Genomic DNA, 68,771 nt, shown 5'->3' on the forward strand with positions numbered 1-68,771 from the left:
AGCTCCCAATTGTCATCTCAATTTTTCCGGCTGAACTCCCTTCGTTGCATGTCAATTGTCGCTTTGGCTTTCCTTTCCGCTTTTCCAGCGGGAGGCGGCTCATTAAAAACGGCAAAAGTTTAAGGCCTACTAAACACTTTTCCGCCCACTCCACTCCCCCCCCCCCCCCCCCCCCCCCCTCACATAAGAAGCACACACGCACATGGGGAATTTTCTTTGGCTTTTCCCGCGTGCAAGGGAGTGTTGGTTGTTATGAGTTCGCCGACGCAGTTAACATATTCATTTTGTCACACCTCGAAATATGAGCAAAGACAAAAAGGCCACCTTAAGGCGGGGAAAAGTCGGCGGCTAAGCAAGGGGAGGAAAAGCCGGAAATGCTGGAAATGCTGGAAAAGCTGGAAAAGCAGCTGCCTGGCCAAAGGTGCGTGTCAATAGGTTGATGTGTTTATTTGCCAGGCCAAGCAGCGATAATCGATGCGTGTGACAATTAGGGCATGGCACAACAAAAAATTGCATTTCCCACAAGGAGTCAAGGAAAATGCGAAGCCAGGAAAAACGAGAGGATATGAGTTTTTCACAGAGATCTTTTCCCTGAAGGAGCCTAGGGGCGAAAATCGAAGTTTGTGCTGGAAGTGAAATTTAATTTTATGACTCATTATTTTACACACGCACACCTCGCTACACAAAGGTGTTTTTTTTTTCTTTTTTTTTTGAGCTTTGGGGCAGAGAGGCAGCCACTCACACGCGTAGCAAGGACATAAATATCGTTTGCTTGGATGGGAGGCCGTTAAATGAGCTCCGTGAGACATTTTCCGTTCCGCCTCGATTGTCAACAACCGAGGCAAAAAAAAAAAAAAAAAAAAACAGCCCCCTCTAACCCCCTGTTGGCCCCATTGAACTCACGTATTTTCTCCTTGTTTATTTGGCTTATTTATTTCGCCTTAGCTGCCGTCGTTTTATGCACACTTTCACTTTTACTTGCCCTAACAATTGCCTTTGTGTCTCCACGTGCATGAGTGTGTGTGTGTGTGAGTGCTGGGTACACTTGTGTGCGTCATGCAGGACCTCCTTACCATGTGTGTGTGTGTGTGAATTCGGAATCAGCGGGGAGCCGTGTCTATTTAAATCGAAGCGAAATCAATTTCGGGACTCGCGTTTTATGCACAAGGCAAACATAAAAAGCGCGCATGAAGACAGCTTAACCTTTCGTTCCCGCTGGAAAAAAAAACCCCCTTTCAACCATTGAAACCCCCGCCCCCGCATAACCCACTTAAATGGCAAGTGGTGCAGGAGGGGGGTGGGGGAGGAGCGGACTGAAGTGGTTTCAGTAGCTGATGCATTCACATTTGAGCACATTGTTGACAATTGAAATGTTCTGTGTGTGCGCTCGTGTTTGAACTGCTTAACGGCGGCCAGAGGCGTCGTTTCCATGGGGGATTCGCTTAAGCGGCGTTAACTCGCTCCTTCATGCTAAATATTAAATTATGATAATAACCATTGAGTGGCTTAATGTATTGTGTGTAGCGGACTTTCGGGTAGTTGTATCTCTAGGCTTAGCAGCCACCAAGAATATAAGTTTATTGATTAACATAAAAGCAGCAAGTTGTCCCCCTTTTTGGTTTGCACTCCAAAGTCAGCTGATTCACCCGTGGAAATGTGTGACCTTCTGCCTGGCGCCACCACCCCCCCTAACAACACTCGTCCTTTTCAAAAAAAACCCCACCCCTCCCTTGAGTTGCTTGTGCAAAAATAATCGCATTTCCGATTCGCGATTTGTGATTAGCGTGCGATAAACATTCGCTCGCTGCCTTTGTGCGTTTTCTTTATGTTGCCACCGATTTTGCCATAAACGGGTATATCCCAGACGTACCCCCCAAGTAGCCCCCAAGTAACCCCCTGTTTACTGGGGCATAAATATTACACGTTGACTTCAAGTGAATTGGAAACTTTTATTTATTTACCTGGCGCATTCTTACTTGATTCTATTTATGCTGTCGCTTTTGGAGCGTTTTGTTCGATTTTTGTTTATGCGGTGATAAAAGTGTTTTCGCCCCTTCTCTCGACCCATTTTGCACATTCCCAGCAACACGATGACGACTTGAATTTTCAATTAAAAAAACAGAAAAACTTTGTATGCGGTGTTTTTGGGTCGGAGGGGTGCAGGGTGGACATTCCTGAATGGTTATTCATAAGCACGCTGCCGGGCCATGAATCAATGCTGAAAGTCCAAAAGTCCAATGCAGGGGTTTTGCAAACGGAGGGTGTCGTCTGGCCAAGTGACAGTCATTGTAGCAGAAATTATTCCACTAAAATGTTATCAGTATTCTCTTGAACTTTGGCCCAGCAAGGGTTAGGCTTCCAGAAGCGAGGAGTTGTGGTCGCTGTCGTGCGTGATTCTTCCACAACTTCCTGCTAGCTAATAAAAAGGTCTACCAAATAATATTTCATCAGTTTTGAATATACTTCGAACATTCAGAAGTATTAAATTAAATTCACTATAGAGAAATATGTATTTATTATGTCTACATAGTTTGCAAAAGTATTTCACTTGGTGACTAAAAGTAACTAGAATCTACCTAACTTTTATGCACTCTTTGCGCAACTCACGATTTCATCTCTTGGCGCCTCGAACACTTCCATGTTGCTGACAGAGGCGGCAACATTATCGCCAGCAACATTATTCATTATCGTTTACCAGCTGCCCCGCCCCGCCCCCTTCCCTCCTCTCCTCTCCCCTCCCCTACCATCCAGCCCACGCTGCTTTTGGCCATTTCAAGTCGGTGACATTGCAACAGATACTTCTGCGCTGCCTCAAGTTTGGCTTCCTGCCACCCAGGCGCTCCCTGCCACAACACCCTGCCACGCCCACCCGCATCGCACGCTGTGCCCAATGAAGCCAGGGCCGCCCAGTTTTAAGTCAGAGCTCTGGACAAAGTTTTGCGTGCTGTGAAAAAATAATAATAATAAAGGACGAGCAGGACTACAAAACAGTTCGCAGGCAAGTAAAGTAAAGTAAAGTAAAGCCCAAGCACAGACGCATCTCGGTTGGGCAGGAAAACTTCCGTTTCGAGTTGTGGCCTGGAAATTGGCAACTGCAATCAAGTGGAAGGATCCAATGGAATACGGTCGTGGGTTCCGAAAGCCGGCCAATAAATATGAAATTAATCTGGCTGTGTATTACCAGGAAATAGACCCCCAAAAATGTGCAAAGAAACGGGATGAAAAATGAGTGCTCACTTTGAGGGCAAATTTGTCAATTTTTGGCGATCATTAGAAAGTATATAATTACATATATATTTTGTATTAGCGATGTTATATATTTTTTATGTCATATAAATTTACATAAATTCTAAGCTGACTTTTAAAGAGGTAGCACAAGTGGCGTATTCCTGAGGAGTTTTTAAATTATTGTTGCTGTTGACCAGGCAGCTGCAACATTTCAAATTTCGTATCCTGCGTGCGGACATATCGCCCCGGTTTTCTCCCGTTTTTCCCCTGCTTTTCACCCGCTTTTCCCCCATTTTCCCAGACAGATTTTCATAGCTGGCACAGTTTGAGCCTTGAATATTTTGCATTTATGCAAAAGGCAGCAGACAAAAAGAAGATTCTAATAGAGCACAGCTTGCTGTGGACCAAGAAGAAGCAGAATGGCCGAAGGAGAAGGCGCCATCTGCCACGCCCACTGGGCAAAAAGTTGCAACTTTTGTGTTGCGTGCGGTTTTTGCAGTGACATTTTCGTAGATTTCGCTGTGAGTCTTTGGGGGAAAATGGCAAGGGTGTTGGGAAATGGGAAATGGGTCCAGAGTTCTACTTAAAATACATTTTAGCGAATTTATGTTGACTGGACGCAGTAATTTTCGTTCTTCGCTAAAAGCGAAAGTCGAAATAGTAATATAGCTGCCTCTTTGACCTAAAAACCGCAGCAATATATCAATAAATGGTCACGGTATTGATTCATCTGGGTATTGCATTCGATCCGGGTTTTCTCCAGAAGTCTCTTGGGTTGAGGTGTCGACTTGGTGGGGAAAACCAGAATAAGAGTTTCCCGGGCAGCTATCACTAATTCACGATTAGCTGGCCACCAACAGTTATCAAACCTGATCTTACAGCCAATAGATTTAGTCAGGGAAATAATAAATCAATGTGTATTTAAATATGGCTTTTCTTTGTTTACTTTGAATATGCACTTAAAGTCTTATGTTTAAACAGCAAGAGGGTAAGAATAAATCTACACAGAGTATGCAAAAATATGTATTTGCAATGCATTTACTTACAATTAAATAATAATAAGAAAGAAACATATGAACAGCTTAATAACACCAGTTCAAAGAAATTCTTCTTTTCATCTCGCTATTAAAATATTTGTATTAAGGTTTTTTCTGTTTTTTTTTTTGGTTTAATCCTCTTATCAAGCGATTGTGCTGCATATATTTGCAAAATAAACACAAAGAGAATCGGTCATTCTTCAAATGCGAATACGAATGCTCACACTTTTCCCGCCTTTACGACCTGATAACTGAAAAAAAAAAAGAAATACGAGTATGCAATGCAATCTAGTGGATTTTTGCGGTGCACGTTAAATGGCACTCGTTGGCGAATATAATTACGAGTATTTTATTGAATTTATTGAGCGACTGGAAGAGCGACTGGAAGGCGGCAACGGGTTTTCCCGCCCAGCCGCAATCAATGAGAATCGATCTCAGCTAATCAACGCAGTCGCGCTGATGGAAAAGCCAACGCCAAAACCAAAGCCAAAGCCATAGTCAATCTCCCAGATTCAAAAGCTTCCGAGGGTCGCGGCTTGAGGTTGCCGATCGCCAGAGATCAGTAGTTGATTGCCAGCGCCCGGGGACGCAGCTTTGCCAGCGACTCGATAATCAAATCGGAGCGGAAAATTGGAAAATCGAACACTGATAGGAAAGGAAGCAAGCAGATAGGAAAACCTCGCACAATGCTCCTGCTTATACCGCTTTTCCTGGCCCTCTTGGGAGCTGAGGCCCAGAAATTTGGCAGTGAGTTCTCCCCCTGAAAAGCCATCTAAGTGACCCATTTCTAACCCATTTTCCCAACCCCATTTTAGAAGCCATCATGCATTTTGGCAACTGCAACTCGGTGGAATTCGGTAGTGGCACCTGCATCGAGAAGAAGGACTGCGATTTCTATGCCGTCGATAAGCTTATGGAGTTGGCTAGCAAACAGCAGTGTTTCTCCCGCCAGCGACCCGATTTGGTAAGTAGTATTTTATACTATATAGTATGTATATTCGCCCGATGTTCAGCAAACACGTTTCGCACCATTAACCAGTTTTCCACGCTACGTGGAGATCTTCTTCATCTGAAAAATTGCTTTTTATTAGCATTTACAGCTAACTGATAATTTATTAGCCGTCCGTTTATTTACGTCTTACGGAAAAGACAAAAGAAAATCGTGTGCAGCGTAACTCAATTAATACAATTTATTTTGCGACTGTGTACAAAAATGTTTTTAGTACAATTCTTTGATTAAACTGCAATTTGAGGCTGTAGAGAAAATCATACTTTTAGAAAAAAATAAATAGAAAATGCTTAAATACGACTAGGAATTACAAACGATGTTTGATTTATAGTTTGTAAATTTAACCCAAAATATTTAAACAGTTTAGTTTATAGTCTTAATATGCAATTTGAGGTTGTTGAGGAAATCATACTTTTAGAAAAAAATAAATAGAAAATGCTTAAATACGACTAAGAATTCCAAACGATGTTTGATTTATAGTTTGTAAATTTGACCCAAAATAATTAAACAGTTTAGTTTATAGTCTTTATTTGCAAATCATACTTTAAGAAAAAGAAAATGCTTAAATACGACTAGGAATTACAAACAATGATTGATTTATAGCTTGTAATTTTGACACAAAATAATTAAACAGTTTAGACAAAATCATACTTTTAGAAAAAAAAACAGAAAATGCTTACGACTCGGAATTACAAACGATGTTTGATTTATAGTTTGTAAATTTAACCCAAAAATTTTAACAGTTTAGTTTACAGTCTTAATTTGCCAAAAATGTGAATATTTATATGCATATTAATTCTAAATTCTAAAAACTTCCAATTGATTTCCCATCAGGTGTGTTGCCCCCGAGAGACGAATATTATACCGCCACTGGCGCCCAGGATCAGCAATGAGACCACCAACATCACAACCGCGGCGGGGAGCAACAACACCACTGCGCTGAAGCTGCTGGCCCGGACCACGCCACGCCCACCGAGCGGCATTGACCAGTTGCCCCAGCATCCGTACTGCGGCTCCGCCTTCTCGTTCCGCCTGGTGGGTGGTCATAATACCGGACTGTTCGAGTTCCCGTGGACCACGCTGCTGGAGTACGACACCGTGGGCGGTGGCAAGGACTACGCCTGTGGCGCATCCTTTATCGCCCAGCGATGGCTTGTAACGGCTGCCCATTGCATCCACACGTTTGGCCGGAACCTCACGGCCGCCATTTTGGGTGAATGGAATCGGGACACCGATCCGGATTGCGAGAACGATCTGAATGGCGTGCGGGAATGTGCGCCGCCGCACATCCGGGTGACCATCGATCGGATACTGCCGCATGCGCAGTACTCGACTGTGAACTATCGTAACGATATAGCCCTGCTGCGATTGTCACGTCCGGTGAACTGGCTGCAGATGCAGTATCTGGAGCCCGTCTGTTTGCCACCGCAGAGGGGCAGGTATGCCGATCAGTTGGCCGGCTCGGCTGCCGATGTTTCTGGCTGGGGCAAAACGGAGTCCAGTGGCAGCAGCAAGATCAAGCGAAAGGCGATGCTGCACATACAGCCGCAGGATCAGTGCCAGGAGGCCTTCTACAAGGACTCCAAGATTATGCTCTCCGACAGTCAGATGTGTGCCGGCGGCGAGATTGGCGTCGACTCCTGCGGCGGCGACTCCGGCGGTCCACTGACCGTGGAGGCCAACACGCCAAGTGGCAATCGGTATGTGTATCTGGCTGGAGTCGTCTCCATTGGAAGGGAAAAATGTGGCACCGCCTTGTTTTCCGGAGTTTACACCCGGGTCAGCAGCTACATGGACTGGATAGAGAGCACCATTCGGGCCAATCGCGTTTGAGTGAGTTTCGGTTTCCGTTTCCGTTTCCGGTTTGTGTTGGGCTGACATCACTCAAAGTCAAACACATTGTGAGAAAGATTGTTAATGAGAATAAAAGCAATTTTTTAAATACATATAATACGTATAACATTTTTTATGTCATCTAAAAAAAAGCCCCATAGTGTCCAAAGCAGTTCAAATTCCCTTTTTAAGTGTGCAGACAGCGTATTTGACGGTGACTTATGGGCAACGGTGCGTATGAAATGCTAAAGCAGCTACCACATGGGGTTTCCCCCAGGAAGGTTTTCCCTCTCGCTTTATTTGTCTTGTTTGGCGGGTCGTCATATCACTGACGTCACTGATTTCCGGCATGCAATTTACTAAACATGTCGAGCTACTATCGCCTACAATCTCGATTTGGGTCTAGATTAAACTGTTTGCCCATGACACCGAAACGCTTAAAATGATGATGATGTTGGTAACGTCAGATTGCTCCGATTTTCAGCGGAAATATACTGATGACATATGGAGTGTACTTTGAAAGCTGCTGATTTTCTTTTACAACGGTCTATTACTAATTTGAAGTGAATGTGAACTCTGCGCCTCCAAGTGAATCATAGGATCCAAACTAAATTTTACAGCAAATTCAACAGTCAGCTGCGGAATTCTCTTGGCATGGCATTAATTTTAAAAAACCAAATTCTTTCTTTCTTTAGTTCTAATTAAACACATGTGTTATGTGGAAGGGCAGACTGATTTCACTGCAACCTTTTCTTTTTACAAAATTTACTGTGTTCCCCTTACATCGAGCAATTTGTGTAACTTTCTGGTCAATATGAACTTTTTGCAGCTTATTCAGAGGTATCTCTGGGCAACCCATTTGTTGCATAAATATCTTCTCTTATGCCTTGGCAAACATACATAATGTAATACACGGGCGGCGACACCATTCTTTGTTATCTTTATCGACATCGGTTTATTACTTATCATTATTACTAGCTACAAAATAAATATTGTAATAAATACTTCGATCGGTCACATTGTGACGCAACTATGACTAAAATAAGTTAGCTTACGACTAGGTCACAAAAAAAAAAATGTCTACTACTAATATGGGAGATTTTTTTTTTCGGGCTAGTGCTCAGGTGCTGCGTCCAAAGATGACGGCGCGACGACATCGATCCCGGTGATCCCTCATTTTGCCGGCGGGACACGGTTTCGTGAGCCTGCGTGAGACGAGGAGCTGGCTGGTGAGTGGCTTGGTATGCGGATTGTAGAAGATCAGGCGGCGGGCTTCCGTAGTCCGTGGACTCTGGGCCAAGATCATGGCCAGAACGACAAAGGTCAGGATGAGCAGACGTTGGACTTGCATTGCAAATGGATGTTGTAAAATGTATTCCGCTTGTTTTTTTTTTGTACACGTTCTATGAATACTCGTTACAGTTGGTTGGTAAGTTGGTAGTTTTCGTCGCGATTTAATACTTTTCGTGGGTGTTCGATCCGCTTGGGAGTCGCTTTTATGACTGCCGTTGCTCTCGGGGCTTGTGCCTGCCGATATTCAACGGCGATAGCCAAAGACGGCGACCGCCGGCCCGCATATTGATAAGATAAGTCCCGAAAGGTATTCCGCTGGCACGCGATAAGATATTGGCGCTATAGCCGCAACCCTCGCTTGCCCATATGTATTCATATGTATACCTACTTACTTACTTGCCTATTGTCTGCGGTCCGCAATTCGTGTGGGCTGCCCCTGGTACTACGTTACTATGGCACTGGTAATGGTACTCGAACACCATTGGCTGCTATTTTCGATCCTCGCCATGACGAAAGCGCAGGGGAATTTACGATCGATGTAGTAAAATTCCACCGTCATGCGTCGGCGCCCCCAAATGCGACAGCAGTGTGGAGTTAGTGTCCCTGGGCACTTCGTCATCGGGTGGATCACTGACCACCGCTCTTATCGGTGACGCCCCATCCGGTGGGATCTACGTTGGAGATATGTCCCTGGCTCAGCCTGAAACTATGCAGTGCCATCTGCTGTCTGCATTCTAGAACGATGTAGAAATCAGTGTTCCCGCGGCCTTTCGACTTGTCGAGTATTCTTTACAGCCGTTTTATCAGCTCAGCCAGAGGCAAGCGAAAGATAATTAAGAGCTCATTAGAATGGAAGAACTCTAAATGTATAATGTATTGAGTGTGGTTTCTAAGCTTGGCTTAGACAAAGTGTATAAGTTTGGCTTAGCCAAAGAATCTATGTTTGGCGTAGACAAAAAGTCTCAGTTTGGTTTAGCCAAAGACTCTAAGCTTGGCTTAGCCAAAGAGTCTCAGTTTTGTTTAACCAAAAAATCTAACTTTGGCTTAGCCAAAGAGTCTTGGAAATAATCACAGCTTTAAAGAGCTTCACCCATAATTTCCCTGGAAATAGAAAATCGATGGAACATATTTAATGCACTTCGTTTTTCACGATTTCCCCACTGTAAATCAAGTTGAAACGAAAACCTTTCAGTGTTGGTAAGGTGCAAAGTTTGTGTGGTCAGTTGTGAACTTGGTAATTCATTCAGTAATTAACTCGCCACCAGCTGACATGTCGATAAGGCACGTTGATGTATCTGAATCGAAGCCGAATCACCTGCACCATCTGATGCCTGATTACTCGCCGGCCCCTCCCCCAGCTGACGTAGCGGTACAAAGTTTGGCGGACGTCTGACCAGCGGCCCTTGGCCGCCGATCTGCCCAGCGTATGTATGTGAAAACATTTTCCGATCTTGACGAGCCTTTTGGCACTTTCGAGTGATCGATAGACGATCGCCGACTGTGACGCATGAAAAAGTACGTTTATCCGCATTAAATGGACGGCGGTATTAGCAGAATCGATGGGTTTCATTTTTGTTAATGGGGTTGAGTTAGGGAGCAAAAATAGGATACGACTCAGAAATACGGGCATTTAGTTATAAAATCATCAAACCATCGTAAGAAGCATTTACAAGATTATTGCCAATTCTCATTGATTTAATTAGATTGGAAATTTAAATACGACACATGCCACTCCACATTTAAAAAATAGGATACGACTCAGAAATACGGGCATTTAGTTATAAAATCATCAAACCATCGTAAGAAGCATTAACAAGATTATTGCCAATTCTCATTGATTTAATTAGATTGGAAATTTAAATACGACACATGCCACTCCACATTTAAGCAATTACTTTTAAGGTTGTGACCATAAAACGGATTTAGTACGGAAATTCTGGGAACACTGGAGAAGCTAATTATGATCGTCTGTTAACAAAAATAGAATATTTTACTATTAAATTCCAATAAAAACGTACATTTTATAGGCATGAATTGCAGAAATCGACTAACGCGCAGTTTGCTAAAAAAGAGTTTCTACTTTTGAATACAGTTCTTTTGGAAATTTTATTCATATGTTATTTGTTAAGTTTAGAGTATTATGGAGTTTAAGCTTTTGGAGCCATTGAAAAATGCAATTGAATTATATTTTAATAATGAAACTAATTTACGGCACCTATCACTCCTAAACCACGCTACCTGATGGAATTATGGCTGAACAACGATAACGGCGGTATACATTTTGGGGAAAGGAGTCATAGGTAACCACTTGTTGCAGGTGAGAACGATTAATGTCCGATGATTGGCCAGCGAAGGCGTTTGCGTCAAGTCGGCATTATAATGGTAAATCAAATATTTCCGATTCCACTCGAGGAACTGATATCATATATACGCTATTATAGAAATCCGCACTTATCACTTAGATAAGAAACAGAATTCAGGCCTTAAAAGTGTCAAAAACAGCTCGGATATAGGATATAGCATATAGGATATATCTTATCCTTGGAATGCAACCATAATATGCACACACACTCTTGTCGACTGGCAATCGATTGAAAGTGCATTCCGCAAATCACACACTGCAAAACACATGAAAAAAATAAATAAACACTCTAACTAAACGGTGGATTTGGTTTTATTATTAAAATGTGTATTGTGCGAGGCAGATAAATAGGATAAATAAATAGGGTTTTGTTGAGAGAGTGCGAGATTCGTTCGATGATTGGACTTGGTTTCACTTCGGATCACTTCAGCAGCGCACGCCATCTGCAAAATACACACAACACTGATTAGTATTTTTCACACTTAAACGTGTCAAAGGCGATTACGGTGCGTATACGTAATGCGTATGCGCGATATCCGTCAATATGCGACACCCACCTGCATTGTAAGCTATGATGCGCCTGCAATTGCCACGATGATCCAGCATGTGGCACTTGGGGCAGGTCTTCTCCATGCCATGCGTTGCCAGAATCTGGCCGCGATGTATGCCATTCGGCTTCAGGAAGATCACGCGACGGGATTCACTGGGAGTTGGGGCACAAAACACCACCACGGCCCAAAGGCAAAGCGAGTACAGAAGCAGCTGGTGCATCGACATCATCTCTCTCTTGTCAATGGGGTTATATTTATACTGTATATATATATATATATATACTTATAGACGTATAGACGTAACTCCAAAAGGGGCGCGATAAACAAAAAGTTGAGCTAACCAAGTGGCTTGCTCCAGTGCCGGCAGTTAACTGATTTTATACAAGCTTCGGGTAGCACTTCTTAAGTGCTCTGCCCGCTTGTCTTTTCATTGAGTTGATAAACTGGCTACAGGGTGTTCTGGCCCATTCTTCGGTTGAAGCGCCCATAGATTTCCCCGACTGGTAGTGCAGCACCCTGTTTCTCGCATGGACTACCAGGGGAAAATCTTATCTGGGCCTCCATGCCATTTGCAATCTGTGTAATTGAGTGCTTCGCTGGCCCAGCACTGGTTTCGATTCCCGCCCGATGCGAAGTCGAGCAGTTGCCTAGGGATCGGTTTGAGCATGGGTATCTGGAAACATGGGGACACGTTCCCATAACCGTGTGTATTCAGCACGGACCCGATAATATCATCAGGGGTGAGCCTCTTGCATTTGCATACGACGTGGCCATACTCAACGCCCTCTTCGAGTCGAAATCTCGGGAGCTTTCGGGGATTTGTTGGGGTTCTCTGTGGAAGTTAGAATAGGGGATTTTTTGCCACTCTTTTCCGAATTCTATAAGACTTACCAGAACCAGCATATCACCTATAGTAACCTATTTGGAAACTATAGGTGCCAGGTTTTTAAAATTAACGAAGAATAAGGTACAAAACAATCAAAAGTTAACATTCAGAATACTCAAAAAAGAGCTGGAAAAATATTGTGAAGCAAGTATGGATTTCATAAAAATGATTGTTGAACATAAAATGCATTTCAATCGAAGTAAAAGTACTAAGAAAAAATCGTAAAGTAGCAGCTCAAGTATTTTTCGTCATAGCAAATTACAACCAATTATATTTTAATGGGTAACTATTATATTTAAGGCACCAACTGTCTTATCTTAATAAATAAAAGCCCCGTCTTCTGCGAAGATTAGCACGGAGTTAAACCTATCACAAGGAGATTGAGCAGCCAAACTTTCCCAAATGCAAACCCCATTGACATAGATAACCCTTATTTTTAGAGCTGAGTAAGAACATGGGTTAATTGGCTTGGGCTCCCCGTATTTTTGATGAGTTAGCCATAATAACTATCTATCTGATTTGGCCTAGATAGCACACTACTAGCTTCCCACAGCGTTTTGAACTTTGACAAAAAGATCCGTGCTATTCATTTAGCTTCGTAACGATCGCAGCGAAGTGAGCCATACGAAATTCCGTGTAAAATTGTATTTTGGCTAATCATCGGTGCTTTCTGGAAATGCCGAGTGGGTGGTGGTGTTGGTGGTGGTGTTGGTGGTTGTGTTGACCACGCGACAACCCATTGAGCATTGAACGGCAATTACGGAACGAGGGACGTCACAGAACCAACATATTTACCCTCCTTATCGCACCGCACACCCGCTGAAATTTCCCGAAAATGTGACCGAATAATGGTATTGCCAAAGCAACTGACTATTATTATTATAGCGCTGAGTCAGAAGTGCTCCTCGACTCATCGTTATCTCATTGACGCCGGAGTTGTCGGGTCTATTGCTCCGTGTATGGTATCTTGTATCTTGTATCTTGTATCTTGCATCTGCGTTGTATCTGCAGTAGCCCACGAAGCCCAGTATTTCATCATACGTGATGTGACGTAGTTGCAATTTCATGACGGGGCGAAAGGGTTAATGTCCACTACGATCGTAACATCTGGGGTTTTGGAGTATGTACTTATGCAATAGTTTCTTTTTAAAACAGCTACTTTTCTTTAAGAATATATTATATACACATATTTTAAAGGCTTACATATAAACTAAATTAAAGGTTATTTGGTCAATTATTTATACATTTAAGAAAATAACCCTTTTAATAGCAAAGAAATGCTGTTGCCAAGCAGAAACAAATAATATTCGCTTAAATGGCTGTTATCTGTCATATCGTTTTTACAAAATCTGTAGACAGTTTTAATCTCGGCAGGCAAACAGACTTTAAAAATAAACACGCATTTAAATTTAACTTTGCCCAGTGGGGGAGTCCAATATCAGACACGCTAAGTGGGTAAACAAGTTAAAATTAGCAAAATCAACACAATTAAGATTAATAGAGCACTCACCCTTCTGCAACGCCCATGATGATCGCGAACGTACCCACGTTGGCAGCGATTTCCCCGCATATCGAGTAGCATTCCCTTGCCGAGGGCATCGGTGTTATTTTTGGCCTCCTCCTCGGCTTGTGTGGTATTCAATTGATTGAAATATATTACTCTGCCGCATTCAATGCACGGGGAGCCGAGCAGCAGAACCAGGAGCAGCAGCAGGAGGCTGAGAAGTCCCACAGTCGGCAGTACAGATCGCATCTCGTTCCAAGGGTTTCAGTCGCACTGGTTTCACTGATTTCAAACTGGCCCGACACGACCAGCTTATCATCACCTGCTGATTAGCTTGTTTACTGGGAGCCACGAGTGGCCAAGTGTCGCACTGGACACTCTGGAATCTCGCATTCAAATTATCTCAATATGCTTGCGAGCAGAATCGCTGCATACTTTTAGGCTGCTCGTCTATTTGCCTGCACTATACACTTTCTTAAGTTCAAACATAACAGCATACAATAATTTAATGCCCTTCAAATAGTTTTATTTGTAAATATTTAATGACAGACCTTTTTGGCAACCCAATGCTAAGAATGTTCAACAATTCAATGGGACAAATGTCAAAGTATGACAATGTAAGAGCATTGCGTTAATGGGTTTTGATAAAAATATATTTTTTGGCACCAACAAACCCATTTAATAGTGTCCCCATTATGTGTTTACCTTAATTAATGTAGTTAATGTGTAGCTAAAAATTACTGCTGTGGCCGAGTTTTAGGTATTGGTTTTATTTTCATACGTTTAATCGTCTTACATCACATGGAGGAACTCTAGTTTTGTCTGTTCTCGTACCGAATGCATTTCCTGGCATCCTGTGCAGTTTTCCATACACCATATTTTCCATATCTCATCGTCCTGGGTGGCCTTCTCTCTTACTTTCTCTTTTTTTTGGGGGCGGGGGTCTTGTAGCTATTCTTCTATCGTGCGGTGGCGCCCGGCGCTGCTCGATATACGCAATTATCGGGATCCACGGTGATGAGCTCTGCGAGTGAAAGGTGCAAGTAAAATGTAAGTTTTAAGTTGGGAAAAGCATTAATTATTATACTATTATATACTCGTATTAAGTTACAACTAAAGCAATTAGCTTATGCGATTGCAAACTCACCCTGAGCCGCATCCTTGCCGCAGCTGCGTTGGCTTGTGTTCCTGGGCCTGCCCCTGGATCTTCGTGGCTCCTGCGCCGCCTCCCGCATCTCCTCCTCCTCTGAGGTGGAGAGTGTCCTTTCCTGCGCTCTCCTGCGCGTCGTGACCTGCACGACACTGATGGCTGGCTGCTCCTTCTCCTGCTCCTGCAGGATATTCTCGTTGGAGGAGTGCTTCGGCGGACGACGGCGACGCTGTCGCATCTTCTGTGAACTGAAGCTCTCCTCGCGAATCACCAGGGTGCCCGCCTTGCTGGTACGCAGGTAGTAACGCGGCGCCTTGACCACGTCCTCCTCCTGGGCGAACTCTGGCGAGGAGTGGCGGCCCTTCGACAGACTGAATCTCTCCAGAATGGAGCTTTGCGAGCGGCGGTAGCGTCGCTTCTCCCGCGGTCCCGAGCTCGACGAATTCAGGGTGGATGTGGAGGGGGGCGTGGGATAAACGGGCAGGTCCTCCGTCTCCTGGAAGCGAACGCCGCGCAGCGAACTGGAGCGCCGGGAGCTCACCGATGGCTCCCAGTTGGGCAGTTCGTGGGTGCTGAAGTCAATGCAGCTGCCGTGCGTTTTCCGCCGCCCACTTTCCCGACTCGAACTGGGCGTGGCCTCGCTGGGTGTCACGGTGGGCGTGGGCGTTACGGTGGGCGTGGCCTCTGCTATCCGTAGGCCATGGAAATTGCGCTCCAAATTGGCGGTGGCCGAACGCTTGCGACGCCTCTGCGAATCCCTGGATGTGTAGATCTCCTCCTTCTGGCCATCGGCATCCACCAGAAGATTGCCCGTGTGATCGTATAACAAGATCCTGGGCAGAGCAATGTTGCTGCAGCTGCGGGAGGTGCTCAGCTCCCAGTTCCAGTGCGGTGGCTTCTTCAGCTTCAGGCTGAGCAAATTGGCCAGCGGATCATCCGCCTGCTCCTCCTCCTCCTCCTCCTCCTCCTCCTCCTCCTCCTCCTCCTCCTCCTGCAGAGCCCCATCATCTTCTGCAGCTTCGTGGGACATGGCGGCTCATCAGCTGTGGTCCCCCCCTTTTTTTTTTGTAGTGTGGATTTAAAGATCAGGGATTGCTCTATGGGTTTTTAATCTTTTTGGGTCTTCGTTTCCTTCCACCTGTTGGTTGTCCGTTGTCCGTTGTTCTCTTGTTTGATCTGCCTTTATCTGCTGCTGCTGCTTCTTCTTCTTCATTCACGGCTGATCTTCTGCTTCTTCTTGTTTTTTTGGTTGCTGCTTTGGCCTTTGGCCAATTTATTGTTTATCTCAACTATGTCTGTACAGGCGGCACTCGCTAAAAGGGCTTTGTCTTTCACTTTATTATTCTTCCTTTTCTATACGAATGTCATTTTGTTTTGCTATTCTTTGTTTGCTATGGAACTGTTTTTATTTTTATTTTTCTTTGTTTTTATTTTGTATTTACAACTTATTTTGCTGTATTTTGCTGTTCACTGTAGCCCGGCTTGACTGTGCTTTGAATGCTGCCCACGCTTCAATTATTTTTGGCTTCTTCTTGTCAGTATTCTCTCTCTTTTATGTTCTGCTATTAATAGTTGATCCGCTCCCAAAAGGCGTTCCCGAACGCTTTCCCAATTTTCCTTAACTCTCCCCCTCACCGCGCGGCCACTGGCGACACTTGAGTGGGACACACTGTGCCACTTTTTAGGGCCGTCACAGGAAAAACAAATACAATAAAAAAGAAACAAATTCCAAGAACACAGAACACAGAAACTGAGTTTTATGGGCTGGCAAACAAAAACAGAGTGGCGAAAACAGAGCGATATTTTCCACAGTCAATTCTATATGCTTTTGTATATGCCAATGCTGTCTCTCTCTCTCTCTCTCTCTCTCTCGCTCACACCTTGGGGTTCCCCCAAGCTCCCAAGCTCGCCGTCTCGCTCGGACTCGCGTCTGCCGTCCCGCTCTTTTCTATGACCGGCGATCAGCTGCGATCGCGTTGAGTTCCGCCCGCCAACGTGCCTCGTAGCCAACTGTTCGTCTTGGCCGCATCTAGTGGGCCGAAAAAAGCTGCCCCTGCCCCTGCCCCGCCCCCTTGCGCACCCCTCCCCCACCCCCCCTCTCAAACACTGGGGGAAGATCCACTGGCAATTTGCATATTTCACGCTCTCACAACGAAAACATTTTCCGAAAAAGATCAGCATGGGAAATATCAATATGAATACCCTAGCATATCAGTTTCATAATTTTTAATATAATTTATAATTTCATTTATAAACTAGTTAAGCTACATAGCCAATAAAATAAAAATAAAATACAAAATAAAAAGTAAATTATAAGAAACATTTTGTTTTAATAGAGTTACAAAGAAATTACCTATTAATCTTTAGAATAGCAATTTGCATTGTGATTGTTTATTTAAATAAACGTTAATTCCTAATACCTTGAAAAACCTTTGAGCACAACAGCCTTTTGATTCTTATCACAGTTTTAGATCAGAGAATTACTAAGAATTTTAAGAGTAAGGAATGTACATATTTCCCCCTAACACACGTGTTCTACCATTTTGACAACCGCAATCCACGTAATCTTCGCAAACATGTCACGCAATTAATAATTCACAAATATTTTTTAAGCTGTCACCGACCACAGATCAAAGTGATAATGCCCCTTGAAGAATAAGTAGCGTATGAATATTTTCAGTGTGCTTCTACACAACACACTTTTGTTTATCTATCCCGTGCCACGCCCCGCGGCCGCCCACTTTTCGTGGCGAGGGAAACACACACAGTTTGCCGTTATGTTATTGGGAAATGACTGAAACATATGTGGCCGCCGTTGCTCGGCTAATTTGCACCACCCCGTAAAAGCCGCCAAGCTGCCAACATTTTGCCATTGAAAAATGACAAACAAACAGGGGCAAAATGAAAAAGTGGCATAAAGAAACGCTGGGAAAATAAGGCGAATCGGGAAAATATGTATGGGTGGGAAAATGACTTTTCACATATTTCCCATCAGCTCGTCGAGCATATCGATGTGCGAGGTCCTGACACTTGCGGCTGAGTCAGCTGCTCGGAAATGCGGCGACCAAGGAAACAGATCGAGAGCACAGCGCATAGATGCCCAGTTGGTGAAGAGGGAACATTAGATACATTATCAAATGTATTACCCATTTAGTAGGTTAAGAACTGAAAAGCTTCCTGAATGCAAGTGTGCAGCAAGAATCTCTCACAATCGGAAGATAGATTCTATGGCATCAATGATTTCATTGTTTCTATGAGATACTATGTTTCCATTCGATTTTTGATTTTCACAGCATAAGCAAACTGAAGATTTGTTTGGCCTCGCAAAAATAGTTCCACACATTGTACTAGTCGCAATATTTGTGGATTTATTAATTATGTGCCTCGCTGACTTCGATATGCCCAAGAAAACAGGCGGCCCATTTCCGCCATCTGTCGCAGATGCCCCTCCCACTTTCGAAGGCGGGGGCGAAGTGGAGGGGTGGGGGTGGGGCTTTTAGCCAAGCTCGAGGCAATTATGTTTGCGGCTAATTTGTTGCGCGTCCGTGGTGGAAATCTAATTTATGCGGACATTGATGCATCGTCACGAGGCGTGTGCCGCAATTATGCGCAACGGACCGAAAGTATGCAACATCCTGGTGCGTTCTACACCAATTCTTCCCCCACCTCGCCGCCTCAGCCAAGGGTTCAAGGTCAGAAGGTTATCGAATTTGATAAGCTTCCGCACAGTTTTGGTTCCGTGCGCGAAGCTTGCAAGAGAAGCTGCCCCAAAGTAGTTCAGCTGCAGACAACGCGATGAGCAGATCCCTGTTCCTAATTCTACTCCTGGGAATCTCCTGCCTGGAGATTTCTCAGGCTCGCTCTCTTCCGGAGCAGAAACGTCAAAGATACGTGCGCAGACGCATATCGCCCGACAATCCCGATCTGGAGATTATCGAGATCAAGGAGGTGTTCTATGTGCGGCGGCCCAAGAAGGTGGTCGTCCCACTCGATTCTGCCGAATTAGACTGGAGAATTCGCTGCGATTTCGATCCAAGTCTACCGGAGTGTAAGAAACAACTTGAAAATCATTGAAGAAAGCATCATTCGAACACTGATTCCCTTATTGTAGGTGGGGATTATTTAAAGAAGCCCGTCGCTGCCACCAGGCCACCCACAACCACAACTACAACCACTGCGGCGCCCACAACCACAACCACCAGCACCACCACCACAACCACTCGTAGAACGACCACCACTACAGAGCCTGCGGATGAGTCTATGGAGCGTAGGATTCGCTGTGAGTTCGATCCCACAGCAGAGGAATGTGAGCATAGTCGCCGAATACCTTTGATTCAAGGTCTACATATGTGTTGCTCAACTTTCAGGTGCACCATCAACCACTTCTACAACAACCAGCACCACAACAACCACTACGGAAACACCTGTTCTTTCCGAATCAGAAGAGCATATACCCATCTATGAAACTACAGAACACACTAGAGCTTCTGATTACGTAATCTTCGAACCGGATGATAAAGAGGAGGTCCCAGAAGAAACAAGTTCAGATGAAGAAATCCCACTGGTTGGTCCCTTTAGCGACGAGGATCAAGTAGATCAAGAAGATCAAGAAGATCTAGAAGATCAGGAAGATCAGGAGGATGACGCTGATATGGATACGGCTTACGGCCTCAACGATAGCGAAATCCACTCCATTGGGGCTCATGATGACGGCACCTGGAATTAGACTTAGAGCCAAATGAAAAGCAGCAAATGATCGGGGCAATTGCAGTTCGATTTGATCTGTTACCTTAATTGAACGCCAATAAAATGGCAATTGCGGAACTACGAGACGTTTTTCCCCAAACATAAAAAATGATGTAGACGTGCTTTAAGAACTCTTAGTGCCTTTATCAGTATTAAGGTCTCTCCCTCAAATATTCGCAGTTTTTCGAGAATGTTTTGGCCTCGCCAGTTGTGCCAGTTGTTATATAATCACTAGTAGCTCGTGCCATTGTGGGTCAATTCCAGATAAGTGCGTCCGAGTCGAGTGTGAATACCAATTGAACGCATCTCATCTAGTACGTATATACATATACTATGTGGTCTATTTATATGCCATATTTGTCACAGCTTCCGGCTTAACGAGGAAATAATCCTATTTATTTAGGAAATCGCAACGATACGGGGATATATATTTATATATATATATATGTATGCGAAAGGGCAACATTATCGGGATGATCATAGCGGAATCATCGGCCTGCAGCTGTATCTCCATCTATATCATTGTGTATTTTGTATCTTTGTCGAGTTGTGCTTAAATCAGCGCACAATTGCGATGATTGTTGCCGTTTGCCAATTGAATTAAAGAAAATGCGAGGCAAGTGACACACAAAGGCGACGGCGATTCGAATAAAACGGGTGGAAATCGAGGCGCCTCAGGTCAGTCCAGTATCAGTGGAGTCAACGTTCAGTCTGGTTTTTGTGTGGATAAAGCCAAAGGAACCGAATCGAAAATATAACTCGAGACAAGATGAATAGCTTGCAAGGATCGCTGGTGCTCCTGCTGCTCGCCGGAGTTTTTCTTCAGGGTCAGGCGGGACTCTTCGATTGCGAGGACAAGATACCCGGACTTGGAGATGTGACCGATAAGATATCGGAGATAACCGGCAGCAGTACCAGTTCGGAGCATGAGGTGCGCGATTTCTTCAAGAACGTGGGCTGCCACATCAAGGAGGGTGCCAAGAAGCTGGGCGAGAAGGCCAAGGACTTGGGCACGGAGCTCAAAGAGGGTGCCCAGAAGCTGGGCGAGAAGGCCAAGGTCCTGGGTAGCGATCTCAAGGATCGCTTCGACGACTTTCGCGACAAGCTGGCCAAGGATTCCGCCGAGGAGATGAGCAAGGATCGCGGCTTCCTGGCCAACGTGGAGATCATCAATCCGGACATCCTCAAGGGCGAGCAACAATGTGGGCATGGCCACATTCTGGATGCCTTGGGCAACTGCAGCAAGTTGAGGAAATAGTCCTTCAAGAGACGCAACCCGTTCCCCTCCCCTCACCTCCCCTCACCGTTAACGTTTAAGTTTTTTTTATGATTTTTTTTGTGTGTAAATAAAAATGGAAAGTAAAAATACAAATGTGAAAGAGCACTATTTATTGGTATGTGATTTTATTAATTAATTAAATACGCCATCGATGGGCATTCAAATTTAGATACTTTATCTTTTTGTCATTTTCGAGACTATTCATGAGTTTTATGGCCACAACTTTTAAAATAATTGTCTAGATATGGATTTCTATACGTCGTTGTAACTTGTAATTTAATTTCCAATCGAACTGTATTCAAATACCATATATCAGTATTTTGATCAGAACATTCATAATATTGGTCCAAATATGGAATGTCATACCTCATTGAGTTCGTAATTCAATTATAATATTATTACTATATTTTCGCATTTTTCACACAAAAATTATTTTCCACAAATTCGTCAAAAATTGTTAGATATATTTAGCATTAATGATTAGCTGTTTAAAACATTTATTTTTTAATTTTTATGATTTATTATACGAAAGTTGTCTTCATATTGGCAAAAACAGTATTTTCATCAATAAATGATTCGTTTTTGAGCATAAATTTAATGATATTTGTCTGAATATAAATCGCCTTGCCTCGCTGAGCTTGTAATTAAATTCGCAATTAAAAGGTGTTCTAAAATGGGAATTCAATTGTTTTGCAACCTATTATAATATCCTTTATTTATTCTTTATACAAAATTGCGGACATTTTTTGCAATAGTTGTTAAAAAAGAAACGAAAATAATGATTGTATAGTTGAGAGGCCGAATGTAAGTTGAACTTGATGGATTAGTAGTCACCTTTACAATTGCCATAAGTACCCATAAATATTTCTCCTTTTCCATTTTTTCTCTATTACATTCTGGAGAATTCTCTGGCTCTCCGGTCCCGCGCTCGCCTTTCCCATTTCCCCAGTCTCAGTTTCTCTAGGCCTCTCTTTTCGCTCGCCGAAAATGCATTTCTGTTGCCCGACGACTTTCTCGCCGAGTTTCGCCGCTCGCCAACCCAATGGCCCAGCCCAAAAGCCACAAGATACAAAGAACTTGGTCAAGTGGCTACGACTGCGGCTGCAAACGGGTTTCAGTCGATTGCGGGGCCTCAGAGGCGATACACGACGATATTCGATATTCGAGATTCGAAATTTGAGATTTGAGATTTGTTATCCACAATTGCGATGACTAATTCACTGACCATAGCCGTATTTTTGGCCAGCCTGTGCCTCTTCGCCAGCTTTGGCCAACTGCAGGCAGCCTCCATTGTCTGCGGATCGGAAGCGAAGTCTGCAGAGGATGCGGACTCGGTGACCACTCCCAGTCCCAGTGAGGTCAACAAGTTCGTCCACAGCCTGCAGTGCACTCTGGAGAAGGCCAAGCCCTGGATAGCCAACATCGAGAAGGAGGCCAAGATATTGGAGGAGAAGGCCAGGGATGTCACCAGATCGCTCTTCCAGCGCATAAATAAGCTGGTCAATGTGCTCGCCTCGCCGGCCAACTCTGAAAAGGATAAGGAAAAGGACAAGGATGAGCAGAAGGATAAGGAACCGGAGGAGGTCAGCACCACAACCACCACTTCCACTTCCACTTCGGAGGCAACCAGCTCGTCCAAAAATGATCTTAAGGAGGAACTGACCACTTCTGCGCCCCCCGTTCACTTGGACTGGCTGGAGGATCATGCCAATGAGGTGGACTACATACCAGAGAACAACTAATGCAGCACTAAGTTAAGCCCTATGCTAATGAATATGTATACCAACTAATAAATTATTTTGCTCTTTATGGGATGAGCATCTCCTATTTATTAAATTGCAGCGTTTCATTTCGTAGGAGATATACCAAATGGGAAGTTTGTGAATTCGTTTGCTGATTCATCTTTGCAACTGGTATACATATGGGTAAGTTCAGGTATGCAACATATTTTATATATTATCATTTCTAATACATCTTTTTGTTTGCAGAATTTACTTCAATAGCAATGTTGATTAGTTGATATTAAATGTCGAGAGCAAAAGGGTCAATGTGTTTGTAGTTCAAGTCCGTTGTTTACGAATAAAATCTTGAATTTAACATAACTGGAAGCCAAAAACTTGTTGGGAACCCGCTGTAGCCAATTGGGTTTTAAGTTCTTGATGAACCGCTTCCTCCACTTTGGTGACTCACTACACTTGTGATTCTTTTCCGACTTTCTCTTCTCGACTTTTCTTCCCGCTGTGGTGGTTATTGGCCAAAAATAAACAAACAGCCTGCTAACTGAAGCCCTGCAACTCTGGCATAACTTGTGAGCCGGTTTTGGTGTCAACGGATCAGTGAATCAGTAAATCAGTGAATCATCCAAGCGACAGGAGGCTCTTTGGACCGAACTCGCTGGATGGGCTTCAATTGCTAATTGCCAGTCGTCGGGAAAGATGCAGCTTCTGGGCACCTGCGGACTGCTGATCGTCATCATCATCATCGTCATCACCACCCTGTCATTGCCAATTATCCAGGGTATGGTGTGGTCCGGATTCATATGCTCTGCAAGGGATCATCGCGGCTGCTGCTACAATTGGGTTTATCCCACGCGACCAATACCGCCATGTGCTCCCCTAATCCGTCGCAATTCGGTGCGAAAAAATGGGACAACGCAATGAGTTATTCGCCCTCTACAAGAACAAGTAATGCTCATTTTTCTTAATTTTTAAGAAACAAAACAATGCACTTTGAAAGCCCAACATCACAAAGAAAACAACATATCACAGCGCAATACAGACTCACTCAAATAACAACTGCAGTGAGTTATATTATAAGTATATTTTTTTTTGTAGCGTGAATAAAGAATTAAAGAATCTATATCAGAAATGAAATTATTGTCTTTCACAAGTTATCTGTGCTATGGGTAAACAAATTGGGCTGAAAATAATATCAAATTGAGTGTTGGTTGACAACATTTGATAGTTGTTTGAAATATAATAACGCTTCCGTTGGTTTCGTCAATTTTTGTTGATTATCCATCAATTTCGCGTAAAATTTGTGTAAACAATATGTACACAATAAGTTAATGGAGCACACATGTATAACACTTTTTACTTGGAAAAGCGGATGAATTGAATTGAACTTGTAATTTACGTAATTCTTTCATAATTTCCTTTAATAATCTGTACTAAAATTACAACACTTTTTTGCAATTCAATTGAACAAGCTTTATGTTATGAACTATTTAAAAGTAATTACTTGTAAATAGTAAGTTTCTTGATCGACAATTATTTTACAATTATATGTGTAAATATTCTAATGCATTGAAAAAAAACTTATAGTCTCGAAAAATGTATTTCATTACAACAAGATGAGAGATTGATTTGAATTATCAATGTTTTATGATAATACTTAAATCAGAATAATGCCATTGTTCTGTCGTTGGCTCATTGGTCTTTCAGAAGTTCTGTCTCGTTTCTCGCAGTGCACTCGCAGTGCTTCGACTGCGAAAAAGCTAGAGCAGTTCGCATTGAGTGAGCGCCGAACAAGCGATCGCACGAACGCAACTTGTTTGGGCTTTAGTTTGCAGCCATGGTGGATAGGGGGTGACTGGGGGGACTGAAGGGTTGGGAGAGGGGGGGCGGAACCGGTTGGCGGAGATCGGAGATCGGAGACCGGAGATCGGAGACCGGAGAACCGAGATTTCAGATCGTAGACCGCCGTCTCGGAGCGGACCGCTCAGTCAGTCAGTCAGTCGCGTTGTCAAGCTGAAAGCGTCGAGATGAAATCGCTCGTGGTGTGCTCTTTGATTGGATTGGTCCTGCTGATGGCCGCTGGCCAAGTGCGTGCCGAGTGTGATGAGGCCAAGAGTCCCGAGGACAGCGACTTCAAGCACTTCTTCAAGAACCTCGGCTGCAAGGTCAACCAGGGGGCCAAGGAGGTGGCCGAGGCTGCCAAGCCCTACACCGACAAGATCGGCGAGGGCGCCAAGGAGTTTGGCAGCTCGGTGGCCCACAAGTACGACGAACTGAAGCACAAGCTGACCGACGAGCCCTCGACCACGCCCAAGGTGCCAGTGGCCTATGACGCCCCCACCGAGAAGGTCCTTTTGGCCCCCATCGGCGGACCCAGCACCCCAATTCCATGAGGTCAGCCAGCAAAATTGATCCGATCCAAAATCCCAGTTCATTAACAGTCTGTTAATCTTCTGATTACAGGGATTTTGTTGAATCGGTTGAAGGTCGCCTCCTTCGTGTTGCATAAGATTTCTTTGTTTTTTTTTTTTTCTTTGTGATCTATATTAATAAAAACTGAAGTGATGTTGGAATCGTGAGCTCTGTGTTTTTTGCGATTCAAAATATAGCTGATAAACGGGGATCACAGATCGATGGTTATCAGTAAGGGGCTAATTAAGCTAGACACACAAGGGAAACCACAAATCAATTTTAATCATCATGGCATCATTGAGCCATAAACAATTCACCCAAAAACCCAACTCAAGGAGAATAACAAAATCTAATCATATATGGTTATATTAGCATATTCAATGCAAGAAACTACATGCGGTAAAAATGTCTGCTTATAATCTCGTATTCCTAAGCATTCATTTTGTACAACAGACAGTTCAATGTACTTTTTTCTCAAGTAGACAAAGTTTTGATGTTGAATTATTGGGAAAAAACAAGGCAACAAAAGAGCGACAGCTTAAAGCAATAAAAACTGGACGGCAAAGCGAGCCGCAAGTGATTTGCATTTGAATCGTAATTATTCAAGTTGTTACCGCACTGTAAACATTTGCTTCTGAGAACTGAAGTCAAGCACAATAACACTCAACTGCGATCATAAAGACACCATCATATGAACCCCTTCCCCTCCCTCCCCCCTCTATAAACACTGGCGATCCATCAGCAACCTTCATTCACCGCCGATCGAAATTATATAGCCGAGATGCTGCTGATCAGCCAGCATGACGGGCAGTCAGTTTATTTTGTGGCCTATAATTTATGAGGGATCTATTCGAGTTTGCACCGGGGAGTCCACGGACTACATTGTTAACCAGTTAATTAATATATGTATTTAAAAGGTGATATGCTTTTGAGTTGGCATTCCCTTTTGTCGAACAGAAACAAATTACAACTGGCCAACTAAAGCTAAATACATATTATATGATATGATATGATATGGTAGGAATTAGAAAAGAAAAAAGCGGACATGCAAATATCAGATAACAATTACGTTTTAGGCAAGAATAAATATTTATTTATGATTATAGCCTAGCGTAATATTTTAAAATTTCCTTTAAATGTTTAATTAGCATTCCACATTGTTTTACTTAGCTATTTAAGTTGTTTTTAATTGGGGAACCTCCCCATGACATAAATTTCAGGAACCTAACACGAGTAGTGCCCTCTGCCCTCCAGTAATCTGCGATATTTCTGGGAAAGTTCCCATTTTGTAGCCGTGTGTAATAACTATATACTTTTTATAGCCTCTAGACATTTGTCTTGTCACTCGCAGCTTGTTTACATTTCGGTCAGCTTCTATTTGATCGACTTGCCTTCATTTAGCTAATTCGTTTATTCACTTATGAGTGCGGATGTCCCAATGTCAAGTGGGTAAAAAAGCGTAAATTTTTCAATGAATGTCGGAATGTCGTGACATTTGCAGCATGCCAAGTAGGATTTCCCGATCGATTGATCGAATTACAACTTGTTTTTGCCCCCAATTGAATGAGTTCCCAGGTTACTTACATATGTATAGTACATACGAACATTGATCTAAGTGGGGGGTATTACTCATAGTGCCTGAACTTTAGCACGCAGTTTTGGGATGAGGCCGTTCTATTTGGGATTTCCGCAATGGCTTGACTTTAGTTTTTTGTGGCTACTGTGAACTGGTTGTTGGGGCTGTTAGACTAATTGTTCTATTGTGCAAATTACTCATGATTGCACATGCGTCGCAGTGTCGAAACCCGAAACAATTAAGGCAATCAGCATACACAGGCAACTGACTCACATGTCACAATTAACAAATAAAAACTGCCAACGAAAATAAACACTTCACATAAATCAGATTTTCGCTTTGGGTTTTTGAAAGCAGAGTTGCAATTGCAGCTGAATGTGAAGAGGATTCGTTTTCAACAGCAACGGAGTGTCACTTGTTTAAGGGCAAATGACCAGAACAATATTTTTATAGCAATTCACACACAAAGCGTAATAAATTATTCACTTAGAGTTCGTACTTTGTGCGCCTTAAAATGTTTATTTCACAAATTCAGTGTGTTTTTGGCTTGCAGATAGTTAAGGATATTTATTTCTAATATTCAAATGCTGTATAAAATATTTATCAGCCAAAAATGCGACACAAACTGTAAATTTTAATTACATTTAAAAACTAGTATGCAAGAACACGGTTGCAAAGCTTTTATTTAGAAAAACTTTAATGGAATTGTAATGCCCCGAAGCAATTTCCAATATTCCCTCTACTCTATGATAATCAAATTGTGGCATAAATATTAAAGTGTAGAGGAATCTGTTTATCTGAGCTGCAGCTGCAACTCCGCGCCACTTTCGATAAGTTTCCGGCTGGCAAACATTCGCCTGGTATTTTTTGGCTTTTCCGTTGTTTTCCACCGGCAGAACTTTGCAGACGAGGCAGGTTGCTCATACGCACAGTTGCACCGCCAGGCTGTTTTGGGGCTCCGGAGGGGGGAGGGGACTTTTGAGGACTACGAGAACGACAGTCATTACCGCCAAAGTTTTGTCGGCCAACGTACTTTCGAGACAGCCATCTCATGGGCATCGAATTATGACACTTTTAGTGGTTTCTGCTAACTACGCTGCGCCCAAAGGAGCAAACAGGACGAGAGGCGAAAGCGGATCCTGCTGAGCGCAGACAGAGACCCCAAAAACTGTCTTTGTATTTTAGCAAGTTTTGCCTTTTGGATTTGTTTGCAACTTTACTTCGATTTCAGCCAACACAAACTTGCAACAATTGTTGGCGTGGCAAAGCCGAGGAGAAATACCAGTTCCTTCACGAACCTAAATTCACTGAAAATTTCAGTCCCAATAAAATCTGAATAATTCCATTAAATAATATGTAATTACGTATGTATTTTTATTAATAAATTTATTTTAAAATTGAAGCGACCAGTGTGCACTTTAACACTATTATCTGATTCTTTTTTTAAACAAAATTGGATCGTATATTTGTGCGTTATAAGTCTTAAAGTTTATTTTCAATTCGTTTTCCATTACACATCTATTTTGAATTCTATTTAAACTAGACTAATAAATAAACCCATAGAAAACCTAAAAAAAAACACAACAGGACTTCAATTTGTGTATAGTTTTACCCAGCAGCTTTTCCGTTTCCCAATGTTTTCATTTTCATACTTGTCCTTTCTGTTACTCTCATCCGCTTCAGTGTTTGTTTTTCGTTTTTTTTTGCTTGGGTGCTGCTGCTTCTTTTTTAACTTAAAAGTTTATCAATAAAATTATGACAGAAAACTTTTTAATTTGACACACAATAGTCGTAGACACGAATCCGTATGCGTTTGGGGACATTTCCTCAACCGCATCCACATCCGCTTTTCATTCGATGTAGTTGCCGAGACGCGAACAAATAAATAAGCTAGAAAAAAAAAAATGCGGGGAATATGCAGTCATCAGCCTATCACAGAGATAACTATCATCAGGCACTGGGAAAAGGGGGCGTGGCTCAGCCCGTAAGACTCTTCAGCTTGTTCTTCTTCTCCACCGCCAAACTGTTGGCAAACTGTTTATCTGCCTCGGATTTGTACTCAGCCAGATTGTACTTGGTGGCCTGCAAGCGAGATATGTTTACGAATCAAATATTTGCACAACAAATATGTTACATACTATACTATATAGGGGTAATAGTTACGTTTAGGGCCGTGCTGAACTCGCTCATGGCCAACTTTTGAAGGCCCCGGAAGTTCCTGCCCAGAATGCGACCCAGTTCATAGCGGGAGATCTGGAACGCCTCCGTAGTCGTGGGCTCCTCGCTATTACTGCCACTCTCCTCGCCACTAATAGACTTTATGGAAGAGAAGAGCTTTGTAAGCTATACACTGATTCATTCTGTGGCAGGACTCACAGTTTTCTCCGTTGTCACCCTGGGACGAATGGTGGGTTTTTCGGGACCTGGATCACTGAATTGTTCATTGACAGTATTGTAGATGTCGTTCAGTGTGTTGCGCGTATCTGTGTATTGCTATACAATATGTATATGTATATGTATATATGTAATATAGAAAATATGCCTCAATATAACAACTCACATCCACTATGAGATTCTTGGTGATGACCATCTTCTGGAAGAAGTCCCAGAAGATTCCGCGCTTGTGTCGTATATGCGGCGCATCCTGGCCACTCGGATCCTTGCCCGCCACTAAAATCAGGCCCATCAGCAGGATGCCGCCAATCAACAGGGTCGACGTTAAGTGTCCACTTTGCCCAAACTGCATGCTGTGAACAGGAGTAAAAAAAGACACACGCAAATATTTCATTATTGTAGTGCTCTTTGTGTGATTAATCCATTGCAAATTGCATCGATCAATGGCAGATTCTGTCAACGGCGGGCAAAAAAAAAAACCGAAGGCAATAGAAGTGACACGCCCCCGCAGAGGCGGTGCATAAATCATTTTCGGTGACAGCTCTTTCAAAAAGGAGAACAGCAACGCCAGCAAGCGATATTGAAATGGAAATTGGTAGGGGGATTGGGAAATGGGAAATGGGAATGTGGGGAATACCGCGAAAATAGAGGTCAATAACAGGAGGCGTTGAGAGTCGGGAAAATGCATTCAAATAAACACCGAAAATGCCGTGAATAAATGTTTCAATTACTTTTCAAAACTTGTTTAATATATTAAGTGTTCCCCAGCAATTAACACATGCATGTGAAATGATTTCTATTATTTGCCTTTGCACTAAAAGTAAGAAAAACTAAACAAACTGTAAAAATTCCTATCTGTCTGTGAAAATTCCTATGCAGAAACCCCATTTCCCAGATCTTCGAGACAAATTTGCGCCTAATTAATATAACTCGCTAACTACAAGAAATGGTAATTGTCCAAGTTGTCCAGTGGAAAATGGGAAAACTGTTTCGCGGCATTTTCACTGCACCCCTGAAAGTATGCAGCAGAAATTGCGTGACAATCAAATTTGCAATATTTAGTCAACTTTTCCGCTGCTTTCGGTGAAATTTCCCTGAAATTGGTGTAAAATGCTCATTTTTTCACTCTTTGTTTTTAATGCGCGTAATTAGGAAAATTTGGAAAGTAGCTTAATAAATTTTTACATTTTAATTGCATTCTGCATTTGTGCTGGCCAAATGCAATGCGCACAAAAATATTCAAATGCCATTTAATGTCACAATGCGGCTGTGTTTTTGCGTTATTTAAGCCCCTTTGGGCTAAAAGAGTTAATAGAAAACAGCAATTGGCCACGGGTAAAAGCCAAAAACTGGCCGCTTAATTGTTTGCCCATAATTTCCAACGCAATGTGAAAATAATTTAAATTATTTCAATGCCACCCCAACTCAGCAATACCAACAATATATGTATATATGTACATTGATTATATTATATTTGCTACATTTTGCCGCATTTTGCGTTCGATTATGCTGCAATTGAAAATGCAATGGCCAGAATTGATGAAATTATAGCCCGAATAAATGGCACAAACTATGTAAAAATATTATTGAAATCATTTGAATCACTTTCAGGGCTTTGTGTGCACTTCCATTTGCCAAATGAAATGTAATTACAGCGAAATGGTTTGAATATGGCAAGAAATTGAATCAAATTATTAGAATTCTTGGAATATAAGCTATTGCCTGACATCTTACTTTTCCGAAATTATTTTAATTTTTCTACCAGTGTGGCTAATTGGGCAGCTGTCGGCTGAATGGCTGAATTGGCGCATTTGTTTTGATTGCTGGCCATTTGCCGAAAACGTTGGCACTTCATTTTCCCCATTTCCCCATCACGCAGGCAAATCTGATTGATGGTCGAGGGGTGTGCAGGGTATAAATTTCCCGACAATGGGCTTGAGGTCAAGTCAGCTGAGTACCGAATCGAAATACCCAATCAAAATCTGAAGCACTGAAACTACACTGCGATTGTATACTTTTCGATATGTGTGTTCAGTGAGGGGCGAATGGGAAAATCTGATACCCTTTAAGGGATTGGGTAACTTTAGTAAGAACGTATTGGTCAGTTTTAATGAAAATATTAGGAAGGTACACAATTGCAGCAAAATAAGTTAACTGGAAAATGCAATTTAACGCCGCCCTGTTGCGTATTTTTTCAGCACGCAATCAATAACTGAAGTTTATATTTCAAATTTGTTTACAGGGAGTGTCAAGTGTCGTCTGTGGATTATATTACCATAATTTCCTCGCTACCTGGGCAACCAATTTCGAACTGGATATCCCATCGCACTACACATATTCCTAGGTATCGTTGAGCGAAGAAGTCAATTGCTGTTGGCTCCGTAGACAATCGTTTGATGCTTTAATGCTACTCAAGTGCTCAAACTCTTTTGCCAGGCGAATGATGATGCAACAACAACAACAACAACAACAACGGGAACAACAACAGCAAATTGCCAAAAATAAGAGAAAAAAAAAACCGTACCAAGAAGCAGAGCGAAAAAAGTACTTGAAGTGAAAACTTTTGCTTTTTCGAGAGCGTTCTATGCTATCCTATACACTCCTCCCCAGTCTCCAAAAAAAGAAAGCAAAAGAAACGAAACGAAAAAAAGCAGTGCCATAAAAATGCATGGCTCACACACACTGCACACATATGCATATCTTTATTCCCATAGATTGCCTGTTGTAGCGTAAGGCAATCAGCAGGAAAAGCAGAAGGAGCTGCTCTTCTACTCCCGCCTCCCAAAAAAAAAGGACGAAAACGAAACGAAACGGTACATATAACAGACAAACATTTCATTTCATTGAGTTGAGTTGAGTTGAGACGAGTTTTTCGGATGGGTAGTGCACTTGAGCTCTCTGCCAGCGTCTTTGGTGCCCAAGTTGCACCCGCATCCATTGCATCCACATGCCCCCAAGTAGAACACCCAAAATATCTTTGCATATGAGCGAAGTGATTGCTTAATTGCCAAAATTCATTGCACAGATTGAGAAAGGGTAAAAAAAAAATGTAGAGAGTGCGCCAATCTAAGGGGGAAGTCTTTGAAGTCCTTATTGCCAATTCCATAGCAAATGGACAGCACATGCACGTTGCACACAGCTGTCATGGATATAGGAGCAATTACCAAATGTTATCAAGAACTATGATGGGAAATTAGCAGTGGGGGCATACATCGCAATGGATTTGCTTGGGAATTTATGTGCGTTACTTGCCTAACAATTTGAGCACAATTCAATTATAATGTTATATTCTTTTAAAAACTTTTAAATGGAATTGTAAGTATTTATCAAAAACCATTCCAAATCACTAGAAATTCTTTAAGCTTTCTGCCAGCGGATAAGCTGTAGCAAACTTTCAGTTACTTCAAACTGGTTTTCCAATCCTCAAGGATCATTTGAGGCGAAGACTTGATCATGGCCCTATTGTGAATCCAATAGGAATCCTTTTTCAGTATCCCCCTTTTCAGTATACCCTTTTCAGTATCCCCCTTTTCAGTATACCCCTTTTCAGTATACCCCTTTCTAGCCCATCTCTTTGTAGACCATTTCTGTTTGCCTTGGCAACTTTGTCGCCGCTCAACCGCTTTCTTTCGCTCACCTGCACTTGCAGCTCCTTTCACCTGATATTTCTCCTTCTCGTTCAGCGTGTTGTCGTTATCAGCGTCTTGGCCGCACTTGTTGTTGTTGCTGGCGCTTCTGCTGCTTGAAGCATTTTAATTATGCCCTAATGGCGCATAATAGCTATCCCCCTCCCTCTCCCTCTCCCTCTCCCCCTTCCTTCACCGCCAATCTACTGTCCCATTCTGGCTGACTCTCATTACTGAAGGACTAAAGGCATTGGCATTTTTGGATGCCCGCTTCCGTTTGCCAACTTGGCCCATTTTTCGACTAGATTTCCGGTTAAGTTTGTCGACTCCACCCACCACTTCCCCTTCCCCTTCCCTGTCTTCAGGTAAATTTGCACTGCCCCGCAGCTCGGCTAACCCTTTTTTCACTGCCCAAATACCCTGTAAGTTGAGCAGTTTAGGACATGGCATATACGCTAAAAGTATTTACAGCTTCTAGAAAGGGAGAGCCAAACGTGTTTTTGGTGCACTCCTCGATCATTCTGATTTCTGAATTTTCTAAGCTAAATAGTTAGCATCCATAGCTTGCCTATCTTGGGCTCATCATACCTCTGATACCCTTTCTTTTTTGTCCCTTGCCTTTTGGCTTTTTGCACTATTTGGATGACGGCAACGCCACCCTTTCTTTTCTTTCTGCCTTTCTGCCTTTCTTCTTCATTTTGCTTACTTTTGTTACCAGTTTTTCGGCAATTCTCGTTGCACTTTTGTGCACGCTTTGATTATTTTATTGCCCCCCTCCCCCTCGTTGCCCACGCCCCTGTTCAAACTTCATTTGAAATTAAAACTTTTTCGGCGGTGGAAGCGAGATGGCGATGGAAAATGGAGAACGGCAAAATCGCATTCTTGATTATGTTTTCCAACTGGCTCATCAACTGGCCAACAAAACTTTGTAATTATATCAATGAGAGCTGGCCGTAGGGAAATTTGGGGGGGGAGGTGGAGAATACAGGGGGGAGGGGGGGGCCTTGGCATTTAAATCGGACTTTTCGATGGCTAGCCAAAAATCAATCAATTTTCGTCTCAGCTCTCAAAATATTTTTGCATGGCATTTCAATTAAATTTGATTTGATTTGATGCAATGCTATGTGATTCCATTCGATTCGTTTCGACGCTCAGCGCTCTCTCAAGCTTTTGTTTTCAGTGCACTGAGCAAAACGATTGTCAGTCCATCAATCTCGATTAATATTTAATTGCGCATTAACTATTGGTTTCAGGTGACATGTACACACTTACCAAAAACGTGCATAATAAATTCAGAGCTACTGTGTGATAGTTAATTATTCAAGAGCTGTATTGAAAATAGTAAAATGCAGTATGAAAACCCCCTTCTACACATGATTCTAAAATGCTCAAATAAAGGACACAAGCGGATTTTAATAAGGATCTGCATGCATTTGGGGCTTTGACAAGTGCTTGTTTGATTTTCCCTGTGTGGCCGAAACTCTCTTTGTGTGCTTGTGTTGGTAAACACACTCGAACAGAGCAGCTGAAGAGGGGAGGGGAAAGGCAGAAGGGAAATGAGCAAGGACAATGGAGAGTGGAGAAAGGAGAAAGGAGAAAGGGTTTCCACGCCTGAGACAACGAAAGCAACTCAAACTGACGATGTGCCTGGCATATTGTTCATGTAACTAATGATACACACACACACACATGCTTGCACGCCAGGACTAAGCGCACAAGGACCTGCAAAAAGCGAGGGGTATAGATGCAGAAAGAGAGAGAGAGAGAGAGAGAGTTAGAGAGAGACAGAGCGAGAGAGACAGTGCGACAATTGCTGCCTTGGATCTCGCCTCATTTTGCATTTGCATGCTAAGTACCAATTAAACGAGACTTAAGAGCGATTTAAATGTCCTCGATATGTTGCCGACGCCGACGCCGGCAGCGAAGCCAGCAGAGATTTACCGTTGTATGCGCTCCTAGTTGTGTGCGTGTGCATGCGTGTGTGTGGAAGGTGTGCATGTGTGCTAGAGTGGTTGTCCCAGGAAATATTCCCCAAGGGTCTACAGTGGCATTTGAAAGTTCAATTGCACTATTCACGCGTCTATTATTCTACTATTCAGACAGCTCGAAAATTAATATAACATTTATTTACTTTGCTAAACACTTGACTAGTTTAACTGAAATTCCTTACAGTATGCCACTAAGTTACCCCACTTCCCGTGTCAATTTGCAAAAGAAAGAATTTCCAGACTCTCCGGCTGTCGACATACTTTTGGCGCCCACTGTGCCACCGTAGTGGCAGCATAAATTATGCGAATCGATGGCATCTTATCAACATTTGTCACTGCTGCACACTGGCGCCCGACGACTACGCACACACAGCCACATTTGTCCACCTGAAAATGCATTTGCCCCCGATTTCTGCCCCGTTTCCCTAATTTCCCTCAGCCCTCAGCCAAGCAAGCAAAACCCAAATCGCAATACCATCCGGTATCCAGAATCCAGAATCCAGAATCCAGAATTTTCCGTGCTGCAATTCGATTTCCATTTCGGCAATTTCAGTTTCGGTTTCAGGGTTTCGATTTCGATTTCTGTTTCTGTTTCTGTTTTGGTTTCGGTTCGTGTGCATTGCTGTGTGTGAGCGAAATTATCGAGTTACATTTTGCCAATTTTTGTTGATTACACACACGCACACATCCAACCTCTTAACCCATTACAGCAAAACCATCAACCCATCCAACCCATCCAATTGATTCAACCCGTTGAGTTTTGAAGTTTGCCCCCCCCCCCGCACTTGGCGTAATGTAATGAAAAATAAATAAATCCTACGTGGCCATAAACCTGCGCAGTCATAAAATGTGCGTTTATTGAAATTAAAACCTGGCCAACATGGGTTAAGGGGGACTTTAGGTGTCGAGTCGGAAGCGATCATAAAACTAAAACAGAGACACAAACTTGACCGAGGCAAAGTCTTGCATAATAAATGCTAATAAAGCTTTACGATGATGGCCTGGACAAGGGGGTGGGTGGTTCAGGGATATACTGCCACTGCCACTGCCACCCTCCCCCCTCCCCCACTGACCCAAGGACACACATATGTTCCACGCCCATTCCCATGAAATCCCCTCCACGTAAAAGTTAAACAACACGAAATTCCATTAAGCGAATGGATTGCCATTCATAACTGTCCTCGGGAATGTGTGTCTGTCTGTAGGTGAGTGTGTGTGTCAGTGGGTGACTCTGTGTATGTGTATGTGTCTGTGTGTTCGTGGGTGTGTGCATGTAGGTGTAGTCGTGTAAACAACACCAACTAGCGCAGGGCAACAAAAGTTGCCCGAAAATGAATGGCAACCATTTATTGATATCCAGAAGGGCGGCCGAAAAGGTCCTGAAAAAATATATGAGCAGAAGGATATGTTTCGAGCCAACTGTTTAAAGTTATTTGATTCAGGAAATATTTGCTGGGACGTATAGAGGCTGTAAGAGACGCGTAACAAACATTCAGAGGTAGCACTAAGAACCGTAGTCAGCAAGTTATTGTTCTAGTAATAGTTATAGCTCCTATTCAGCTATATTGTTGCCATTTCAAAGGGGTATTAAGTATCCCTCGATTCCATTATTAATTAACATTATACGATCGAAAGTCAGAATTGTGATTCAATTTAATATAATCATAGCAAAATAGGGCTTCAGTTGAAATCCGAGACAACAGACCGAGCAAACCACAGGCCACCACTAAAACAGAACCGCATCCACCCAAAATACATCCAAAATACATCCAAATACATCCAGATACACACACCAACACAACACGCCCGCACACATGCATAACTAAGGAGTCGACGGAGGCAAACAAACAAACAAACAAGGATACACCACCCCAGGAAAAGCAGCCCTGGAAACCCCCGGGAAACCCGCTTTTCGCACACTTGCATTGCTTTCATGTGTTTACTTTGGCCATCGCATAAAGGTGACCAGACTCTGTGATATGTCATTTATTTTCAGCGCTGGCCGCGCCCGCCATTTGTAAACTCAACCGGAAAATTGCTTTTCTCAGCGCGTAGTGTTTCACCGCCCCGAACCCTTTTCCCCCCTCCCCCGTTTTCGCTTTAGTTTTTCCACTGCTAATGGCTGGCTGACTAACAAAAAAAAAACAAACTGGAAAATACAAAATATAGCATTCAAAAGTGTACTGTTTCGCCATGGGCTAAAAAAAAGGAGGAGCACAAAGAATTTAGAGGAAAAACTGTTTACAGTTGTAATTAAATTCACAATCGCGGGGGCCTTCTATTTAATTGTGGGGCATCAACATTATTTCAAGTGGCAAGTGGCAGAAGAAGCAGGACAGCAGGACAGCAGGACAGGAGGACAGCGGGGTGCCACACCAGCCATAGGGGGCGTATACGTGATCGTCGAGGCAAGCTCATAACTCATAATACGTATACGCCCCATCGTCTTGGGCCGGCTACGTGCCAACTGTCAAAAGGCGGCATCCTGCAGCGTGGCATTCCCTTTCCTGCTTCCATTTTCGCAGCAAGTCAATAAATAAAACATACATATTGATATTGCCATGTTTTTTGAGCTGCTAGCTGGTAGCTGGTAGCTGGTAGCCGGTAGCTAGAGCAGCAGCACTTTAAGTTATCCCTTGCAGAAATATACGAACCACTCCCCCCGCTGGCCCCGCTGCATTCGAAAACTACTCTTAATTTTTCAGTGCAGCTGCATAAACACATTTGTTAGTCTGCCGATTACTTATCGCTCCACAACATTTTATCTGCAACTGTCGGTTTCCCACACTCAAAATGTGTGCCTGGGAAATGCCAAACGGCGGGAATATGAAAAGCAAAATTAGTTGAGACCAAAAACCAAGTTATGCTCGCAATAAAAACTGGCAACATCTTGATTTCAATTGGTTGCAAATTTTCGTATTTATTACGAAGATTCTACCTAAAATCACATAAAAGCATAGCCTAACTAGCAAATAAAATTCTAAAGTAGCTATCCCTTGATTCTGATTTGTTCAGAAAAAAAAACCAATTAACCTTCGGGCTGCTATGACTCACAGCACAGGTAATTATATATCCATTTATAGTTGCCATATGTTCAATATATGCCAATCGTTTTAACTGACAGTATAAATATTTTCTTGGCTAATCAATTTGTATCTGTCTCCACGCCGATGACACTCATAAAATGCGCTTGAAAAAAACTACAAGCAATAAAAAAAAGCCCTCAAAGTGGAATTGAAAATATAAAACAAAACAGAAAAAAACAACAATGGCTAATGCTAATCATGAAACAACTATCGACCGAAGCGCAACCTTGACTTTCATACCAAAAACCCAAGCGACAAACCCCGATTCCCCCGCCTCAAGGTCATCCGCTGGTTTTCTCCGAATATTTCGATTGTATTTGGATTCTTTTGGCCAATTGTCGTGTCGCTTTTGGCCGCAAATGGAAACCGGTAAGTAAAGAAGCCAGCGATGCGGCCACATTGACAGGTGGTAATTGATGGGCGAGGGCCGAGGACCGAGTTGTTACTTGGCTTTTTTGCATTTTGATTAACATTCGCTTGGTCAGTTGGTCAATTGAAGTTTTTGGGTTGGCCTTCTTTGGGGCGGCTTCTCGAAAGTGTGATTTATTTGCATTGTACGGTGATAGTTGGGAAATTATTTGCCTCTGTGCTGACGCATTTGTTGGTTGGTTAAATTGATTTGGCTTAAATGCAACAATGGCACGTAGTTATTCGCATGACAGTTTTTCAATAATCACTTTCGAACTTCATAATAGAGAAACGAATTTTCATTATATACTTTGAAAACCAGGAAATTTGCATTGGTGAAAAAACCCCAAAAGGAAACTTCGTGCTGCAATTCATTTGACTCGATTTGCGTTCGATTTCGGTTAATTTCCCGTCTCATGCGTCTGGTAGATTTTTTGTTCACCTGCAGCATTTCCTCAAGCTGCGTAATGGGAAAAGCCTCGATTGTTTTCCTTGCCACCACATGTGGCGCCTATCAATTTGCACAAATTGCACACACTTGCCACTCATATGTTAATCTCCCTCGCAAGTTGCATAACCAACTGCATTTTGCCGATGCAGCCAGCAGTTTGCTGAAAGATGAGGCAATTGGGTCACTATTGTTTACACGCCGCTGCGCATGCGTCGCTGCCTTCAGCTGCCTTCAAAAGACGAGAGAAATGCCAGCAATGCCGATTTAAAATTCACCAAAAATTCAAAACCCAACCAATTTTTATTTATTCGCCTTTGTGTGGAATTTTGTTGATGTTGATGTTGATCTTTCGGCTTTTGAGCTTTTCAAGGCCGTCGGAGATTTCGTGGGATTTGTTGACTCTATCTTGTTAACTGGGCAATGTGCGATGTTCACCTGTCGAACTCTGTAAGACTCCACAAAAAAAAACTGGAGCAAGGAAAACCGGCTTTAAGTGGTTAATAGGGGCCACATCATTGCGATGCATTTATTGAAAAAATGTCGATAAATGTACGTTGCACTGCTTTTTATGGCTTTATTATTATTATCATTCAGTTATATTTTATTCAAGGAACTTTGATTTATTTATTAGTAATTTCGAACACAGCCATATCACTACACCTTGTATTTATTGGAAAATAAATAAAAAGCAATATAGACACTTCTAAGCTAAAATTTGATATAAAAATATCCCAGAACACACACACAAAATAAAAAGCCAAAACAATTGAAATATTTTATTATTTAAAATGTTTAGAGCCAATACAGCACGTACTTTGTTTTCCAATTAACGAATTTCCACTACACACGGTTTTTGCATACTTTTTCATCACACACTCGTTAAAATCCTTGCCCAACACACGCGTTAAAAGGCAGAGGTCAGCCATGGGTTAATGCTTGCGCCGCTTGCCAAACTGACGCAGCCAAAAAAAAAAAAAAATATTTCCAAAAACTATATGTGTAACTTGGAATGCAGCACGGCGGCAAAAATAAGCAGAAAAAATGAAAATAAATGGAAAAAACAAACAATGAAACTCACTTTCACGTGGCGCGCTAATCAATCGGCCAATCAATCGAGCACTTTGAAATAGATCTATAACAATTCAATGCAGAGCAATCGAGTTCGAAACCGAAACAAAATTGCGTTTGAATCAAAAAAGCAGAAATCAGAAATCGAAGCTCCAACTGAATCTGAAACTGAAATATATTTTTTTCGGGCCGGCAACTTGTTAAGTTGGTTACTTGGTTTTGGCGCACGCGAAAGAGAACTAAACGCGAGCGGTGGCCAAATTGTTTAAACTTTATGCAGCCTCAAAAAACACTACAGAAAAACATAAAACTGACGTCGCCGTCGACGGCAACGGCAACGGCGACCGAGGCCATTTCAAAGAGCCAAACGAGGCGGTACAGAGCCCAAAACCTGAAACGCACTGAGGCGCCGGCACAGTGAACACTGGTCATGCTGACTGGCTAATTGAAAAATAATCAAAAAGCTCGAAAGTCTCTTGTAAATATTATGCTTATTATTTTAATTAATTTATTATATGCTTAAATTTTCTGATATCCAAAACATTATATATTTAAATATCAATCATAAATACATTAAATCAAAATATATTTAAATATCAATCATAAATACATTAAATCAAAATATATTTAAATATCAATCATAAATACATTAAATCAAAATATATTTAAATATCAATAATAAATACATTAAATCAAAATGTATTTAAATATCAATCATAAATACATTAAATCAAAATATATTTAAATATCAATCATAAATACAATAAATCAAAGTTTTTGTGGAGCGGAATTACTTTCAAAAAAATATAGAAAATTTCGAAAAATAGCTACAACTTTAATGATATTATTTAGAGCACTTTTGGGCCAACTGCGCCCACTGTGCCAAGTCAGGCTTGAGAAGTGCAGTCAAATAGACTTCGCAGTCGAAGTCGCTGCTGACGCTGGCAGAGGCAGCGCAGCTCGCACGCAGCTGTAAAGTAAACGCTGTAAACGGCACAAGCTGCAAATGCTGCGGCGCACAGCAACAACAACAGCAACAACAACAACAACCAAGTGGCTAAGACAACAGAGAGCCACGTTAAGAGCTCAGCTGACGCGGCTAAATGCTGCGGGCATTGCATAACTGCTGGCTAATGGACAAGCGCACCATGGGCCTTGGTCAGAGATCAGGAATCATGCAAAATCGTAGGAATTTCAGAACTAGTGTTAACTAGAGACCAACCGAAGCGAAGTACTTCACTTGAAACTGTGCCACAAATAAATGTGAATAAAATCAACAAAACACTTACAAAAACGACCCGCAATTCATAGAGAAAGAAGCCAGCGAACCAGCAATTTTTTATTTGTATTTTTTTGGCTTGCTAAATTGTAAGCGACAGCAATGAATTTTTAGACGCTTTTGTTGCTTCTGTTGTTTATGCAATAATCGCACTAATTGAAACGTTTTGTCAGGAGCCAGAGCAATGGCAACAATAGCGATAACACCATCAAACACAGAGACAAAAGACCCCCTCTTTTAATTGCCTTCATTTTTATGATAGTGCAAAAAATAGTTACAAAAAATAGTTACAAAAAATAGAGGAAGTGCTTAAAAAGCGACACATTTTTTGCACTTTACTTTTTGTATAAAACTAACCTTTTTTTGTGATATGTTTATCACAGTAACAGCGGCAGCCAAAACGAGACCAAAACGCAAGCAACTGAAATTAAATAAAATGAAAACATTTTCGCTCCGGATGTGCCTGCAATGTAAGTTTGGGCACCGACATTTAAAGCCGGAACTGAATTGCTAAAAATTCACCGAAATTCATGCAAACCAGGCAGGCCAAAATGGGTGAAACACGGCTCTTAACCTGGAGATACCTATTGAGTTCAATAAAGTATTCATTGATCAAATTACAGAGGTGCAAGAATTTGTGGGAAATTACAAACAGAATTTGCCCCAACCATTTATGCCAAATATGCACCATATTCGTAACAATGATATCATTAGAATATACGAACATTTCGGGTGAATGTAAATTTGTGCTTCCATTATACTTTCATTAGCTGCGGATAATGTACTGTTTAATGTTCAAATTTCTTATTCATTTTCGCTCTTTAGCGATTCATTAAGTAAAATGCAGACCAAAGTTCGCTATTGTAATCGAGAGATCCAAATTACACAAAATACTCTCAATTAAGCTCTCCCGTCTGTGTATAAACAAATGCATTTTTATTTAAATTAAATAACGAAAATAAAAGTAAAATATGCACACACTGCGACACATTTGCAGATAAACTTTTATGGCATTAAATGCAGAAATGCCAACAGATGCAATGGACTAACGCAGCCAACCGCCCACTTGCCACGCCCATTTGGGCTGCGGGGTTTAACAAATATTAAAAAAGTACATGGCTAGAAGACGAAAAATGTTTAGTAATAAAATAATATTATGGCATTTTATTAAAATGTTTAAAAATATCGTCAAGGATCGAAAATGAAATGAATATTTTTGCAAAATGTTAATAAAATATTTATGGTATATGGAAATATAACCGAAAGTATATTCGAAAGTATCCTTTTGCTGTTCGGAGACTCGCCGCCCATCATTTTCGATTTGTTCATATCCCTGTGGGCCTTGTATTGTGCAATTGTATTTATGCATTTGTTTTGGGCATAAATGAAATATGCATATCGTAATATGCAGTTGGTAAAATGCCGGTTTTCGGTATTCGTTAAAGTATTTTGTCGGCCTTTTCATATGATTGTTTTTGCTTCCGATCCACTTGGTCCCCTCTGTCGCCACGAAAGTATATTTCCAATATTTCTGCATTTTTTAAATATATTAATTTTCCCACAACAGCAAAACAAAAAACAAAACTGTGTGCCATATTCACACAGCAAACAAGTAGAATCCCCCCATTTTGTTGCACAATTTTCATTAGATTTCAATGGATTGCCAACCGAAAAAATTCCCCTTCCTAATCTCGATATTTGTTGTCACTTTTCAGCCATTTGCGACACAGCAATGGGATAAATAATATTTAGCCAAAGCTGGCAAAATACCTCGAGCTGAAATAAAATGTCATATTTGCCAATTGCTTTTAATTGGGTGAATTATTAGGCTGCTCAGTTACAGGCTGCACAAATATGTCTGTTTTAAATAATTGCTATCAATTGTTGAAGGCCATCAATAAAACTTAAGGAAATGTGTGAATTACTCTTTGTTGGCTCTTCAATTACTTCATCTATACCAATATAATGTTAAATTTAACCATAGTAAAGCATTTTATGCATATATAAACTTGAAGGAAATATTATTAATTTATATACAACTCTACCTTTTATCAAACTGACTTAATATTATATGAATATTAATATTATTACGTGGTTATAAGCTTATTTTGTGTAATATATTTACAACTCTAGCTTGTATATTTCCAAACTTTTTTTAGTACAAATTTATATATTTTCAATGAACATATTTCTAAATATTATTGTGGTGGCTTTATACTTATTTTGTGGCTTTTTTAAATAATTTAATAGAGTTCCTTTATAGTTCGCTCGCACTTTCTTCCAGAACTTCCAGTATCCACTTGTTGATTCAATCTATCGCTCACGCTCTCTCAGTGGAAAACTTACCACAGCCAAACTCAACATCACCACGCTCCACAGGACACACGAAGCAGGGTCCTTTGGCATTCGTCGTCAGTTGCTTTGGGCCATTTAAACCAGCAACACTGGCTGGGCAACACAAATGATGTGGCCAACAATTTAATGACAGCTTTTCGAAAATGGGGAATGGGCGTACCGATTGGGCTGCCTTCGACCCCACTACATAACAATGAAAATATAATTTTAGTGCCTAGTAAAAATCCATGGGCATGGATAAAACTGTTCGTTACGCTTCGGCTTCCCTTACTGGACTTTTCCTTGTCTTTTCCCAATTTCCCTTTGCGTGCAGCACAAAAAGTGGGCACATAAAAAGCGGGCTGCAAAAAAAAGGTAACAAAAAAGATTATTAGGCAAAAGACCGACGAAAACAAAAGAAAAATCACGCTGGAAAAACTATGAATGATATCGGAGCAAGCCAAATTTAATTTCACGCTTTGCTAGTCCGTTCTAACCCCCTCTAAAAAATATTAATAAAATAAAATTCTAATAAACCATGTTTGGGAATGGCAAAAACGGGCAGGCAAACATTGTTTTTTTGTTTGACAACAATTTTATGAGGGCCAGGAAGTATCTTTACTTCTCTTGCTTGCCTAAAATAATCGGATTTATGTTAAGGATTTTGGAGATGTTTAAAAAGGCTTTAAGGTATTTTATTATTTTCTACTAGTGTCAATTTTCATTGTTACCAGAGAATTGATTTATTTTATCGTGACATTATTAGAAGAAGAAAATTAATTACTGCAAATAATAGATACTTTTCTAAGCCCTTAAAAATCTGTGCAAAATAAATTAGGATTTTTCAATTTCCATTTCGGAAAGTAGTCGCTCTTGTACAGGACATTGAATTCTTTTTTGCCCCCAAATATCTCGAATTTCGCTGACGGAATTCGGCGAAAGTTTTGGATGAGAGTGAAACTAATTTTTATTTATGCGCGGCTCAAGGACGAAAGGGGATAAGTGTTTTGCTGATGGTTGGCTGGGAGGCCTCACACGAAATTGCCCAGCATTATGCCAGAGCAAATTGCACACACAAAAAGCAAAACTAAAGGAGATGGCGTAGTCACACACACACACACACACACACACGTGGGTATTTATGTAGCCAAGCTTGGCCATAAACAATGAAATTTGTTGCTCACTTTTATGAGTTCCTTCCCTCAAACAGCGAGGAAAATGTGGAGTGTGGAGTGTGGAGAAAGGGGTGGAAAAGCGAGTGGGTGGGAGGTTGGTGGTGAGGGGGCAGCATCAACATACACGCCGGTTGACTGTTGAGTCCTTTTAGCCAATTTTAGTGTCTTACAATTTTCCGCATTGTCTCCGTTTTTGTGCTTATCCATTTCCTCCTGCCCTTGCATTTCCCCCATCCCATCCACACACTCTCTTGGCCACTTTCACGCCACTGTCATTGCTAAGCTTAAGTTGTAGCAGTTGGCTGTTGGCCCTGTTGCTGTTTGGTTAAAAGCATCCTTATCCCCCGAAACAAGCATATTCACTGGCAGGACAATGCAAAGGGCGCCGGGATGCGAGAATCACATGTATTGGAGCTGCTTACGTGATCGATGGGGTAATTGCGCAACCTGAAATAGCGATAGTATATAATATCTGTATTTGCATATTTCTATCACCAAGTGAAAGGCTTATCTAAATGGATTTTAATAGCTTAAATCAATTTTTATGCAGTGAAATCGCATCAGCCACGCAATTGCACTCACAACTCTTCAGTGGCGTTGAGTCCGATCTGACCTCTCACTCTGCCCCTATGGTGTCTTCTCTTTCTTGCCGAAATCATTCCCAAGCGTAATCCGCTGCGTTTAGTTTATTGCTCGCCATTTGTTAAAAGAAAGAGGAGGTGGGAAACGAGGAGGGTTTATGATGCGCTCCGCTTAAAAGTTATTAACTAAATTGTGTGCGCTTGAAATTGAATGCCGGCGGAGAGTTGGGGGGCACTTTTCCTTTGTCCAGCCGCTCGCGGAAATTTAATCACCTCAAGTGCTGGGAAAAGGACCTGGGAATAGCGGTGGAGAAGGCGCCGTTTCCACGGTGGTCAGGTGTGCGAATGGTCAGCGCAAAAGTGCAACTGCAAAGGCAAATGATAATCCAGCAAAGGTTGCAACACAATATTTTAGTGTCACAACAAAGCAGTCCCTAATGAGAAAGGCAAAGATTTAGTGGGGAAAACGGATACCCGATTACACTTAAGATCTATTAAAAGTTTTTAAAGACTTGCGCGTATTACAAAAGCAGATCTCAGGACCTTTGCTGATTTATTTATGCATAAGGGAAACTTTAAAAGGTTGATCCTAACAGATATTAACCAATTTAAAGACGAGCTCGATATATTTGGCCAAAAACCTGTACATGAATAAGGCAAACAAATCATTGAATCAATAAGGTATATATATAACGATGCTTTGATGGGAAGTGACTTGGCATTTCAGCTCCACTTGCAGCATCCAGGCACAAGGATGCAGAGCTTAGTTTTTGTGGGGCAGCGACAAACAAGACGGACGACGACCCCCTTCTGCAATTACAGGCTGTGGAACTGGATCCACCACCATTCGCCGTGGCCCCTCTGAAACCCAAGAAGCCCCCCTCGCGAGGGGTGACCCATAACTTTTGTCAAGCATCGCGGCCATGTTGCAGCATGCCGCACAGCGAGGGTTGCACTCAGAAATGTTGCTGATGGTCAGCTGGGGAATGCAAAAGGCGTGGGGAGGGAATGGAATGCTGAAATTGGGGTAAGCTGCACTGTCAACTTCGAGAGAAAATGTTGGCTGCAAGATGTGGCAAGCTAAATTAAATTACAATTAATTTGTATTACTACGTATAACCTATATGCACACAATAATAAATTATATTTCTATGGATAATGGAGTATTTAAGCTACCATTATTGCTATCATACCTTACATTGTAGCTTTACTTTGAACAAAGGATTTTTTATTGCAGTGCACTGTTAGCTGGCCGACTTGCTGACTTGATAGTTTTTTTGTTGGCTTCTGCTGGCCGACTTTTTTGCAGTCTCTGTCTGTTTTGGCGGATATGCGCTCTTAGCGAAAATTGCATTTGGCCAAATGAGTGGAGCGACCAAAGCAGAAGGAGCAGGAGATGGGAGGTGAGCAGTGGAAAGCGGAATCCCTTAGGAGTCAGGAGCAAAAAAAAAAGGAAAAAAAAACCAAAGTCCAAGACGACTCTTAATATTTCATCTTTCATGCTCATTTGCACTTATGCGGGGGACCTCTGTGGGAAATGGGGAGTGGAAAATGGGGTTTTCCCAGTGGCTGCAGTGTGGCTGGTGGGTAGAACAATGGTAGGACCACACGCCGTGTAATCAAAAGAAAATGTTGTTGCTAGCCGATGTTCTTTTGGCACACTCGCAAAAAACTAAGTCCTTTTGAAACAGGTTAAAATGTGTAACAATTAAGTTTATCTAAATTAAATGTTAAACAATGAAAACCTATCAAAACGATACTGTGCTCGTAGTAGTCTCGAGATACTATAAATATCATTAGGAAATCGAATTGCCATGAATATTCTTGCCTACATTATCCTCTGAAATCGGATGTTAGTTTCGAGCTGTGCAATTCTCTGGCGGGTCCTTCCTGTCTGTCGCCCCTATCCTTGGTGTTTCGCAGGTTTTTCCCATTGACGATGTCTTCAGGAATTGGGGAGTTGGACGTCGGACGGCGGACGTTTACCGTTGGATGAGGACGGCACCTGCTGCGAGTTATTTACAGCCACTGGAGGGCATTCCTTTCTTTCCTCGCTTCCTCCGCTCCGGAATACTTTTTTCTTTTTTTTACATTTTCAACAGGAGCAGAAGCAGGAGCAGGTCGTCCTTGTACAGCTATTACACATTGCCGGAAGCGTTTGAATGTGTTTATGTGTAAGCGTCTATCGCTCAAGTTGCCTGCTGGCCTCTCTCTCACACTCCCCCTCTCTCTCTCTGCAGGCATCTATACCTCTCTTTCTAGTCTCCGTTCTGCAGCCGCTTTCCATAACAGCAACTAAAATGTTTCCGTTATTAAGCTAAAGAAACACTTAACTTTGCGCCAGGATCAGCAAGGACGTCAGGTGCAATGAATCGGGAGGACGGGATACGAAAGAATGAGAGGGCAGGATACACAAGAAAGCGACGGCAGGATACAAAAGAATGAGATGGCCGAAGGGAAAAGAAAGAGAGGGTCTTAGAGTTAAGGACCATGCGAATGCACAAAACTTTTGAGGTGTTTAAAACGTTAATTTGCTTTAGATTGTACAGCAGTTTCTGCCCTGTCTCACTCGCACACCTCTGCAAGTGTGTGTGTGTGTGTGTGTGTGTATGTTTGAGTGAGTGTGTAAGTGATTTTCGCATTAACGCGTGCTACTTTAGCGGTTCGAGTCAGCGGAGCACAATGAAAACTGCTCCTTTTTCACGTTATTCGCTTTCCTTTTTTCACCTTTGTTTGCTTGCCCAGAAATTAAGGGCAATAAAAACAAATAAAACGCATACATATATTGCTTAAGTGGTTTAATTTGTTTAAGCACTGCATTTTACATATACATGCTATGAATTGCTTCAGATGATATAATATAAATGATATTCAGAAATTGAAGCAAAAAGGTGTGATCATTTAGATAACAGTACTGTCTGCTGATCCTGTTAGAATTTCATTTAAATTTCTGTTATCTGTCCTGTTCTAACACTTGACCAAAAGCCACACACACATTCCCTTGGCCCTCTCGCTCGCACACTCGCTGTTCCCTAAAATCAACTTTCATAATTAAATGGCGAGTCTGAACTTCCCTCTCTCTTTCTCTCTCTCTCTCTCTCTCTCCCTCCCACACACGTGCATGCATAAAACAATTTAACACTTAACGTGGCCAGGAGCTGGAAATAAAAAGCGCATAACTCATGCGAAGAAGTCGGCGGCGGCAGCGACGCCGGCAGAGGCGACGACGGCGCCATAAATTTCAAAAACAGCTACAAAACAGGAAGCAGCAGGCGGAGCAGCAACAACAATAACAACAACAATAACAACAACAATAACAACAACAATAACAACAACAACAATAAAAACAACAGTGGCAAGGAGCAACGGGAAAAGGCAAGAACAACTCGAGTGGAATGTACAACGGGATAGCTGCACTCAGGGAAAAAACGTGTGAATTGAAACTAATACCAATATCAGATTGATTAATTAAGTTTAATAGCAATATTATGCAAAAGTATGGATTACAATTTGAAGTCTGCCAATTTTATGCATTTAAAAGAATCGTTTTAAACGTACGATTTACATAGTTCTTTTAATTGTGCTATGGGAGCACACATTTTTTGCAGTGTAGTGAGTGGGGCGCGGGGGGCACGGCCGCAATGGACTGCAAAAATATTAACTACCTTTTAGCAAAAAGCGGGCCAAGCTGACGTCAAGTTTTGTAGAAAATTATGTTTTACAATGCGAAAATTGAATTTCAGTTTATTGTTTTCTGCTCCCATGTTCTTGTTCGACCATTTTCTATTTTCCATTTTCTTTTTTCTCGCTTTCTTATTTCTGCTTTACGATTAACTGTTAAATGCAGCCGACTTTTCGCCGTTTTGTGGCTGCAAGTCAACGACTTTTCCATATGTGTGTTTGGCTTGCTTGTTATATTTTCATGCAGTTTACAAGAACATGGCGAAAACCGGCTGGCTGCCAAATTGACCGGAAATATTTACTACAAAGCTGTTGGTTACAACACACAAAAAAAATAAACCGCTCCTGAGACTTGGACTTGTATTCGTTGAGATACTTTGGAGGATGGCGATGAACTCGCTTAAGATTTTAAGTAAGCTGAAGTAGTAATCCGCTGTCTTTTTCAAGGAATATTTCTCAGAGGAAGGTATAAGTAATATCTTATAAATTGAAATAACATTATCCAGTTACATATTATTATTGTGTACTTTATGCACTAGACTTTTTCTCAGAATATGCTCATTGCTGATTAACCCTTACGCTGTCACGTCTTTCTTGCACCAACAAAAAATGATTGCATACACTTAGGCTGCGTTTATTTTACTTTGGAGGATGTCTTTTTCAAGGAAGTGGAAGTTATAAATAATATCTTATAAAGTGAAAGAATATTATCCAGTTACATATTATTATTGTGTACTTTATACAGTAAACTTTTTAAACTTTTTCTCAGAATATGCTCGTTGCTGATTAACCCTTAGGCTGTCACGTCGCTCTGGCGCCAACAAAAAATGATTGCATACATTTAGGCTGCGTTTATTTGACTAACGTTACTAACAAAACACTAGGAACTACTTATTCGCGCACAGCGATCTCTCTCTCTCCCTCTCCCTCTCTCTCTCTCTCTCTCTGCCTCTGTCTCTGTCCCTCCGCTGTCGCTCTCTCGCTCGCTCCCGCCGCCGCCAGCTGTTCGTCCAGAGGCGCAGCACAAGGGGGCTCTGGCCGCCCTGACTGACCTTCGGCGATGCCTGGCGCCCCACCCCGCTCAACCAGTTGCTCTGACGCCTCTGCACGTACGGCTGGTGGGGGGCGGTGCGGAAGTAGAAGCTCCCCTGCGCCCGCCGCTGCGAATGGATCCCGAAGCGCGCCTTCCGGTTGCCATCGCAATATCCGGCGGAGAACTCGCGGTAGCTGCCGCACTCGTAGCCCACGAACGGGTACTCGGGATCCATCGATTGGCGGAAGAAAATCGCCGCCGCCGAGTGACTGCAGGAAACGGGATCTGCGGAATGATAATATTTCAAAGGTATAATAATATATCAGTATCTTCAATTAGATCAGCAATTGTAACAGTAACTTACTGGTATTCTGCATGTCGCGCAGATTGGCAAACATCTTGCAGTTCGTCTGTGGCGCCCTGCCTCCATTGGGATAGAAATCGGCATGGCCGCACTTCAGACTGGTGCCCAAGGAGCCGCCGGATGTGTGGAGCACCTGTACGAACTGGGCATCACCGGGATCCAAGCGGTACTTGGGCGCCACCTCGGCGGGCAGCGAGAACAGCGGTCCAGCGGGATCCAAGCCAATGATCTGCTCCACCTGACCCTCCAGCACAGCGCCCGCATAACCAGCGGCATGGGCACCCAGACTGTAGCCCGCCAGGGTGACGTTGCTCCGATGAAAGTGATTGGGACGCAGCTCCTCCAGGGCCATGATGATGCCAGCCACCGTTAGACCCACGTCGAAAATGGACATGGAGGCGGACTTGTAGTCGTTCTGCGACAGATTGCCCCAGTCCACAACGCACACATTGTAGTTGGAGTCGAAAAGGGTCCAAGCTGGGGATAAAATCCGAGATTCATATGGTATTCCAATTATATATTATGTGTATAAGTAAGTATACATACTCAGCAATAATTCTTGCACCCAATCCTTGCTGCCCTGATCATTCCAGCCGTGCAAGAAGAGAGCCAACTTTTTGTTGGGATCCAATCGACGAAATCCTCGAAGGTCTCCAAGTTGCAGATTGAAGTGCACTTCATTGCCAAAATCCTTAGCTGATCTGGAAATAAATAGTTATATATTATGGAAACTGCACACAACCGAAACCCACTTACATGGTGCGGCACTCGAAGACGATCCCATGATTGAGATGGGCGCGTTCCAGGCTATTCCGCAGCATGGTCTCCTGGAAATAGCGGAAGGCCTTCATCATGGGACTCCAGCGGTGGAAGGCCTCGATGCCCGGCACATCGCCGAGCACGCAGAGCAGGCAGCCAAGGAGCAGCAGGTGTTTCACGTGGGCGGGCATGCGGTCAAAGGGTCATGCACCACCGAAAGCCACACGGAACACACCACGCGCACACACAATTACACTCACTGTCACTGAGCAGCACCAGAACAAAAAAATTGGGGAGTAAGTTCAAGAATCCGAATATCCAAGAATCCGAATATCCAAGAATCCGAATACCCAAGAATCCGAGATCTCAAGACGGAAGACACGCTCTTCTGGACCGAATGGTTTGCCCCGTGGCTGGCTACTGAAGAACCCGACTCGCTTGTAACTCTAAAAGAGCCGTGAAGACGATGATCATCATATTGCTGATCATCGTGATGCAAAAGTACACTGAAAAGAATTCTAGAAATCATATCTAAAAGATAACATAAAAATATATACATATTTACATATATAAGTAATTTACAATAACCGTTGCGACTTCGGCTGAAGTAATTCAGATTTAATCACTTCTGTAGATCTACAGTAGAAGGAGTTAATATATTTTCTCGCAGTGCATGTGCTGCTGATGACCCTGCTTTCGGAGAGCTCTAAACATCTTTGGCGTTCTTGGCCGCGTGTTTGCACAAGTGAAAGTACAACGAGCTTGTAACGACTTTTTGACTTCGATTTCGATTTCTTTCGGCTGGGAATTCGGCTTTGGGTTTTCGGTCTTTGGTCTCTGGTCTTTGGTCTCTGGTATTTGGTATTCGGTGCTCGGCACTTCACTGATCTTGACATAGAAGCCATAGAAGCAAACGGTAGCCACGAATTTTTGACTTGTCACGGCTGTTGTTTACAGTTTACAGTTTATAGTTTATAGTTAATAGTTTACTTTGGCAGCTGAGCAAACCGAGCCGCGCACCGAAATCAATAATAAAAACGAAAGACAAGGCGGCGCATTCAGGCCTCATTTCGTATCGAATAGGTTAATTTTAGTGCAGTCATAAACTTCAGAGGGAGTTGATCTGGGCACACGCTTTCTCGATGCAGTGAGAGAAATAGATGTAATCTCAAGCGAGTGGATCCACAGCATATTTCTAAAGACTAACTTCAAAACGATGTTATTATTTATTTTCTGATATGTATTATTATTTTAAGTGAGTGGAGACACAGCATATATCTAAAGACTAACTTCAAAACGATGCTATTATTTATTTTCTGATATGTATTATTATTTTAAGTGAATCGAATTTTTTTTCAGTGCCTTTTGCGGCAACCCAAATGGCGGAGAACTTACAAACTTTGACCCAAAACGCTGTTCTTTTTTTTTGTTTTTATGTCGCGCTCATAAAATATGTTCAGCTCACAAGAGATAAACCATAAAATAATTCCGCCCTCCGCCCTCCGCCGCCCCTTGCCGCCCATATTATTTTTATCTTTTTGGCCGAGCTTTCTAACCAATATGTGTTAAACGAAAGCAAAGAGAGAATAACGCTAATGATGCGCAAGTAAAGTGCCAAACGAATTTCGTTGTCTTCGCCCTATTGTTTTTCATCTAAATCTTGGGAGAGCCCCAAAGCTTCGTCTTCGCATCGTCCACTATCTCTATTTCTACTTCCCCCCTTTCTTCTGGCTTTGTTTTGGCGATTTCTGCTTTTGGCAGTCGATCAATTTGCATATCTATCTGTAGCTTCTTCTCCGCTGTCCACTTGTCCACCTGTCCACCTCTGTATTTCTGTTTATCTGGCCTCAATGTCAACTTTATGTTCAACACTATCTATCCGGCCGAATGAAATACTCGTATGGTAAAGACGTGCGCCGCCGATTGGAATGTATTTCAAAGTTTTAGAATTGATTGATAAATGCATAAAATGAAAGCTCGACAAAGATCAATGTTGAAATGGATGATAGAAGAAAAGAACTCTGGACATTAGGTCTTGAAAAATGTGTTTCATTTTATGGTCAGTTTGAAAAGATATTAAAAGTCTTTAAGTGTCAGCACAAAAAAAAGAGAATAATCAAACTACGGATATTGTAATGAAATTCATAGAGTTTGAATGCATGAATTTCATTTGGTTCTTGGCAAAATGGGACAATCGCTTTTCCGATTAAATATTCATGAATGATCAAAAGTTTTTTGTTCGCCACCCCTCCCCCTCCACCCCCGAAAATGCTCGCTGAATTTTCCCAGCCATTTTCTCCGAGCTTCCTTTCATGCACTTTGGAGTTTTGCTCTCCATTGTTTTGGCCATTTTCTTCATGTGTCTCTATCATTAAGGCAGAGTGCGGCTTAATTGTTGCCGCAGACAATGGCTGGATTGTTATGAGCAGGGGGTGTGGGGGAGGGGGGATGCCCCCAATAGGCGCCCCCCGTTTTGCCCACAGTTGCGTCGCCTATTAAGCAGCATCATAATAATAATGTGTAACAACAAGAGCAACAACAACAGCTGCTGGCAATAACTTTTGCATACGTACTAGTATGTGTGTGTGCCCGAGCTTATGTGTGAGTGTTTGGGGACGCATTCAAAGCAATTTCCACAATTTTCGTATTGTTTACTTAATTAATTCTGCACAAAGATTTTCATTTGCAACTGTGTGCGAGTGTGTGGTGCTCGCAGATGTTTTGTGGTTATTACAGCAAACCAACAACACTCGTTCAACACTCCCGATATATATGTATGTATACCCCCTTAACACCCTTCACACCCTTCATCCAATATCCATTCGGGCAGACAAAACGCGTAATGAGTTTATAACATTTAATGAATCCACAGCCACCGCCGCACAGCAGCACAATGCGGCGTATGCGTAATGCGACTCTCAGCGAGGCGACAGCTTAAAGGCTCCTTAAAGTATGCAACAAGTCGCCGACGAGTGCGGATAATTACGGGGTATTTTCCGGGATTTTAATTAGATTAAATTCATGCAGCAGACTTTAGTGGCGCTTGAACATAACCATTAGCTAGCCACGGCTCACCATTTTCATTAGGGGAATTTTAATAAAATTACAAAATCAAATTACGTGGTATTTGCCAGTGCCAAAATGGTTAGCAAAATGCCCTGCAAGAGGTTCAAGTAACGTTTAAACCTATAGTTCTTAAAGCCACTCTTTGTTATAAACCAACCTCTGCTGGTCTACTTTCGTTTTGCCACGCCCCCTTTCTCTGCAGTCTCCCATTTCCAGGCTTAAAATAAAGCGAGTTCAAAGTGCTCGGCGTTACCATGTGAGTGGAAGTGGAGTTTGGCTCCTGTTTTCCTATTTTCCTCTTTTCCCGGCTTCAATTTTCAGTATTTGCAAGAGAAGGAGAAGGAGGAGTTGGTGTGGGCGTGGCAGCAGCATTGACTTTCGATTTGTTGTTGTTATCTTCCGCGAAGGGAAACTATTTTACCGCTCAATTGATTTTGCAATTTATTTGCGCGCATTATGCGAGAGATGGAGTTAAGGGGTGTTTGGAGGGGGAAGGTGATGGGGGGGGGCTATCTATATAGACGGCAGGATAGATGTTGAAACTCACACGTGTCCTGGGCCTCGAGAACGGAGCAAGGAGCACAGGAGGTTACTGGTGGCATTTTCAATTCTATTTACTCCCAATAATCATCATCAATGTCAGTTTCGCCAGCACTAAAATGAAAATAAAAACAAGCCAGGCAAACAATTTTTGTTTTCCTCCCAAGTACTCGATACTCGATACTTGACTAGCTCCCACAACAACAACAACAACAACAAATACAGTAACAATAACAACAAAACGTCAACAGGATCATGGCCAGAAGCCGACAGGAACAAGAACAATGAAGCGCAGAGAGAGACAGCAGGCGGACTAGAGAAAGAGAGGGGGCGACTTCGAAACGCATTGAGACTTGATGTTTATATCGATTGCTGGCAATTTCGTGAATTACAACAGACAAACACTACTGCCGCGTGACAGGGACGGCTATATTTGGTGGAAGGAGAGCGGCATATGTGAGGGGGGCGCACTTGAGACACGTCGTCAGCGACGTGAGCATGTAGCTGTAGCTGTAGTTTTTTGCCAGTCCCGTCGCCTTTTTTGTTTTACTATTGCCGTTGCAAGCACTGCGAAAATTTAGTTTAGTTGCAGTTTAATGTTTAATCTACTTTTAAGTAAAAACCCCTACTGCATGTCTATGTTATAGTTAAATGCTGCGCCAATTGTATCACACAGTTCCTGTTTAATATATAATCCTTACCATTATTATCAACACAGTTTTCTTCAGTGTAATTGTTGTTGTCGCTGCGTTGCCATGTCGCAGGCGTTTGTTGAATCGCAGGAGTGGCGGCGCCTGGGAGGACAAGTAGTGTCCGGGTCACCAATTCAACAGTCAGCAGTCACCAGTCGCAGTCGCAGTCACAGTTCCCGCCTCCCTCTTTTACAGTTAGCACCAACGGCACTGTCACACACACACACACACGCTCACACACACACGCTCGAACACACACACGCACTAAGGAGTCCTGAAGGACAACGTAGCGGGAAGGTAATCACAATATGCCAGAGTTCAGGCGACAAAACTGTTTTATAGGGAAAGTAGCTAAAATATACTTTAAATTGAAGTATTTGTTTTTGAACACATAGATCCAGTATTCTTAATCACTTACTAAAGTGGCAAAAGAGTGCAGCACTATAGCTACAAATGTTGCAAGTACAGCTGCAAGCATTTTTTTAACCTCTCTGGCATTTTTGTATTCGACCAACTTCTTTTCTGAATATTTTTTTTTTCTCAAAACCGAATTGTTTTCCAGCATTTTATTCGCCTGTTGTCAAATTCTGCTGCTGTGTTGCGATTTTCCACGCCTGATGCCTTGATACTTGACTCTGCTCCAGTTGCTCTCTATCCCCCCCCCACGCCTCTATCAGTGTCCTCATTTCATTCTGTCCTGTTCCGCCATTCACCTCACACACACACACACACACACACACCCACACACATGCAGGCTGGCATGCACTCGGAGACAAAACTAAAACAACGAATTACGTTAAATCAGTTTTCATACCCTGAAAAAGAAGGCTGCTTAAATAGTTAAACTTACTACTAATATTGGGCATACTACATATTGAAAATATAAAATGGATTCTTTAGTTAGTTTGAGTAATTTCGGTTTACTTACAGCAACGGTGCTTATGCAGATTATCCATCTAATATTATCTACTTTTTGTGTTTATTTATTGCACCCAAAATCCCCTGAAGCTTAATTAAATAGCCGTGAATTAAGTCCGCCTACTTAAAGGGTATTCAATGGCTGGCGCTTTTGTGCGTTTGCTGTTATTGTCGCTGTTCCCTACGCTGAATTGTCTGAATTGCCGGAGGTCCTTTATCCTGCCACCCATTCGTTTTTTACGCTGACGCAGGAGTGTGTTGCATACTTTTCGGCTGGCATTTGTTTTTATGCGCACGTTTCACGTTTCACGTTGCCCGTTATGTGCTTGATTGAAGTTTGTCTCAGCTTCTTCCTTACCCAGCCCCGCCTCCTTTACCCAGCGCCGCCCCCTTTTGCAAGTACAATGTTTTTAAAGCTTGCGTATACATATTGAAATACATTTCGCGACGCGCTGGTTCAAGTGGCAGCCAAAAATTATGATCACTTACATCATAAAGGGTATTTTGCACGTATGTAGGGTGGGGAATTCGAAAAGGGGATTTCGGGGATTGGTGGCAGCTTAGCGGCAAATCCGCTTGTCGGGCGCACAAATACAAATAGATATGCGAAATACACACACACACACACACACACACACACACAACTACAAGTACAAGTACAAATAAAAATTAACAACAACGAGTAAGCAGCTCACGCGCTAAGCTCGCATAATTTGCACAAAATAACAAACAAACTCCAGCGCACAAGCACACATAACATGCTTAAAAATAGATTACAATGGTATAAAGTTAACAATGCGATTCGCCCACACGGACCACGCCCCCCTCCTCATCCTACTCCTGCTCTTGCTCCCTTACATACAAAGACCAAAAAAGGGGGGCGGGAATGGGGGTGGCAAATAAATTCACTCGCGGGTCGCAGCGCTAAAAACGCAAACAAAAATTTGCAGCTTTCTATCGCATAAATAAAGTTTAAAATAAAGTGCGAATGAAGAAGAATACAGGGGGGAGGTCAAGGGAAGGCGAACAACCGCAAAGTTCACACGCAAAGGCGTGCGCCACGCCCCCCTTTCCGCACACCCACACACACATACGCATACATACACACGCAAAACAGAGGCACACAGACACCCGAGCACACACACACAAACAAACGTCATTTAAAAGTTATTTGGACGCTAGTTGGTGTTTATGTAAAAGTAGCTCTCGACCTGCCCGAGGCCAAAAAATCCTGGCAAAAGCGAAGGAAAATTCGTGGGGGGAAAATGGTGGAAATTGAGACGGGTGGTGGGGTGCGAGAACAGAAGAGGAAACAGGGTGGCGAAAATTACAAGTTAAAAAAGGGAATGGGAAGTATTAGTGGTTGCATGAAAAAATAAACCGAAACCCAAGTAGAAGGCAACTTCTGCTTTGGGGTTTTGTTTAAACAAACTAACACCAACACCTGTGCACAAAAAGCAGCCAACACCTATACACCTATACACACACACACACACCCACAAACACATAATCACTCACACAGCGGCACGCGAATGAGCACGCACATACAATGAACTAAACGCTACGTGCTGATTACTGCTAACGCAAGGATTTTCCTCACTCACACACACGCACTCACACACACACACACACACACACCAGTGCAGTTAAAGGACAGCATCAGAGGCAACAAAGCAATTTGCAGACGGTGCCGAGAAGAAAGGGGGCGAAAAGCAAGGATCAGTGTATACCCATTAATCCATCCAGACTTGAGATCATCTAATGAAACTATCAAAAAAACAGCTCAAACAATTTAATAAACAATATAATGATATAGAGTAAAGTAAGTAAATTAAAAAGGTATGAAAACTAACCAAGAGCCTGAAAATTGAAATAAATAATAGACAATAAGCACTTTAATACAGTAATAATATTTCTCGTTAACTAAAAATAACTTCAATGAGTTCGATTTTACCCATTTCTGCGCACCAAAAATGTACAGGGAATGTGAAAAAGGCGTCGCCAGAAATTACTGCAGGTCCTTATTGTTAGTTTAGTAGTTGTTTGCCAAGCATTTCACACGCGACACACGCAAAACACCCAAACAAACGCAAACAAACAAGCAACACACACGCACACAAAGGAGCCCTAGCACACACACACACACACCACACACACACACACACAGGTTGGACAGCTCTTAACAAAATATTTAGCATGCGAGTACATTTTAATACCTGGCAAAGAGCAACCTTTGGTAAATTTTAGTATTTCGAAAAACCAACAAAAGGACCCGCAAACAAAGCGTGCAAGCAAACTTAAAAGAGTTGTGTTGGCCATTTTTGTTGGCCAGCAAAAATATTTTTATTTTCAATAACTAATAATATTTAAGCAATATTTTGCCATGGAATAAGTGTGCGCCATTGATTTGCAATGAATTTGACAATTACCTTGGCAATATCGCAACATAGCTCAAGGATTTTCTTAAACGAATTTCGATATGCTGGCCTGTTGTTTTCTCATTTGGGCCGATTTCGCCCACATTTTCATTCGAAAGTCACTGGAATGCAAACAGATGTGCGATTTGCCTATTCGACAATATGCATGTGTCCACGCAGGGAGTCTCCTTTGTTTCTGTTTCTATCAATACATAATGGCACTTGAAATCACTTAAATTAGTCTTCAGACTGCCTACTGCTCGTCGTGTTGTCCCTAATAATAAGGCTTATAAATCAGACACACAAAAGGACACACTGAACACACACAAAACACACTGAACACACTGAGCACACGTGCTGTGTTTGCCTTTTGATGTTTTGGCATTTAATTTGTCACATTTTGGCGCCTGGACGAGGACATGAGATTGAACCCGGTACCGAAAAGGGGTGGCCGCCATTAATTGGTAATTTGATACAATTTGCATTGCTTAGTTGTGGAATTATTTTAATTGGATGTAATTCAGACCGCAGGCCAAAAGTCTAACGAGCCGTCTGCCGTGTGGGCATCCCATATTCAGTCTAGGGCACTTTGTATCCATGTGAAGTTCCAGCCCATCGCCGACCCCGAAAACCATCCTGCAGCCGATGTCCTCGGGTCCTTAAAGTGGTCAACAGAACAGCTGTTTGGTCCAGTTGGTTACGAGCCCATGTGTCTGAGAATCTAGATAGCTACATACATATATCCTTTGCAGACATGAAGCGGAAATGTTGTCTCGAGTTTTCCTTCATGTTGTATATGTCATGGAAACGTCGTTCACCTGCTCCTTTAATGTGCGAATATTTTAGGTAATCTTACATCTTTCATTTCGAATAATTGTAACTTTGATCTGTTTCAAGCGGTTAAAGCTTCTGAAATCAGTTATAATTATAACAATTATATAGTTCTGCATGTACGGATTCGTCGCTTCAATAAAACTGAAATTAAAAAAAAGTTATAAGTTATATACTGTTCTAAGAGTTGCTGTAAGTAAGAGTTTTAATCTGTAATTTACCCAAAAATGAGTTAAATATTTTATATAATCTACACTTTTAGAGCAAAGAAGAGGGAATAGTATTGTCTACTTTTAGGACATATTTTATTTAGATCTCTTTCCCACACACAAGCCGTCCCTTTTGTTTTCAGTTTTGACCACGGCAGTGGTTGTTGCCGTTTGTTGTTGCGCCGACAGGCCAGCAATTAGCTGTCCTTTACTGTCCAGAGTCCTGAGACCTTGCCGCCATTCAGCCGACAATCGACATCGAGCCTCACCACTCAATTGGTCCTTTCTTGTCACGCTGCAATTGACGCTTTGGGGCGACATTGGGCCACCGAAAGTCAGATGGGCGGGCAACAATGCACCAGCAATTTGCCACCCACTTGGGGCACCGCCATTTTCCTATTTGCACCCCTCTTCCATTATTGCGTCAAAGGCCATTGACAGGCATTTAAAAAGAGGAAATCCAGCGTGCCGCACTCTGCCATTTCCACCAGCTGCTATTGTAACTGCACGCCAAAAGGGATGTGAATTGAACACAAATTTCCATTTAAAATAACCAGGCTTTTTATCAATGTTTGTAATGAAAAACAAAAATTAGTGAATTATGGTCGAATCACTCAAATGGTGCGAGTGGGATTTCCGATTAAGAATATGTTCACATTACCCCTTTAATGTATAAGTATTTATAGCCAAGTATTTATAGCCATCTTTAGACATCACGAAATAGACATTCCTTTTCTATATATGTATAATAATAATTTGCTTTGTTAACATTTTTAATATTTGCTTTCCATATTTAACTTTATAAATGTATAATTTTTCTTTTTAAAATGATAAACAAAAAACAAGCAGCCAAAAGTCAGAAAATAAAGCGTCGCTCTCCATTTTCTCCCAGGTACTCACCCCTTTCCTCAAGCTCTCCTCTCTTCCACGTCAGAGCAGACAGCTGGTTATAGCTCCTGGAAAATAGCTAGCTCAGGCACTTCCTCCAGTAGGTCGAAATCACATTATTGGTATCCTCTGCTGCCACATAAAATCACTGCACCACTCACTCACATTTAGTATTTTTTTTTTTAAAAGATCGAAAAAGTGGTTTGCTTACGTAGGACTTTTGAGAATCGCAGAGAAGGGCGCACATTTTTTGGTATTATTTAGTATTATTTAGTATTTAGTACTTAGTATTTTTAGTATTTATTAATATTTAGTATTTTTATTATTTTGTGTTTAGTATTTTTTAGTATTATTTAGTATTTAGTATTATTCGTTATTTCCTTTTAATGTAACGAAATACTTTCAACTATTTTACTAATAATATTATAATTTCACTTTGAATGCCAGCTAGAACAATAGAAATAGAATAGTGTTAATTAAGTAAAAGTATTATTTAATAATATATTAGATGGTTTTTTGATAAGACATTAGGAACATCAGAAAAACACAAGGGTGTTTGTTACTGCCGCAAATGGAGTGTCAACAAACACCCGGGTGCTGAGACACCCGGTGGCTTGCTGCAGTTCTCTGTTACATACTTAAAATTTTACTGGCGCGTTTTCACTGTGTGCGTGTCCTTTTCCACGTATCTGTATCTTTGTATCTGTGCATATTCGTGTCTTCGTATCAGTGTATCTGCATATGCCTATCTATCTTTCTATCTATATGTCTATCTACAACTGAATCTGCATTTCAATGGCAGACATTGCTGCGGCACTGATTGATTGATTGACTGCATGATTTATTGGCTATTTAGTTGCGGCAGCAGAAAATTAGCTACATAAACCAAATTCTAAATGCTCCGTAACCCCTCTCATCGTTCATGTATGTATGTATGTGTGTGTGTAATTGGGTGTGGGGCTGTGTGTGTTGCACAGTGTGTTTGTGTGTGTCCACGTGCTTGTGTGTGTGTCTTTAGGCACTTAGCAAACTTTTGCGTAGGCAAAGTTTAGCCAAATGCGGGAAAAGGGTGGGCTTTCACGGGAAAAGCGGGCGGTCCACTCTAAACAAGCAATTGCAACTCATTAAGCGTTGACTCTGCCGCAACGTCAAAGTTTTTGCAGGTAACCAACACACCGAGGGCAGTTCCACTAGTTCCACTTGTTTTCAGCTTTTCAGCAAGACAGCTTTCCATATTTAACCACTTACCAGTAAACGATTGCTTTCATAAACAAATTGTTGGCTTTATCCGATTGAGTTTCCAATTAGAGTAAAATATTTAATATGCATATACATAAGTAACACAGCAAACATTGCAACTCACCTCTTTCAGGTCTAGACAACAAAAAACTAACGTTTTTCTGAACAAAATCAGCAACAGCAAATACAACAAGTTCTCTCATCCCATTTTTTGCCCAGACTTTTTTTTTTTTTTCGTTCTTTCCCCTTTCCCAGTAGAAGCAGAAAACAAACTTTCTGCTCTTCTAGTGGTATCCATCCCTTTTTTTCTACACATTTTCCCACAACTCTACGGTCTTTATCCCCCGATTGTTGTGTAATTTGCACCTATCGATGCTTGGAAGTTTGCCGAATCGAAACGAAAACGCTAGAAAAAAGAACTTTTTTAATGAAATGCCGAATGATATGGGGGCTCCATTGCTCGCTGCCATTCAGGGGGAGCCGATTGGATTGCCCATCTATCTGGGGTTGCACTGGAAAAAAACGAGGAAATTAAACAGATGGTAAGCAACAATGGATGGGCTTTCAAAAACATCAATACATAAAAATAAATTATTATTAATAATGGATGGGCTTTCACAATCAACAAAACAAAAAATAGATTATTAATAATGGATGGGCTTTTACAATCATCAAAACATAAAAATAAATTTAATACTAAACATAATAATTACATTTAAAATTTATTAACATTAATCATTAATCAATAGCAAATTCTACTTATAAAATTTCACAAATAGTGAAATAAGAAATTATTTGAAATGAAATATATTTTCTTCTTATTTTGTTGTTTATTCATTTACACGCTGCTGCTTCGATTGTTGCCATTGTTTTTCATTTGCCAATAGACTTCACATTAAATTTCACTAATAAAGCAAACAATGCGTGGCATTCAGGGACGCAGACGCAGTTAAGGGGGATGAATGCCAGCGGGGGGGGGAAGGCAAGGTGAGCGGCAGATGAGAAATTGTTAGGGGACCAGCGCGATGAGGGGTGAGGTAAGAGAGGAAGGGGGGGGGGGCACCTTCTTCTGTCAAATGGCGAGGCAAACGTGCAACACTCATACGTCATGTTGGACGAGACTGAGATGCGAGTGAGTGAGGGCGCGAGGGAGATAGAGATAGAGACATAGATAGTGATAGGGCGGCGAGGGGCGAGGGGAGAGGGGCAACTCAACAGAGCAGCAACGAAACACGCACAATGTAATGGCATTTTTATGTTGCATCACGTACTGGTCATAAGTCATGTTTAGAGCACTGACTGCTGCTGCTGCTGCTGCTACCCCACAGCGCCTCCCCCCGCTCCGCCCGCATTTTCCAGCCACCCCCCGTGAAACTCAAATGAACTGTAGCTAAATTGGCCCTGTCCTGGTGAAAATGTCCAACTGTCAGTCAGAGGGCGGCGGGCAGCTTAAGCGGATATTACAAGGTGTTGGCCAAACATTGACCGTACATGAGCTTAAAGCGAAATTAACTAACTAACAGTGGAAATCAGTGAGCGGGGGGTTTGGTGGGGTGGCAAAACACCGATGGCCTGGAGAGCTGTGGAAATTGGCCCTGTTCTCTGGACTTAAATGCTGCTTAAGCGGCTTTGCTGACCAACAAAACAAAGCGCGACAGTCTGCGGTGGTTGAAACTGAAGGCGCTGGCGCCTGGTGCAAAATAAGCGTAGGGCAAAAGGTGTGGAGTTGCAGGAAATATCTCTAGGATATATATAGTATTTAAGCATTGTAAGCGATAGTTTTAAAGATTCATTTTAAACGGCTAAAATCGAGAAATTAACAATTGAACTATGTTATGAAACATAAGCTGCCATTCTACGTTTCTTTAACAAAAGTCACCAAGGGTCACAGATATCTAACTTCTATTATTATAACGATTTTATACTTCCATTCTTGTGCTAAGCAGCTTACAGCTCCTTCAGTTGTTTGTCTACAGCCAGCAATTTGTACGCGCTGAACTTGGGCGATAACTTTAAGTTGGCCAGAAAGATGCCAGCCAGATAGCCATAGTTTTCATGGCCAGCTCTTATAGTTGGCCCTCCATCAATTTAGCCGGGTTACAGGCACTTCGCCCATCTCCACGGCATAACCATTAAAGACAGCAGACATTCGGGGCCATAACATAATGTTGCCCCCACCGAAAACGCCCACTTTCCGCCCACCGACAGAGTTTTGATTTATTTGCCCCGGCATTTAGATACAAAAGCCGCGAGGGGAGATTGCCGGGGAGCTGACAAACAATTTCGCTGGCCGTTGATGAGTTGGGTGGTCGCTACTACTACTCCTTTCCGCCTACCGGAGGCTGTGGGGGCGTGGCCGGGAATACGAAATACACTGAATACGAAATCGTAAACTACACGAACACAAACGCCACTTCTGCTGAGGCAATTGGCAGCGAGGGGCGATAAATAATTTCAATGCTGCGGTTGCCTCTTTCATAATTCCAAAAGGGCTTTGATCAAACGTCAGGGCCTAAGCCTATTGGGCCACGCCCACCCAGAAAGCGTAGCAGCCACGCCCACCACTTGAACTTCGACCTCCTGGCTGAGGGGTCCTCGTCTTCGTCTTCGTCTTCACATTGCCACTTTGACTGCGAATACTTCTCTGGTCTTTATGATTTACGTGAAAGGCTTTGTGTTTGGGGCACCCTAAGATTTTATCCGGTATCTTGGGCAGCTGTGACTCTTAACAAAATGTTTTAATTAATTCTTATGTTATAAATATATATATAAAGCAAATATAGGAATTCAAAATTGACTATTTAATACATTTCAAGTAATTAAAAAAACGTACAAAATATTTATGTTATGTTCTTAAACACTGTAGATTAAAGATTAATTTTTCGCTAACCTAACTTTCATATGTGTAAAATTTATTTCGCTTTTCTTGAGCCCAAACTGTTTGGTCAATTGGACAGCTCGCACTCCTTGAAGCCTTTTTCCTTTTTCCTTTTCCCTTATCCATTTTCCATTTTCCTTTTTCCGGGTAGGTGTGTATTCTGGGCCTTTGTCTGGCCCAAAAGTCTCGAACTTGAGCTTCGTTTCGTGGCTCGCTGATTAATGAATTTGATAAAAAGAGTTTTCCACATGGCCAAAGAGATTCCCGCACATTTTCCTAATTAACATGAGCTGCTGCTGCCATAATGAATATATATATATAGATATGCATATATACTTACGCATTTTCCGGGGACATTTTCATTATGGCTTTCGATGATTTGTGCGCGCCGATAAGCGCACCTTGGCAAAAAGCCAAGTTATGAGCTTCACCCAGCTATTGATTCCAGATGAAGTTGCTGTTTGTGCTACTTCTCTTCTTTTTATTTTTTAATTAATTAAGTGGTTAGAACGAGTGGCGGAGAGGTGGCGGGTGGCGGGTGGCAGGGAGGGGGAGAAACTGGGGAAAATGGCTAGCTCAGCCGGAAATAAAATGAGAAAAGGGCTTAAAGATAGCCGGACAAATGCTGCTACAACTCCCATGCAACTCCTTCTGATCAAGTGGGCCCCAAGGACTCGTAAACATGGCCAACACACCAAACGTGTCCTGGCCAACACACCAAACGCAGACACACACACACACACACACACATACACACACACACACAACTACCAGCAAGCAGACAGTACGTGAGGTGTCGCCCATTTTTGAGTCGAGCCAAAAACTTTTTCACGCAGCATAATTTTTTCTCGCCCCCGCGCGGTTTTTCTTTTATTTGCGCCCCCGCAGGCTGTGGCATGTGCGAAATGTAACACTTGTGTGGGGTGGAGAGGGGGGTAAAATGCTCTGGGAAAGCGGGAAAAGCGTCTGCCGGCCAAGGAAGCGCAGGACAAAACGCTCTCGAAGGACAAACGCCCGATAAAGCTGACAGTGAATAATTCAGGCAACCCGCAAATGAATGCGGATAAAGCGTATGCACTATGAGTGCATTCACACTCACAAATGCATTCGCTGATCGGTGTTTTGCGTACTCCAAACATAAATGGAAAATCAACAAGAAACATTTACATGCACTGCAACTTCTTCTACAATTAAATATGCAGGTAAACGGAAAGTAATTTGAGCGTCCTTAAAAGACAATTTGTTTAAGTATTACAACGCAGCTAGAGCTGAATACCTTGTTACTTATTTAGTTGTGCTTTACTGCTGCTCTAATCACTAATCCCCCCATATTCATTAACTTTAAACAGCACAAAAAACAAAGGCAAAAGGCGAAAAACACTCATAGAGACGTGCAAATTGCGATTGACGTGAATGGCTATTTGGAATGATTGCCCCATGAGTTTTGCTCGGCAATTTGCATATGCTCAGACACGCACTCACATTCCATTCCAATTGGAGATTCGAGAATGGGGCATGGAGAATGGACTGCCTTTGGGGGAATCCCCTGGCCGAATGGATCGAATGGGGCATGCGTCCTCTTGGACGATGGCCTTAGTCCTGCATTTGCACGTGTCTTGGACATAAAATTCGATGCCCCCCTTTGCCTTTCCACTTTTCCACTTTTCCGCTCTTCCGCTCTTCGGCTTTTCCGGCTGATTCAGCAAACGAAAGTCCGATTGGAGGCGAGCGTCATTTGCAGCAATTGCAGAATGTATCTTTCGGATGCGAATGTATCTTTTGTGCCCGTTTATGCCCCCAGTAATTGTTATGAACTTCATTCCGGATCGTTGGCATGTGTGTGTGCGTGCCTGGATTTCTGAGGGGAGTGTTTACTTTTTTTTTTTTGGTTAAGGGGTGGGGGAACTGCTTTCCAAAGGGGGAGGATGGGGGGCCTTTCAGCAAATTGCTTTGATAATTGTTAACATCTCATGCGCGGCAACTTAAGTTGTCTCCCTTAAATCGCCCTCCCCCAGGATTATTCACATAATTTCGGGTGGGCGGTGGCGGCAATCTGGGCGTGGCACTTTACACGGCAACTTGTTATTTTGTGGTTGACTAATTGCATGTGTGCGCAAAGGAGTTCCAGGCTAAAGCCATAGTTCCCGGTAAGAATGGCGGCGACAGGGGTTGCAAAGGGGTGAAAAGGGGCTGAAAGGGGGCTGAAAGGGGGCTGAAAGGGGAGTTGAAAAGGGAGCAGAATAGGACAAAGGAGGTGCGGGGCTTTGGTCACTGCAGAACATGGCAACATGAGCAGCAGGATCACAGTCAGACCCCAAACCAGGAGCCACTTGCTCAGTGCCGACACGAGATTTATGCTGCCAGTGATATGCCCAAACAGCAGGCAGGATGTGCACTGAAAGAAAACTGTGCTAGTTGGTTGGAGTTTATAATTGATAATAATAGGTAATCTTATCAGGATTCTGGTGACCAAAATACCAACTAAATATATATTTACCAATGCTTTAAGAAAACTTGTAACTTCATAGAGTTCTGTAATCACAAAGTTGTTTTTATCAGAACTATATAATTTTAGCATTTAAATTTATTAGAGTTACTTCTAATATGTGCCTTCTTTTTCTTTTTATTATTTGTTCACTTTCTTTTCTCTCAGTGGTCCTTCGCTTGCAGGGTCCTTCCGAAAATCCAATGCACTTTTCAGCAACCGAGAGCTAAATCAACGGCATCCCAGTGTTGGCTCGAATTCGGGGGCGGATGAGGATGAGAATGGGGGAGTGGCACTTCCTGGTTGGGCCGGTGAGCAGACAGTGCGTATGCGTGATGCTCGGCCCGGGAGTCTGGGGCTCTAAAATATACTTTGCCTGCTCCGGGTTATGGTTTTTGCGGTTGCATTTTGCAATTTTGCAAATGATAAAGTGATCCTGGCGAAGGCAACATGGCAGCACCAACCCAACTCAACCCAAAACATCCAACACAAACACCCAAACAACATGCACCCATTTTTGGTGGGTGTCAGCGGCAATGGTTCAAGTGGTCACAGCATGACCACCGCCCAAAGATGAATGAGCCATTGGCCACAATGCAATGGGAACTGTTGCTACGCGACTGCAGTTGAAGCCGTTGCTGTGTTCAGGAGGCAGTCGCTGAAGCAGGAGGGGATTTCTGCTCCGTTTCCGTTAGAGGAGCAGTGGGTAGTCAGAGGGCCTGATGATGGGTCGTGCAGAGCGGGCACAAACACCGCACATAAAACAATCAGCCGGCGACCACAGGCTGACACGAAACGCCGGAAGGAGCAGGAAAATGAAGTCACAGCACCAGGAAGCGGGCACAAAGTCCGAATCATGAAAGGAGCCCCACAGGAGGCTCACTGAAAAGAGCGAGGACGACGCAGAGGAAGAGGACAAGGACCAGGAGGAGGAGCAGGAGGAGGATTCTTCTTTCCATTGGATGGAGAAGAGGGGACACAATTCATACATGAGTGCGTTCGTTTGCCGGCCTTCTAATCAGTTTATTTGCCGTCGGTGGAAAGTAATTGGAAGTTGTTGCACTCAATTACAGTTAATGTGCAATGAGCAACGGTTCACGCACGGCGAGTGCTTACTGTAATGCGATTAGGTGCAAAAAGTGCACTAAAATCAACATGATTAACTGGCTGATAACAATTGGCATAAGCGGCACGGCATCTCGATCAATGTCATATTAACATAATTTATTTGGCGATAGTAAACTACACAAAGGGTCATAATGGGTTAATAGCTTCACAGTTTTATAATGTAATTCAATTGAGTACAATTAGCATAAATAATTAGCTGAAGGGAGTGGCTTAAAGCAGATATGCAAAATGTGGAAAATTTAGTTAATAAACAAGAGAGTTGCTCGACTATCAGATACCCGCTACTCAGCTGGTTGAAGTTACTATGTTATGCAAACAACAAATACTCAGAAACAAGAAAGAGACCAGTTTTTTTGGTGTCAATGTTACATTAATTTAATTTGCATCTCGCGTTTACACAGGTTTGAGTTGAGTCAATTACACAACAAGAAAAAAAAACAGTGGGGCAAATAAACACGTTGGTTCTTTCGTTCCGGAAAAGAAATCAGGAGGATGAGGAGCTCTACAACTTGCTCTTGATCTGGCGCAGAATGGGGTACTTGTCGTGACCGGTGCAGCCGCCGCGGAAGTCATCGAAGCTCAGATCGACAACGGCGATGCCGCCGAGTCCTTCGCGCTTCACATACTCCGCCTTGATGGCCGCCGTATCGG

General features: G+C 42.4%; 11 protein-coding genes across 13 annotated transcripts in view; 5 read left to right on the top strand and 6 right to left on the bottom strand.

Annotated features, from left to right (window-relative positions):
• The first annotated feature begins 4,820 nt into the window (after nt 1-4,820).
• LOC120456789 (serine protease easter) lies at nt 4,821-7,220 on the top strand. Its single transcript, XM_039643807.2, has 3 exons — nt 4,821-5,012; nt 5,081-5,229; nt 6,109-7,220. Exons 1-3 carry the CDS (start codon nt 4,952-4,954, stop codon nt 7,105-7,107), a joined length of 1,209 nt encoding a protein of 402 aa, XP_039499741.1. The 5' UTR covers nt 4,821-4,951; the 3' UTR covers nt 7,108-7,220.
• An 843-nt stretch (nt 7,221-8,063) lies between these two features.
• LOC120455960 lies at nt 8,064-11,670 on the bottom strand. 2 transcript variants are annotated; one of them, XM_039642504.1, is made up of 2 exons: nt 11,320-11,670; nt 8,064-8,451 (listed from the first exon to the last, which is right to left on the bottom strand). In XM_039642504.1, exons 1-2 carry the CDS (start codon nt 11,540-11,542, stop codon nt 8,228-8,230), a joined length of 447 nt encoding a protein of 148 aa, XP_039498438.1. In that variant the 5' UTR covers nt 11,543-11,670; the 3' UTR covers nt 8,064-8,227. The 2 variants fall into 2 exon arrangements, with proteins under 2 accessions (XP_039498438.1, XP_039498437.1); XM_039642503.1 differs by lacking the exon at nt 8,064-8,451 and adding an exon at nt 11,069-11,205.
• Nucleotides 11,671-13,358: 1,688 nt separating this feature from the next.
• On the bottom strand, nt 13,359-13,990 carry LOC120455865. Its single transcript, XM_039642337.2, has 2 exons — nt 13,710-13,990; nt 13,359-13,646 (listed from the first exon to the last, which is right to left on the bottom strand). Exons 1-2 carry the CDS (start codon nt 13,950-13,952, stop codon nt 13,638-13,640), a joined length of 252 nt encoding a protein of 83 aa, XP_039498271.1. The 5' UTR covers nt 13,953-13,990; the 3' UTR covers nt 13,359-13,637.
• Nucleotides 13,991-14,235: 245 nt separating this feature from the next.
• LOC120456816 (myb-like protein V) lies at nt 14,236-16,858 on the bottom strand. Of its 2 annotated transcripts, XM_044006632.1 has the most exons (3): nt 15,845-16,858; nt 14,851-15,814; nt 14,236-14,727 (listed from the first exon to the last, which is right to left on the bottom strand). In XM_044006632.1, exons 1-3 carry the CDS (start codon nt 15,881-15,883, stop codon nt 14,663-14,665), a joined length of 1,068 nt encoding a protein of 355 aa, XP_043862567.1. In that variant the 5' UTR covers nt 15,884-16,858; the 3' UTR covers nt 14,236-14,662. The 2 variants fall into 2 exon arrangements, with proteins under 2 accessions (XP_043862567.1, XP_039499798.2); XM_039643864.2 differs by having other exon boundaries at nt 14,851-16,858.
• Nucleotides 16,859-18,633: 1,775 nt separating this feature from the next.
• Nucleotides 18,634-19,680, top strand: LOC120456760 (uncharacterized protein YGR130C). The gene is made up of 3 exons (XM_039643755.2): nt 18,634-18,901; nt 18,965-19,159; nt 19,221-19,680. Exons 1-3 carry the CDS (start codon nt 18,649-18,651, stop codon nt 19,577-19,579), a joined length of 807 nt encoding a protein of 268 aa, XP_039499689.1. The 5' UTR covers nt 18,634-18,648; the 3' UTR covers nt 19,580-19,680.
• Nucleotides 19,681-20,081: 401 nt separating this feature from the next.
• LOC120456761 lies at nt 20,082-20,971 on the top strand. The gene has a single exon (XM_039643756.2). It carries the CDS (start codon nt 20,369-20,371, stop codon nt 20,855-20,857), a length of 489 nt encoding a protein of 162 aa, XP_039499690.1. The 5' UTR covers nt 20,082-20,368; the 3' UTR covers nt 20,858-20,971.
• Nucleotides 20,972-21,968: 997 nt separating this feature from the next.
• Nucleotides 21,969-22,714, top strand: LOC120455691. Its single transcript, XM_039642099.2, has one exon. It carries the CDS (start codon nt 22,087-22,089, stop codon nt 22,618-22,620), a length of 534 nt encoding a protein of 177 aa, XP_039498033.1. The 5' UTR covers nt 21,969-22,086; the 3' UTR covers nt 22,621-22,714.
• Nucleotides 22,715-24,601: 1,887 nt separating this feature from the next.
• On the top strand, nt 24,602-25,193 carry LOC120455599. Its single transcript, XM_039641974.2, has 2 exons — nt 24,602-25,008; nt 25,078-25,193. Exon 1 carries the CDS (start codon nt 24,642-24,644, stop codon nt 25,005-25,007), a length of 366 nt encoding a protein of 121 aa, XP_039497908.1. The 5' UTR covers nt 24,602-24,641; the 3' UTR covers nt 25,008; nt 25,078-25,193.
• Nucleotides 25,194-28,573: 3,380 nt separating this feature from the next.
• On the bottom strand, nt 28,574-29,348 carry LOC120455709. Its single transcript, XM_039642122.1, has 4 exons — nt 29,163-29,348; nt 28,979-29,095; nt 28,766-28,918; nt 28,574-28,684 (listed from the first exon to the last, which is right to left on the bottom strand). Exons 1-4 carry the CDS (start codon nt 29,346-29,348, stop codon nt 28,580-28,582), a joined length of 561 nt encoding a protein of 186 aa, XP_039498056.1. The 3' UTR covers nt 28,574-28,579.
• A 20,212-nt stretch (nt 29,349-49,560) lies between these two features.
• Nucleotides 49,561-51,020, bottom strand: LOC120456736 (endothelial lipase). Its single transcript, XM_039643725.2, has 4 exons — nt 50,827-51,020; nt 50,617-50,771; nt 50,071-50,547; nt 49,561-49,991 (listed from the first exon to the last, which is right to left on the bottom strand). The coding sequence occupies exons 1-4, from the start codon at nt 51,018-51,020 to the stop codon at nt 49,561-49,563; spliced, it is 1,257 nt and encodes a 418-aa protein (XP_039499659.2).
• Nucleotides 51,021-68,468: 17,448 nt separating this feature from the next.
• LOC120456131 (chitinase-like protein Idgf4) overlaps nt 68,469-68,771 on the bottom strand; it is a 2,834-nt gene continuing 2,531 nt past the window's right edge. The window contains exon 4 of the mRNA XM_039642760.1: nt 68,469-68,771. This exon is cut by the window's right edge and continues 501 nt beyond it. Coding sequence (XP_039498694.1) covers nt 68,623-68,771 — 149 coding nt within the window. The 3' untranslated portion in view covers nt 68,469-68,622.

The sequence above is a fragment of the Drosophila santomea genome, chromosome X, assembly GCF_016746245.2.
Source record: "Drosophila santomea strain STO CAGO 1482 chromosome X, Prin_Dsan_1.1, whole genome shotgun sequence".
NCBI lineage: Eukaryota > Metazoa > Arthropoda > Insecta > Diptera > Drosophilidae > Drosophila > Drosophila santomea.

Coding starts and splice junctions, on each gene's coding strand:
- LOC120456789 (XM_039643807.2), top strand. CDS start 4,952: ATGCTCCTGCTTATACCGCTTTTCCTGGCCCTCTTGGGAGCTGAGGCC. Junction 5,013..5,080: donor TGAGGCCCAGAAATTTGGCA/GTGAGTTCTCCC, acceptor ACCCCATTTTAG/AAGCCATCATGCATTTTGGC. Junction 5,230..6,108: donor CCCGCCAGCGACCCGATTTG/GTAAGTAGTATT, acceptor ATTTCCCATCAG/GTGTGTTGCCCCCGAGAGAC.
- LOC120455960 (XM_039642504.1), bottom strand. CDS start 11,542: ATGATGTCGATGCACCAGCTGCTTCTGTACTCGCTTTGCCTTTGGGCC. Junction 8,452..11,319: donor CATCATAGCTTACAATGCAG/GTGGGTGTCGCA, acceptor TTGCAATGCAAG/TCCAACGTCTGCTCATCCTG.
- LOC120455865 (XM_039642337.2), bottom strand. CDS start 13,952: ATGCGATCTGTACTGCCGACTGTGGGACTTCTCAGCCTCCTGCTGCTG.
- LOC120456816 (XM_039643864.2), bottom strand. CDS start 15,883: ATGTCCCACGAAGCTGCAGAAGATGATGGGGCTCTGCAGGAGGAGGAG. Junction 14,728..14,850: donor CGGCAAGGATGCGGCTCAGG/GTGAGTTTGCAA, acceptor TTTCACTCGCAG/AGCTCATCACCGTGGATCCC.
- LOC120456760 (XM_039643755.2), top strand. CDS start 18,649: ATGAGCAGATCCCTGTTCCTAATTCTACTCCTGGGAATCTCCTGCCTG. Junction 18,902..18,964: donor CGATCCAAGTCTACCGGAGT/GTAAGAAACAAC, acceptor CCCTTATTGTAG/GTGGGGATTATTTAAAGAAG. Junction 19,160..19,220: donor CGATCCCACAGCAGAGGAAT/GTGAGCATAGTC, acceptor CTCAACTTTCAG/GTGCACCATCAACCACTTCT.
- LOC120456761 (XM_039643756.2), top strand. CDS start 20,369: ATGAATAGCTTGCAAGGATCGCTGGTGCTCCTGCTGCTCGCCGGAGTT.
- LOC120455691 (XM_039642099.2), top strand. CDS start 22,087: ATGACTAATTCACTGACCATAGCCGTATTTTTGGCCAGCCTGTGCCTC.
- LOC120455599 (XM_039641974.2), top strand. CDS start 24,642: ATGAAATCGCTCGTGGTGTGCTCTTTGATTGGATTGGTCCTGCTGATG.
- LOC120455709 (XM_039642122.1), bottom strand. CDS start 29,348: ATGCAGTTTGGGCAAAGTGGACACTTAACGTCGACCCTGTTGATTGGC. Junction 29,096..29,162: donor CCAAGAATCTCATAGTGGAT/GTGAGTTGTTAT, acceptor CATATTGTATAG/CAATACACAGATACGCGCAA. Junction 28,919..28,978: donor GGGTGACAACGGAGAAAACT/GTGAGTCCTGCC, acceptor TCTTCCATAAAG/TCTATTAGTGGCGAGGAGAG.
- LOC120456736 (XM_039643725.2), bottom strand. CDS start 51,020: ATGCCCGCCCACGTGAAACACCTGCTGCTCCTTGGCTGCCTGCTCTGC. Junction 50,772..50,826: donor GTCTTCGAGTGCCGCACCAT/GTAAGTGGGTTT, acceptor ATTTATTTCCAG/ATCAGCTAAGGATTTTGGCA. Junction 50,548..50,616: donor GGTGCAAGAATTATTGCTGA/GTATGTATACTT, acceptor TTTTATCCCCAG/CTTGGACCCTTTTCGACTCC.